The sequence below is a fragment of the Octopus sinensis genome, linkage group LG7 (genome assembly GCF_006345805.1).
Source record: "Octopus sinensis linkage group LG7, ASM634580v1, whole genome shotgun sequence".
Taxonomy (NCBI): Eukaryota; Metazoa; Mollusca; class Cephalopoda; order Octopoda; family Octopodidae; genus Octopus; species Octopus sinensis.
The window spans coordinates 29,953,050-30,025,138 of record NC_043003.1 but is presented as its reverse complement, the minus strand read 5'-3'; the positions used below and the strand labels follow the sequence as shown (position 1 = coordinate 30,025,138).

The 72,089-nt window shown below is 38.1% G+C and overlaps 2 protein-coding genes and 2 long non-coding RNA genes across 7 annotated transcripts in view; 3 read left to right on the top strand and 1 right to left on the bottom strand.

Annotated features, from left to right (window-relative positions):
* The first annotated feature begins 17,504 nt into the window (after nucleotides 1–17,504).
* Nucleotides 17,505–32,583, top strand: LOC118764047. The gene is made up of 3 exons (XR_004999839.1): nucleotides 17,505–17,515; nucleotides 25,146–25,150; nucleotides 27,661–32,583. It is a non-coding gene; the product is annotated as an uncharacterized LOC118764047 (long non-coding RNA).
* A 4,620-nt stretch (nucleotides 32,584–37,203) lies between these two features.
* Nucleotides 37,204–43,003, top strand: LOC115213892. The gene is made up of 2 exons (XR_003881874.2): nucleotides 37,204–37,607; nucleotides 42,599–43,003. It is a non-coding gene; the product is annotated as an uncharacterized LOC115213892 (long non-coding RNA).
* A 35-nt stretch (nucleotides 43,004–43,038) lies between these two features.
* LOC115214362 (zinc finger protein 239-like) lies at nucleotides 43,039–44,639 on the top strand. The gene is made up of 3 exons (XM_029783557.1): nucleotides 43,039–43,215; nucleotides 43,996–44,281; nucleotides 44,422–44,639. The coding sequence occupies exons 1-3, from the start codon at nucleotides 43,039–43,041 to the stop codon at nucleotides 44,637–44,639; spliced, it is 681 nt and encodes a 226-aa protein (XP_029639417.1).
* Nucleotides 44,640–54,463: 9,824 nt separating this feature from the next.
* LOC115213978 (zinc finger protein 665) overlaps nucleotides 54,464–72,089 on the bottom strand; it is a 27,497-nt gene continuing 9,871 nt past the window's right edge. The window contains exons 1-2 of one of the 4 annotated variants that reach the window (XM_036504680.1): nucleotides 62,268–62,278; nucleotides 54,464–57,018 (exon numbers count right to left, since the gene is read on the bottom strand). In XM_036504680.1, the coding sequence (XP_036360573.1) occupies nucleotides 55,402–56,538 (1,137 nt within the window). In that variant the 5' untranslated portion in view covers nucleotides 56,539–57,018; nucleotides 62,268–62,278 and the 3' untranslated portion in view covers nucleotides 54,464–55,401. Of the gene's footprint in view, nucleotides 57,019–58,478; nucleotides 59,322–61,515; nucleotides 61,682–62,267; nucleotides 62,279–72,089 lie in introns of those variants that run through there. The other 3 variants (XM_029782987.2, XM_036504679.1, XM_036504678.1) reach the window with 3 other exon arrangements.

Here is a 72,089-nt window from a genome sequence, read left to right as displayed (position 1 = left end):
CTGATAATCTCCCACCGGGCGAAAATCTGTATCCCCTTTTCGAACTAAATGAAGGGGTGATGCCCATGGACTGGTGGATGGGCGTATCAGACCAAGCTGGAGCATATGCTCAAACTCACCCCGAGCCGTTTTAAGACGGTCAGGTGCAAGACGCCGTGGGCACAAAAAAACAGGCGGCCCAGTAGTTGTAATGAAATGGAGTGTCAAGTGTACGGGTTTTGCCATTTTAAAAGTAATATCGAGTAGCTCTCGAAAAGAAGCCAAAAGAGAATGAAAAACATCTCCAGATAGCAACAAAAAGTGTCGGGCTAAGAGCTGAATTGGTAGATTCTCTGGTTGGCGTGGAGAGTGTAGTCGAACCTCTCTCGTCTAAAGTCGATGCAATTCAGCGCATCGCACCACCTTCTTCTTTGCGTCAACTCACCATTTTTTGGGTATAGTTAATTTCTATCGACGTTTCATAAACCGGTGTATTTCTTTATTACGATCATAAAATCATTACATAGAAGGACAATACAGGACATACATACAAAAAACAGTTAAGTGGTTCGATTAAAAATTTTCCATAATATATGGATTATTCCTTAAACAAAATTTGTCTTTAAATGGTCCTTTGCATTGACTTAATAGAACATTACAACATACATTAACTTGCGATCTTACCGATATTTTAAACCCCGGCAACCTATAAGGCCCCGCAGCTTTTCTTTCCTCTCCTCCATCCATAGTTAAGCTGGGTTTCTGACACCCACCTTTTTTGCCACTTCCTTCCATCTTTTTTCATACACACCTTGTGGTAAGATCCTCTTTTCCAGTCCCATTTTGCTCTTCAGATGATATCTGAAGTAAGTGAGCAAGCCGGGGCCTGAGACAAAGGATCCTATCGTGACTCCTTCCATTCTCGTACGCCACATGCATTCTTTTACTACTGCAACCGTGCAGTGAAAACATGCCTCACCTTCCTTCGAGAGTCCAGTTGGCGGTATCATCTTAATCATAGACTCAGCCGACAGCTGTACTCGTCCCAGATGCGATAACACGTGTTCTGCATAACTTATCAAGTCTGACAACTTCCGACAGTGTACAAAAGCGTGCTGGACGGTTTCATCGTCCAACCCGCATCTTGGACACGTCGGTGGCACTGAAATTCCGTGCCACGATAACTTCTCGTGAACAGGTAAAGCATTCCTATAACACTGCCAGGCCAGGGATCTTTGGAAATTATCCAAATACCCCGTCCTGAAAGTCTTTTTAAACAGGTTGGTAAGCTGGTCTTCGTCAAACCCCAGAGCCCCTCCTAGGACGTCGTCGTTCTTTGCCTCTACCAGCCTGCTATAAAATACCGAGGTGGTATTTCCACAGCCGGCCTTGCCCGCCTTGTGGATCAGAGTGAGTGCCTATCGGCACTCCTTTTGCCATAAAGTCAGATTCCGTCTTTTGATGCGACCGGGTTTAAAATTCACTAAGGAAGCCGGTCTCGGGGAAAATTCCCCTGCCAGCGGACTCCACACCTTATCACCCTCCAGGTGGTGCCAGAGATGCTTCAGCCTCAACGCATGCCTGCGCATCATCAACCAAGGCATTCCTAACCCACCCTTTAATGGTTCCTGGCAGCAAACAGAGCACCTCACAAGTGGCTTTCCTCCCTTCCACAAAAAGCGGAAAAGGATTCGCTCCAACTTGCTAAGCCATGAATCGGGGCAAGGGACAACGGTCAGGCGGTAAGTGATTACAGATGCAATGAACATCTGTACCACCTCCACCCTTCCTTTCAAGGACAGAAGCCTTCCGGACCAGGTCCGTACTATGGCCTCCACCTTGCCCGTCACCTCACTCCAATTCCTCTCCGTTTGGGAGTCTGACCCAAACCAAACTCCTAGCAACTTAACAAGACCATCCATCCAGTGTCCCACGACACTGGACGATATCGACTTGATGCCACTATACATAGCGGAGATCCACCTGCGAAATTCAGGGCCCAGTCCAGCCGCTTCGAGGACCGTCGCCAGGTACTTATGGTCTACCCTATCGAACGCTTTACTTTGGTCTAAATGGACCATTACCCCGCCCTTGCCGGTTAATTTACCCACCCTATCTAAGGTGTAGCGTATAAGGTGAAGATTGTCCTGGATCGACCTGCCTGGAATTGCACATGTCTGTGCTTTCCCTACAAGTTTCTCCATGACAATCGTCAACCTTTTTGCCAACACCTTGGCCAAAATCTTTAACTCTACATTAAGTAGAGTTATGGGCCTGTAATTACTAATGTTATCCCCCTTGCTCGGGTCTTTCTGGATTAGCGTCACCACTCCCCGGCTTACAGAACTGGGAATTCTCCCATTCTGCTGCCAGTTCGTGTAGACGCCTGCCAATATTCCCCCGAACAAGTCCGGCATACAGTATCCCCTCTATCTCTGCGGGAGTGATCGTTTCTTCACAACCTTCGTGTTTGGAGTTAAGGTGACGGTACAATACCGTCCTTGCCGCCATCACTCCGGATGCAGAGCCAGCTTCCATTGCCTCGTTTAGATTCTTAACTAAATCGTCCTCTATCCTAGACCTATCTAACCTTAGCTGATTGCTAAATCTAATGGACTCTGAACGAATGGCTCTTTTGAGGGAGTGCCACCATCTATTGTTAATGATGGTGCCACACAATGCCCTCTGTACTAACACCTTAATCCGGGTACGGAAGTCTTCACAATTCAAAATAGACTTGTTCAGCTTCCAGTACCCGGGTCCCTGTCTATGGCACTTATCTAATTGCATCCTACACGTCACAAATTTGTGATCCATGTAAGGCACAATGTGAAACTGTGGACAACTAAACGTATCCTTATCTCTTTTCTTAACGAATATCCTATCTATATACGATCTGTGTGAGCCGTCGTTGTTACTCCACGTCCACTGTGGAACGCTCGGCTCATCCAGTCGATAACGGTCCACTAGATCAAAGCTCTCTAGTAGACCCTTGAGGATAGGGTTCCCCTTCCTATTGGTTGAACCAACACTGTTGACCCGCGCTTCAAGGACAGTGTTAAAGTCCCCTACTAAGACTACCGTTTTCGACGTCGCTAAAAAGGGCTCCAGATTCCGAAAAAAACCCGCCTGCCTACACTCATTCGGAGCGTAGACAGCTACCAACCTGAAGGACTGTTTACTTACGTGGGTCACATCCAGAACGACCAGCCTGCCTTCTGGGTCCAGAAAGACAGTACTTACCTGCAAGTCCAAGCTCTTCCTGATGAGGACTGCCACGCCTCTTCCTCTTCCAGGAGAAATAAATTTCTCGAAACCATTTAGAAGAGGCGAGAACGCTTGGGCCCCGTTCATCTTGGACTCGGTTGCAATAGCTACGTCCACTCCATGTGTCGTGAGGTCGTTCAGGAAACAAATTTGTTTCCATTTCGACCCCATTCCACGTACATTCACACAACCCAGCTTTGCCATTGTTGGTGAGAGAAAAAATAAACAAACTTACGGTTGGGACAGGGAGCATGACAGTTTAAATCTGCCTGCTTCCCCTTCTTCCTCCCTTGTGGTCGTAGCTGCAGGGCTCTTAACCGGCGTTGCCATCAGGCTCTGGGTAGGTGTGGTTGCCGGGGTTATAATAAATTTACCCTCCAGTACTTCCTTCGTTACATCTCTTATAAGCCTATTCTTCAAATGTTCTTGCAGTGTTTCTTCCTTCCACTCGTCTTCCTTTATTTTTGCGAAGCGAGTGGTTGCTTTTGTGTCTGTAGACTTGCTGAATAGTTTAAATTTTGAAAATTTAAAATATTTGTACACCCTATCATTCTTCTCGTCAAATGCTATAATCTTATCATTTTTATTTAGCAATTTTTTCAAATCTTGTTTTATGGGGAGGGGCTTGGCGAACTGTGTTCCAATGAATACAGTGCTGTGGGGGTAGGGCTGGGGAATTTGTTTTGTCTGTATGTCTGCGGTGTTTGCTGATTTTTTCCTTGTTTGGGGAGGGGAGTCCAGGGTGTTATCTTTTTTTCTTTTGTGTGTCACTTGTGTATATTCCATTTGTTCATTAAAATCCTCCGTTTCGGTTTCTTTCCTTGTCGCCGTCTTGGGTTCTTTTTCCGCCTTCTCTTTTTCAGTGTTTGAAGCACTTTGAGGAGGGGCTTCGTTGATTTTCTTTTTTTTTAAACAGTTTGAGCGGACGTGACCCTTTTCGCCACATTTAAAGCACCTAGGTCTGCGCCCCTCCACTGACACTCTCATTGAAGTTCCATCCTCATTAAATACCCTATCGGGTAAGTTTTCTAGTATCTTATTTTCCGCCTGAACGAGGAGTTCTAGCGTTTGTCCTTTCCAGCGCACCTCCTCTTTCCTTCTCATCTGCAGAATTGAAACTTCCCGCTCTACGTTGTGCAGGACTGCCGCTGCTACCCACATTATATCATACCCTCTCGGTATATCCTCTACATGTAGTTTGGCTGTTCTTTTCCCCACATACGAGGGTAGCAACATGATATCCTCACTTTTCAAGGTCATTGATGACACCTCTCTTGCCACTTCAGCCGAGTCGAAATGTGCTTCAACGGTAGCGCTGCGAGCACCTCGGACAACGTGGCGAATTTTGTCCCATACCGGGGACAAGCACTTTTCTACTATCTCGTTTTTGACATCCATGATTTTTTTTTCTTTGCTGCTATAAACTTTGTATACAACTGTCTTTGCCTTTATTTCCTGTACCTTCGCTTGCGGCGGTACCAGTTTAATTTCATTGCCTTCCATTTTTACCAAGTTCCGAAATTCGAATAACTGTTCAATCTTAAATTCTACATCCGTTATGGTTCCGCCCACTGCGGCCGAAAAAGACTGTTTTTTGACTTCAGTATCCTTTGGTTCACCTTTTCCCATCACGGGAAAGTCACTCTTCGACGCCAAGTCGAAATCCATTTCTCAAATTAGAGAACAAATGTTTCAAAAATATTACCTCGAAGGTAATGACAATGTTTAAACACAGAATTTTCTGCCCCGTAGGGCGAAAATTACCGTTACACAACGGACAACTGTTCAATTTACGAGTAAACACAAACAACGACGAACAAAAAATACGAACTCACTCAACAAAAAGGCAGCAAAATTCTCAAAACACAGATGAAAGAGGTGTCCCTAGACAAGTAACATAAACCGGTGTGCAGACAAGTTGTTTCCTTTAACGCAGATGCTAAAGGGCAATTCAAAAAAAGACGCCCGTCTTACTCTTTCAGCTGAAGCACTGTCTGCCTTTGAGTTGGTTAAAAAGGAACTAGCTTCAGTTCCTGTTCTAGCACATCCGGCTCCTGATGCTCCACTTACTTTATCTGTGGACACATCAGATTCTGCAATTGGCGCTGTCTTGCAGCACACCGTAGATGGTGAAACTAAACCATTGGCTTTCTTTTCTTGCTAGCTTCAGCCTGCTGAACGCAGATATAGTACTTTTGATCGTGAGTTACTAGCGATCTATCTGTCAGTTCGACATTTTCAGCACCAGCTCGAGGGACGAGAGTTTGTGATTTATACTGATCACAAGCCCCTTACGTTTGCACTATCTTCCAAAACAAATAAACTCTCCCCTCGTGCTTTCCGTCACCTGGACTATATTTCTCAGTTTACAATTGACATTCGAAATGTGCCAGGGAAGGAGAACGTTCCAGCTGATGCTCTCTCTAGGTTCCCTGTCAATTCCATTTCCTCTCCTGCAGCAATTGACTTAACTGCTATTTCACAGGATCAACCACCTTTAGCGGAGTTGGATTTAACTTCGTCCAAGTTTATCAATTGTAAGTTTGCCTACCATCCGCCCCCTTCAGCAGAAACTCTATTCTTTGTGACATCTCCACCGGTTCTCCTAGGCCGTTAGTACCTGAGAACCATCAACGTTCTGGTTTTGATGCCCTTCATTCATTGTCACATCCAGGCATCTCTGCCACAGTAAAGCTTGTTACTGCTTGGTTCTTCTGGCCCAATATGCGGCAATCGATTACCTCTTAGGCACACTCTTGTTTGGAAGTGCTAGAGTGCTAAAGTCCATAGATACATTCGTGCTCCACTTGGACAGTTTTCTTCTCCTGAGGCCCATTTTTGCCTTGATTTGGTTGGACCATGGCCTGTGAGTCGCGGTTTCTCATATATTTTAACTTGTATCGATCGTTTCTCATGTTGGCCGGAAGCTATTCCTATCGCAGACATTTCTGCTGAAACTGTTGCGAAAGCCTTCATGTCTAGCTGGATTTCTAGGTTCGGTGTACCGTCCAGTTTAACCACAGATCGTGATAACTCACGAAATAAAACAGCTTCGAATTGTCGACCACGATGCATCATATGAGGGTGCATCATATATGCACCACTAGTTACCATCCCGCTTCTAATGGGATGGTGGAGCGTTTCCACAGGCAACTTAAGGCCGCGTTGCGTGCCTCGCCGAATCCACAGTTGTGGACTGTATTTCTTCCTATCGTCCTGCTTGGATGTTGGGCTGCGGTTAAAGCAGACCTTGGTTTTTCTTCTGGTACCACACTGGCATTACCTGGTATGATGATGGTGCCAGACAAATCACAGTCTGTTAATTTAGAGTCTTATGTTGCTCGACTACGCATTTATTTTTCTGCCCTTCCTCCTATGGGTCCCCGACACCAAAATCCTCCTTCTAATGTGCCATCAGATCTTGACTCTTGGACACCTGTTTTTGTTCGAGATGATTGTCAAAGGACGTCTTGTTTCTCCTTATAAAGGACTTTTGCGTGTGCTTTCCCGCATGTCGAAAATATTCAAACTTGACATTAATGGTCGTTCGGAGACCGTCTCCATAGATCATCTTAAAAGGGCATATTTTGAGGTGTCCACATCTTTTGATGACACCACTGCCACAACCATCTTTGAACCTTCACATGCACCTTTGACAACACCATCATTTACACATGCACCTTTATCAACACCAACATTGGCAACACAGCCCTATCAGTGCAAAATACAGTTTCCTCTTTGTTTCTAAAAATATTGATGTAAAGAACAAGAAAGCATCCGAACAATATAACACTCTTTATTTGGGTATATGTACAAAACGTATCGGTAGGGACAATAAGCAATAATTTGTGGTCAACCCTATGAAACGCCTTAGACTGGTCCAAATTCACCAGTGCCCCACCGTTGCCATGCATTTTACCCACCCACTCTATGGTGTAGCGAATGAGGTGAAGGTTGTCTCGTATCATCCTTCCTGGGATGGCACATGTCTGTGCTTCTCCCACCAGGTCGCCCACGACAACCCTAACTCTCTTTGCAAGCACCTTGGCCAGAATCTTTAACATGGCTCAATTGAAATGATTTTCTCAAACAGTGAGAATAGCAATATTGCTACATATAGCCTCTCAGGTGCAAATCTACATTAGCACCCCTGGAATTGCGATTAAGCAGTCAGAAAGTGTGACTGTTCTGTGAGGGGTACGTATAATTTGGCAGCCTGTCGAAAGAATTTGTGGAGTAACAAAAATTTATTTCTCTCCGAGGAGATAAATAAATATCTAGACAGATATTGATTTAAATATTTCGACCGCATGCCTGGTCGCTGAATCCATTCTTTTACATCTCTCCACAAACGTTTTGTGTGTGTATGTGTTTGTGTGTCAGATGTACAAAGTTTTCAGAATGGTTTATCACTAAATAGTGGTAACCCAAACTGCTTTGTAGGCAGCCCAAGAATCGCTGTAAATAATTGAGCCAGGTTTGATATGTTTTTGGATCAGAGGAATCAGTGTCGCTTTGTTACGCTTATTAATGAGAGGCACAACAAAACGACGCTTACTGGTTCGCTCTATTCCACCAAACAACCAAACTTGGCTCAAAATTCGACCCCTCCCGTACTTATGACGAACCAATCAAAGTCTCATCAATTTTGACTTTGATTTGATTTTTTATTACCCACTAGGGGCTACATAGAGGGGACGTTACAAACATTGGGGACATAGAACATCACAATTACATAGATATGGGCAAAATGAAATATGAAAATGATATATGAAAGTGGTGTCAATGGCCCCATCTGCTAGCATCACTTACCTGTCCTTTAATCCCACACAAATGTTCCTTGTTCTGTTCCTATACAAAATCCTTCCATCTCCATCCTTTTTTCAAACGTCTCTTCCAAATCCCTCATGATTTTTTCAACCATTCTCACTTCACTTACTTCCCAATCCTCCCCTTCACACATTTCCATAAACTCATCCATTCGTCCTTTTCCAATTACTGCATACCTGATCTTTCCTCTGTCACACCATTGATACTCTTCCATTTTCTTTTTAATCTTTTCTTTTCCCGTCATACATACAATGTTTGGCCTGGGTTCATTTTTTGTGTCTTGGTTTTGTGTGTCTTTTCTTTTCTGTTTTCTTGTTGGAGGGGAGCGGGTGGGTTCAGTGTCTGCAGGGATAGGGTGGGACTCAGAGGGTGTGGGTGATATTGGGGTGGATTGGTGTTCTGTGTTATTTTCCCTTCCTCTTATTCTCCTCTTCCTCTTCTTCCCAGCTTCCTTCCATTCCTGTGAATTCTCTTCCTCTTCTACTGTCTCCTTCTCCTCTGGTTTCTGCTCCTTTTCCTCCTCTCTCTGTGGTCCGGAATCCATTTCTTTCACTAGGGGAGGGCAGTAGGCTCTTATGTGACCCCTCAGGCCACACTTGTAACAACGTGGAGCTCTGCCCTCCACCCACACTCTCATGATTACGTCTCCCAATCTGATGCTTTCCGCCAGGTACACCAGTACATCGTTCTCTGCCTGCACGTTCAGTTCCACTGTCACGCCTCTCCAGCCCTCGGTCTTAACCGAGGCATGGAGAATGTCCACTTCCTCCTCGTGGCCGCTGATCACAGCCGCCACAATCCACTCGGCCTCAACGTTTGGGGGCACTCCCTCGACCCTTACACGTGTAATTCTTCTATTTAGATACGTAGGCAAAAGTATTACCTTCTCGGATTTCGCCGCCTTCGCCGCCATCTTCCTTGCTGCAATCTCACTTTTAAACTGTACTACTACAGTACCATACTTTGACCCTCGCGTCAGAAAATTAATCTCCTCTTCCGTTCTTCTTAGCGCCTCCTCTATCCACTCCATGTTCACAACTTCTATCTTCTTTCGCTTGCGAACACCCTGTATATGATGGTCCTTTTATCGTACCATTCTTTTCTCTTGGGTGTCGGTGCTAGTTCGACCTCACCGCTGTCCTTCTTCATATATTTCTGGAATCTTGGCTGCTTGGCCTGATTCGGCGCCGATCGCTTCCTGAGATTGAAGCCACTTTTCCGTAACTTTGGAACAAAATGATCTCCAGTCTACACTAGTTGCTGGACCCAATTCCAAGTTTTCTACGACTCTTTTATGCTGCCATGCACCAAGCAGAAACTCATTTACAAAGATAAGCTCCCATGGACTAATGCGTGCATTATCAAGAAAAGTCCCATGAAAGCCTGATATCGAATAGCCACATTGACGCCGCTTCTTCGATTTTGCGACAGTAAAACTTTTCCTACATCTCCAAATATGCTGGTCTTCTCTGTATACACATTCGCTTCCACATCGAGGACATGTTACAGAAGTGGGTAGGACACCATGATTCCGAAGGAATTCTGTAGCTTTTCCGTCTTCCTGAATAAAGTTACACATGCAAATATAATATTTGAATTCGCAAGAAGCACAAGATATCTTTACTTTTTAATACGACCGATCAGCAAATGCCACGTTCTTATTTTTGGTAGTGTTTTGCCATATATTGCAAACTTCCCATTATGAACTTGGCAATATATATATATATATATATATATATATATATATATACAATGAACTTCAACAGGAGATTATTTGAAAGAATACCATGTATTTTCCTTGTAAGAAAAATGAATACTTTTCTAGGTATGAGTTCAAGGCAAAGAACCTGAATTCTAAAGGTTCACTTGAATGAGAGAAGATATCCTGATGTCAGGCCATTGATTTTTAGCTGAGAATGCAAGTGAAAACTGCCATTCTGTAGTTCGGGTGATGCATCTACCACATTAAAGCTTTGTGGCTGCTGAAATCCATTTTCTTGATCGGGGTCATCATTTTATAATGGGTCTCGAAGGTTCATGATACCTGCGGAGTATCTCCTTCTCCCATTACAATTATTTTCTGTAGTCTTAGGATCTGGAACTCGAAAGAAGAAGCTTACAAGTGGATGCAATTCAATGGTTATTTATTTAGTTCTCATTCATGGGGTTCACTTCCGGCGACCATCTGTATGGTAGCGCATTGTTCATTATAGCTCCGTTCACATGAGGTACATTACCTCTGGAGATAATGGCTGAAGTTAGAGCAGGACAAGAATCTGCTGTGAGCTGCCAGATTGCAGTGTTGCTGAGAGTCATTGCAGGCCATGCAGGTAGGCACTAAAGTCCACCTTGCGTTCTGTCCCACCAGTTGCCCTGAACAGTCGGGCAAAGTGTTGTTGAAAGGCCTCACACATCCTTTCGGGCTTGAGTAATTGGTGTTCTTGTTCATCTGTCAGAGACCTAATGGTGACTTTGTTGCCTCATTGTGCCTCCACCTCTCGGGTAGCTCCAACTCTTTCGTTCCTCAGAGCACACATCCTAGCTCTGACAACGCATCCTTCATGTTTAGCGTTGAAGTGTTGGTCGAGGGCCAACCTTGCCACCAGTACGTTGGGCATGATGCCAGTTCTAAATGCCTCTTCTAATTTCTTAACTAGGGTTGTAGGGTTATTGTCTCCTCTAGGTGATCCTCTAGGTGCTGTTATACTGCCCTGGTCTCCTCCTCAGTGAATCCCATAAATTCCTCTTTTTCTGACTCTAGCTCTGGCTGTTGAGAAGGGCCTTGTTCCAACATTTGGCTATGGTCTTGGTTGACACTGCAGCCCAGGCTCTGCCTGACAAGTAACTGGCATCCTTGATGGTAAGTTACTTCAGATCGTCTGAAACACTAAGTGGAGATCGAAACTTGCCCACAACCAGGAGTTTAAGCTTGTGGCTGCCTGTCTTGTTGCAGGCAAAGAGGATGGTGAGTCTGTTCTTTGCTTGTTTGTAGCCCAAGGTCTTGTGGGCATCTGTTGTTACTGCTAGGGTGTTGTTTGGTAGCATCTTCGAGTAGATGCCAGACTCATCTGCATTGTATAGTTGTTCTGGGGTGAGGGACTCTACTTCCATATGCTTCTTCAGGGTAGCTGGGAAGTCATCTGCAGCTTGGCTGTCTGCTGATCTCTGCTCCCCACTGATCTTGACAGCATCTATACCATGGCGATTCTGGAACCTGTACAACCACCCCTTACTGGCTAGAACAGTCTGCTAGTCAGGTTGCTCTGGATGCAGATGCCTATAAAACTTCTCTGCCTGGGTTCTGATAATGGCACCTGATAGTGGGGTGCTGCCACTCAGCTCCTGGACAAACCAGATGAAAACTGCTTTCTCAAGTTCACTGTCAGTCCTGGCCTTCTTCCTAGCTAAGCCCTCAGTGTCCAGAACTGTATTTACATAATTCCTGAGGTTAGCTTCGTCCTAACCCAACCATGCAGGGTAGACTCTAGAATGCCAGTCTCTCTTGATAGTTTGGTTTTGAATCTGCCATTTCACATACTGTCAACCAGATCTCACTTTTCCATTACAGAATAGGATTTCCTCTTATGCATTGTGTTTTCATGTGGCAAAATGTTTTTTAAATATCTGCAAGGTAGCTTGAAATTGTAATTGAAAATGATGCCTTTCGAAACGGCTGCCACGAACTGCAGTCAACGAGCAAGTGCGATGGTGGTGGTCGCCGGCATCGGCCTCAATGACACGTCAAGGTGGAGATGCCGGGATGACGAGGAGGAACGGGATGATGCTCATCATGGCGGCGATGCAGCAACACCCGGAGTTGAAGCCACGGGTCTGTCTGGGAACGGACAGACGGCACCGCTCTCTTTGGTGACGCCACGTTGCCTGTGGTGGACCGGGAAGCAACAACTAGCCCATCCGACGCGACACAAGGTCAGCGGTGTAACCTGACCGGGTCCTCGGCTGCGAAGAGAAAACGAAGACAAGGCCGGAGGTCAGAGGCGAGGAAGGAGGCACGAGAAAGTGGAAACGAAAAGAAAGAAAAATATCCTGCCTAGGCGTGGGCGGAAAGCGAATGTTCAATTGCGAGAGGACGAATGAACAGATGAGCGAAGGCGGGCGAACGCAGGATATCGCAAAGCTGTGTGTCTTGATGGTAATTTGGGGGACGATAAACAACGCCAAGCAGGAGTGTTGACATGGTCATACGTATGTCACAGAAAAAACTTCTTCTTGTGATTCGTTCAAATCAGCACAAGGAAATACCGAAAAATTTGAACGAACGTAGACCATCACACCACCACCACGGCAGTTAATGCGGTCCTTGCGGAAAAGGTTGTACCCAGTAATGTTGAAAACCCCATCACAGAGTAAGGAATGTGCCCATGTTTCCGTGACTGTGATGAAGTCAGGGTCAATACTTCTGACGTAGGAGTTGAACAGATGTATTTTGTTGCATAAACTGCGAGCATTTAAGGACAACAATTTGTACCCTGCTTGCAGTTTATGATGGTGTGTAGAGGATGGCAGGTTGTTCTGGTTTAGTTTCCCAGAGTTGCTATAGTTTTTTTTCCATTTTCAGCTATTGTGGGTAGAGAGCACTCAGACCAGCTGGTATCTCTCTTCCACGTTTCACCAGTCTTAACAAATCTCCAGATTTGTCCATCCTCACGAAGACTGAAACTTTCTTGCAGAGCTAAGTTCCAGTTCAGGGTAGCCGCTGCACGTAGCTTCGGACGTACATCGGGTGGTAAGCCTGGGCGTGTTCGGAAGGTAGTCCGATTTTCACGCCCAGCTTTAACTGAGGCCAGATGGTATGCGGTTGCCTCAGCGTGGTCTGAAAAAGTCAGCTTGATGAGCCTGGGTTTTGGGCCAGGTTGTCCAAGGCGGAGAGCACCCGTTGGGGGAACGCAGCCTAGGTCTTTGGCTGAGTTGGCAGCAAATGCCTGAAGATCAGCCATGTCTTCTGGTACCCCAATGGCAATAACTTCGTGGGTAGCAGAATCCGCGGTCTTCTCAGTGTTTTTAGATGTAGCAAGAGGTACAGGGAGGCTCTTTAGCAGAGCATTCTGATAAGACCCCTCATTGTGGAGTCCTACCTGAATGCTTGCTTTTATTCCTGCTACTATGCTAGATGTTGTTTTCATCACAAAATCAAAGAAATTATGCACACAAAACATGTAATTAGCACACAATTATATGGCAATATTTTCAAGCTGTTGATTAAGGTATGTATTTTGTTGAAATTTGCTGAAATTCTGCTTTTAATCAAGGTTTTTGCAAGTTGTGAGCAATAATGAGGGAAATTTTGCTTCAAATTATTTGGGGTCCATCGAACCACCCATGTTATATGCAGGGACGGGGTACAGCAAGATGCCTTATAAAGAGACAGCACTATACTGACTTGAAATTATATCAATGGTTGATTTAAGTGAAGGTTGGACAAGTCGTTAAAGTTACACCTGAAAAAGAGAGTGACCTAACACAAAGAAATTCTTGATAAACAAGCTACTAAAAACTAACCTTCATTAATTAATTGTTGAGGTGTTCAGCTTTTCCTCATTAGTCTACACTGAAGACTAATTAGTCAACTTTTCCTCATCAGTCTACATTAAAGACAAAATAGTTTTATATATTAGATTGATTAAATACTTATAAAATTACTGCTGCATTATTTTTATTTGCATGCAGCAATTTAAGTCACCTTTGGAAGAGAATGTTTTACAACTGATATCACAGTAATATGATTCCTTTCCTGTCACAGTACATTTGTGGTAAGATTAATCAACCATTCATAGTGAATGTTTTACAATATTACAGAAATAATTACTGTCATTTAATTGTGTATCATTGATCAATTTGAATGACACCTCTGCAGACAGCACATTTATAACAACTGGAGTGTTTTATAGCTGACTATTTTATTACAAATTTCATAGTTGCTCAATTTCAGAATAGTGCCAAGTAATTTATGTTAAATGATGCAGCTTGTTTGTATAATGTTTTAATATAGAGACATTATTCTCTGTATATACTTGTGTGTGAGGATATAAATCACTATTTTCAGACTGGATTTCACTACAAACCTTTTTTGCTCTCTTCTTTATATCAGGTTGTAATGAAAATTTTGTCCATTTTTTAAGGCTTAATAAAACAATAAAAAAAAAAAGCAATATCTGATTTTATTTAATCTTTAATATAGTCACCATTTTTTATTACTTCTTTCCATTTGTCAATGAGAAGTGAAAAGGGAAATTAACTCATTTTTGACTTCTGCTCTTGAAGTAAGTCTTAATCCACTCAAATGATTTTGTAAACTTCTAAACAGATGGTAATCTATAAGTGCGAGGTCCAGAGAACATGGTGGGCAATGCATAATTTTCCAAGCATATTCTTCTAGATATTTGGAACTTTAGTGCAGCGTGATGTTTTGTGTTATCCTGATGACAGAGGACTCCTTTTCTGTTCGTTAATGGACATTTTTGCTACAAAGATACTTTCAGATATCTTAGCTATTGGCAGTATACATTGGCTGTTATTGTATGATTATTGTCTAGCAGCTTTTGATGAATTATTCTGTGCATATCCCACCATACACTCAGAAGAATCTTCCTTGGATGCTGGTCACTTCTGGGCTGCTGAGCTGCCTTTTCACTACGATTGAGCCACTAAGGTTTTGCTTAACATTATACAGTAGTAAGGTATCCATTCTTCATTTCCCATAATGACTTTGTTCCAAAAAGGCATTTGCAATTCATGAGATTGTTATGATGCACAACAGTCAACACATTTACAGTTGTCTGCAGAGATCATGTGGAACCCATTTTCCAACCTTTGACATTTTACCAAACCTTTTCAATTCAGGATGAATGGTGGTACCTTTCCACGTTCCTGTATGGTGGATCAAGGTGTATTAATTCTCTGGGACAATTTGTTCATACTTTGATGTGGATCCTCTTCAACTGCAGCTTTCAAGGTGTCATCATCCAGAACAATAGGTCTTCCTGATTAATGCCCACCAGAAAGATCAAAATCACCTTAAATTTTGAAACTCTCTGGCATTTTTAAGTGCTTACTCCATCAGGATAAACACTGCATGTGTTTTTGTTGCAGTGTTGCCATTATGAAATTCATACATCATGCAATGCTGAATGTGATCTTTGAATGTGATCTTAAAATGTTTGTTCATCCATGGGTTATCTGAAATGGAGAAAATCAAATTATGACTTTAATCAACCAGAGGAACAGCTCAACTGATGCCTAGACAGATATTTGACCTTGAAGAAATAACTTTTTTGTTTTTGCCATATTTATTTTTTTTGCACATGCAACATTATTTTCCAGAATAATAGGCATATTACTTTGTAATATCTAAAAAAGGAAAAAATGTTTTTGAAAATATCTCAATAAATTTCTCTTTTGAAGTTGTTGGAATTTTTCATTGGGATGCTTTGAAATATTCCAGTTCTTTTTAATTTCACCTAAAAAAAATTATTTATTTTGTTCGGGATTCTAAATCAGCAAGAATTGTTACCTTTATCAATTATTGCTGTTAATCCTGACATGGGTTTGGAGGATCTGTTATACTTCATTCTTCTATGTGTCCCGACCATGACATTACTTGCTGTTTTCTTTTTATTAAACACTGGCAATGAGCATGGCCATATTGCAAGGGTCAGGTATAAATAAAGAATAAACAAGTTCCAGTCATCAATTTCTATTTCAGACAGCATTGACCATTTTCTTGTCCCTCTTTGGATTGGTGTCACAATCCTAGATCTTGTTTCTGATTTCACTACTGCAATGATTTTGCTATGGAGAAGAGAACATCATTTTCTGGAACAGTTTTATCATAGATAACCTAAATGAACTCTGTTTTTCATGAAATGACTCCAGTGTTTCATAAAATGGGCCATTACTAAAGCGTACATTTTTGCTAGAAAGTGGGCCACTTTCTGTGAAAATCTAGATTTAAAGTGAGTTTTCTGCAAAATGGGCTGTTATTAATAGGAAAAATGTTATTTGCGTCTTTTATTAAAGGAAGAACATCTTTTTTTTTGGTACAATATTTTTGTTTCTTTCTATGTATAGCATCAGGTCTATCTCTCTGAAGACACCAGCAAAAGTCAGTAAGTATTGCGGGACTCCACTTCCTCTTATATTGAGTTTCCATTTGACTTATGTCTTGGTGGAATCTCTCACCATGTCCGTCACTGACGTTTGCTGCATTCTGAGGAAATAAAGCTAGATGCAAAATCCAAATAGTGAACTTTTAACAATATATTACACCCTAATGATTTGTACAAATCAATTAACTTTTCTACAAGTACTTCATAGTTGGCTACTCTGTGCTTTCCAAGTAGACTATTACATACATTTCTGAAACTTTGCCATGCATCCAATTCCAATACATTTAAGGTGTTTTCAAAATTGTCGTCTGTCAAAAGTTGCTGAATTTGGGGACCAACAAACACCCCTTCTTTGGTTTTTGCATGGCTGAGTTTGTGTGTCAAAGAAGCTGTTGGAGGGGTCTCGGTACATGCATACAAGCTCCATGATGAAGGTGGGCCGGAAAATTCCAATATTTTGTCGGCCATCATGGCAATGTGGTCAATAGAAACAGACACCAGAGCCGTGGCCAACATTGTCTACACGTTGGCAGGCAACCTAGAGAAGAATATTTTTCACAGCAGAGGCACGTCTGCTGCATTCCCACTTAGTTCCCTTAAGTGGCGCAGGAATTGTGAGGGAGTCCTGTCCCCCAACTGCTCATCAGCCATTAATTCATTGAACTTACTCTCCTCCAACCGCGTGTTGCGTTGGAGAATCTCTGTCTTGACTGACGCATATGTGGCGTCTGGGTGGGGACTCATTATCAGATCCCTGACCGATGTGGCGAGTTGAGGAGGCAAGCTAGAGTAGAGCAGATGCGCAACTGCTGCTGTGGAGGGAGAGCATGGGCGGTAAAGTGCGATTCAATCTGGGCAAACCAAAGGCCTGCATCCCCTGTGAATAAGGGTAAACCCGATCCAGGCATGTTCGTCCGAAATGCCTGTCAGAGCAAAGGGAAACGAGTAGAAAGAAACGACGAGAAATGGAGAACCTAGTAAACCGACAAAGCAAAGAAACAAAAAATATGTTCGTGTACTAGTGTGTGTGTGCACAAAAAAGAAACAGTAAAGGCTACAGAAAAAAAAAATTTGTAAGGACAATTTTTTTTTAATAGTGTACTGAGTGCGGTGGAGAAAACTATTTTTTTGTATGCACAGCTTGTTTCGTGCCTCCTCATTTGAGGGGGAGCTCTGCCAGAAAGACCGATTCGGCGGTCAGGCTTTCAGGTTGCAGTTCCTGCGCATGCGCATGAAGAAACTTCCGGTGGCCAACTGGAAGTAATCCAATTCTGTGCATGTGCGCTGAAACTTACACAGTAGTGTCACTTGGGGTCACCAATTGTAACAGGATGAGAATTCAGGAACACTGGAGGAGGGGTGTCTGGTCTGATCCTGTCACATTCAACTTGAATTGAATGTGACAGGATCAGACCAGACACCCCTCCAGTGTTCCTGAATTCTCATCCTGTTACAGAATCCTTCAGAATACTGCCCAACATGTTTGTTGAAGTTACTTGCTATGATAGTAAGCTCATTGTCACTCAGCACTGAAGTAATTAGCAAAAGTACTTCATAAAATCAGTCCTTCTTTTTTTAGCCATGTGTAGAAGGTGCATGTGGCTTAGGTCCTGGTAATATGATCTTCTGGTTTCAAATGAGTCGTGATAAAGAGCATCAAGAAATACAAAGACAAGTTAAAGTTGATTGCCACATTACTTTCACTGCTAACAGACGATTCAGCAAACAGGTACACAAAAATAATTCTGTTAATGACAATGCACTGGTTCATCATGCAGCTTGAAGATGAGGATGTGTGCAGGAAAAGCACAAAACATGACAAAAAAATCTCTACTGATAATTCTCTCCTCACAGAGGCTGCAAAGTGGAATAAAAGTGCACTCATGCTGAAGATCTGAACTCCATTGTGACTACCCACCTCACTAAATAAATGCTTATTTGAACATGTTTATTAGCATTGTTGATGCCAGCTGCCTTGAAATCTTACTACTCATTGCATGGGGATTTTTCATCATGGCATGCTTCAGTTTTCATTCATCTTGAAGTTTAAAGGCTTTGGGTTTTGTCTTTCTTGGAGTACAGGACACCTTGCCATCTGCAACAAACTTCTTAATTGTGTGGTGATCTTGCATCAATATTTTTGCAGTGGAAAGAGTATTGTCCTTCAAATAGTAATTTTATTATTTTTCTCTACCTCAACTGACATTAATTGCACTCCTTTTGGCATTTTCACAGATTTGCAAACACTTCTTAGCCACCAAATAATGTGAGGAAAATGAGATTAATTTGTACCTTGTTGCATAAACTATGGGCATTTAAGGACAACAGTTTGTATCTGGATTTCAGATGACGATGATATACAGGGGATGGCTGATTGTTCTTGTTTAGTTTCCCATGATTTTTGTATTGCCAGTTATTGTGGGTGCAGTATGCTCAGACCAACTGATATCCCTTATCCATGACTCACCAGACTTGATGAATTTCCATATTTGCCCATCGTCGTGTAAGCTAAAGCTTTCCTGTGGCACTGAGTTGCGATTTAGGGAAGCAACAGATCTTAGCTTTGGGTGTACATCAGGTGGTAGGCCAGGGCGTGTCCGAAAGGTAATTTTGTTTTCGCGCCGAGCCCTATCAACGGCTAGAAAGACGGAAAGCACTTTTTGGAGGAACACAGCTTAAGTCCTTAGATGTGTTGCCAGTAAATGCCTGTAGATCAACCATGTCTTCCAATACTCCAATGACATTTACCCCATGGGTGGTTGATTCAGTAGCTTCCTCGATGCGTCTAGGTTCAGTAAGAGCTACAGGTAAATTTTTGAGCAAGGCACTCCGATACGATCCCTCATTGTGAGGTTTTGCACAGACTCTGGTTTTGATTCCTGCTATTTCGCAGCTTAAAGCAGAAATCATTTGTCAAATTACCGTAACCTCTGTACTGATGGTCGATTTTTGTCAGTGTTGAGAAGTGTCAGGAGATGTTCTTCAGCTGGAATGGTCAATTTTTGTTGTTGTTGAAGAATGACAGGGGAGGAAGACACGGGCAGCTTTAGTTTTTGTTGTTCTTCATCAACAGAACTGGTATTGGGAGACATAGTCGGTTTTAGTTGCTGTTCAGCAGCAGTGGCAGTGGAAGACATGGTTGTCGGATTTTGTTATTGCTGTTCTATCTGAAAAAGAAAAATATCACATTAATACTGTAGAATATTCATAAAGAATATCTTTTAATATGGAATATTCAAATAAGGCTCAATAAGAAAATATGCTATTTAATTAAAAACAATTTGAACACTTTGCAAACTCTTTCTGTTTGCAATGTATTAAAAATACACTTGTGGATGAGCTACTTCAAATTTCATGCTAAAAAATATTCAGCTGTGCTTATGTAAGGTGTTCCATGTATTTCTATCTTCTGCAAGAGCTTTGGCATCCTCCCAGCTCATCTCTGCATGTAGATCTTTCGGAACTGTCCTCTTCTGTGTTATTAACAGGCTTCCACGTTTCCTTTTTCCATTTTCTGGTTTCCAATCGAAGGAGTGCTTTGAGTGTCTTGTTGACGACATTCTAAAGATATGTCCAAGAAACCTCAGGCGGCGATCTTTCACTGTGATTCTTAGTGGTTTCTGTTTGGTTCTCCCATAGACTTCATTGGTTATTCTGTTTTCCCAAGAGGTGAGAACTTTTCGGAGGTACCTCTGGTGGAATACATCTAGCTTGTGGACGAGTCCTGCTGTCATCTTCTACGTGTCACTGGCATAGATGGCAATTGGGTTGACAAAAGAATTGTACAAAACTATCATGCTTCTCTGAGTCATCTGATTAAATTGCCACTTTTCCAATTCTGCTTGGAACGAGGTATAACTCAGTTTTCGTCTACTGTTACATTCTGAGTTCAAATTCCGCCGAGGTCGACTTTGCCTTTCATCCTTTCGGAGTCGATGTAATCGACTTAATCCCTTTGTCTGTCCTTGTTTGTCCTCTCTGTGTTTAGCCCCTTGTGGGTAGTAAAGAAATAGATATAACTCAGTTATATCCCTTTACATCTTTATTATAGGCATATAGCCTGAAAACATTCCGTGGATATTACAAGTACATACAATACAAAATTTAGGGTACATATAATGAATGATGAATATGAAATGAGTTATTTGTAATGGAGAAATGGAATGGCTTACGAGCCTCCCAAGGCTCGCAGTTTCATTTTACAGTTCTTTTATACAGTTTGTAATCGTTTTGTTTATCCATCTGTTACATGTTCCATTATGTCCTCCAGCCCAATCACGCTGGCCAAATTTTCATAACGAACATAATATATATGACATGCTTTAATCCTTTCTTTGAATGTCTCTACTAGTTTTTTCATTTTCTCTATTTCCACTAATAATGCTCTGTTGTTTGGTTAAAAACATGTCCTCTTCCGATTTTATTCTTATCAAACCTTTTGTTTTGGTTAACCTTTTCTCTATTTCCATATTCAACGTTCTTAAATTCTGCCCCGAAGGTCGTCCTGTTCGCTTTACATATTCTAATCTCTTTGTCCCTTTAATCAGGATTTTAAAAATTTGCCAGAGATAAATTTCCTCCCCATGAATAATTGTCCAGGCAATTTGGTTAATGTTTACTTTAACACCCGGCCACCAAAACAAAAGAATACAAGTGTAATAGGTGTAAAATGCTGTATATTAAGCGAATATGAGAACAAAAATTTGTGCCAGCGAACCAATTACAATTGGTTTGTTGGCGCAAATTTGTGGGGAAATTTGTTTTCCAAATTCATAAATCAGTATTATGTGTCAAAAGTGAAAGAATCACGATTCACATTAATATTTATTCACATTTAATTGGGGAGATGTCTGAAATAGTACATATTCTGTAATGATATAAATTGCTTATAACTTTTTTTTATGTGGAGATGTGAAATGACTTGAATATATATTATTGTATGTTATGAATAGACAATTTGATGCACATTTTTAATCTTTTCATAAAACATTCAAAACAGTAATTTGTATGTTCCAACAATTTTTGGAATGCTTCATCTTTGAATTCATAGCACCACATAAATTCAATGAGCTGTGAGTCCAATAAGGTGTTCCATGTGGTGGGTGCTAAAAATTTTACTTGGGCTTCTCAGATGACTGAAGATCAATATGTAAATAATTGGTAATAATCTCCTAACATCAACCAATCATTGTTTATATTTTTAAATATAGTGGCTGATCAATGTTCAAGTTGTAGTTAACATGTTTTCTTATGATAAAAACTTGGGTTCTTAAAGGACTGCTCCACATAACACACCCATTGATCAGAGATGTCTACATGATAAACCCTAAATTGTCATCTTCACCAATTAGAAACTGACAGATCCACATACCATTTTTGAATATCTTTTCTTGTATTATTGACGTAATGATTGAGAGTGTTGTGGAGCTGAACAATATACTTACAATAGGTATCTTTTACTTTGTGGTTTGAAACAAAATTTTCAAAAGAAAAACTTGATTCATGTCATTTATTTTTTGTTTTGTTTTTGTTTTATGTACCTGTACTGTGCGAAAAATATTTCAAATCTCAACACAAATATCTTCTTCAAGCAGCTAACTGGACTAACAGGGAATAAACAGCCTAGCAGGTACTTGGTTAAGTACCTGCTAGGCTGTTTATTCCCAGTTTGTCCTTATTTATTTTTCCTGCTAAGAGCAGGTACAAATAAACATTTCTTTTTGTAATATTCCAATTCACATAACATCAGTTTATGTGGACCCATGCTAGTTTCATCAATTTAAAATTTTTTAGTCTCTTCCATTTAGATATTCTTATGTGCTAGGCTGTGTCTATCAACAAAAAATGTACATATGGCGTACCTAAATGATATTTCAGAAACAAAAAAATAATAATATAGTCTTAATTGATTGGGTCCAGTTGCATTTGATGCATTTCCATCAAAATATTTTACACCTTGGATGTATTTATTGAAGGTAGCAGTTTTTTTGACTGCTTATGTATTTGTTCTCATTGTTCATATCAGACAATGACAGGCCGTCCACTTGGCAAATTCCTGTTGATTGACAGTTTCATATTCTCATGAATTATATTAAACTTTATTTATTTTGGTCTATTTTATTCTCTGTTAATTTTTATTTGTATTTGAAATTTGAGTTGAAACTTGAATTTGAAAAAATACAGGGTGATTACAGGTGGAACATTTTTGATCATTCTTTTTCTCAGTCATGGTTGACTTAGGTTAAATATATTAGTTCTGTTTGTGTTGAAATTTGCATATTTTTTAGTATGTTCACAAAATAAATTGGACTGTCAAATATTTGTTTTGGAAAATATTTTTGTTTCAAACTGTAAAGTACAAGATACCCTTTCCAACATGTTGATTTGGAAACTTCAGTGATTGCACAGAAAAAAAATTTCATACAGGCCTAACTTATCTAGCAAATTTTATTTTTGTAAAATCAGCCTCCTCTCTCAAATCATCTTTTTATGTTATTAGATACCTCGAAGATACAGATGTGCATGATATCTCAAGTGTACAATACTGATGTGTATATATGTATTTATTAATTACTACTGTCATAGTTTTTTTTTTTTTAGTGATGTACATTGGGTAGTATCCAACTTAAACCCTCAAGTTCTATACAACTCTTTGCTGATTACTTTTCATAGCATCTTTCACAAGTTTTCACAATACTACTTTGTCACATTTTCGCAAGGCCTGCTTTTCAAAACTCTATTTTCCATTGTTACGGTCAGACATCAGTTGACACTGTGCTCTAGGAGATTCTTGCTAGTAAAAAAAATTGGAGCATTACCCTTTCACACCTGGGTCTCTATCATACATACCTACATCAAGGACAAGACCCCTGCCTACTCGTGAGGGAGCCTTTACGTGGTCTCCCAACTTGACTATCAGCCTGATCTCCCTCAGGTCCCACCTCAACATCTCGAAAGGAAAAGACGTTGGATAATATGGAATATATGAACTGTGTGTTATCTATATATCTAGTGAAGCATGTCTTCCTTGCAATGAGTGCATTCAACACTGCTAAGTTAGATGTCGCTCTTGATAGGCTTTCTAACAATATATTGACCACCTTGCAGGAGCCTCATGAGCTAACAAAAGTATTTCTAAGTTTGACTTGTTTATGTAACAACTGGATTTAAATCTTATGTCTCCCAACTATCTTCTGAGCAGTAACCTTGTTACACAACTGGGAATACCAACAATTTGGTTGGGATGACCATAGTTAAAACATCAACCAAATGATGAAATTCAGTATAGACTATCATACTAGATACTCTATTTTCCCCCAGTCTGTGTTGCAACTAGCAAAAACAGATTCACATTAGATGTAGTCTACCAAAAAATACTGGCTATTACCATGAAAAGCCATCTTTGCCAAGGATATGGAGTCCATGTCAGTTATCAACACAAAGGAATATAACCCAAGAAATCACAGATGAACTTAACTGCATATCAGAAACATTGGCCCTGACTCTTCTGTGGACTCAACTTTACACAAAGGTAAGAACATCACATCACACCACTGAAAACAAGTACATACACACACACAACACACATTCAGTCAAATAGCTGCACTAGTGAACAAATATTTACTATTACAAAATACACTTTTATGATCCAGTAAATGGAATTATAACACATTGATACCATTTGAGGCAGATTTACACTTGACAACACATTGGAAATATAGTCATTTAAACCAAAGATGTATTTTATGTGTATAGTGTGTGTAGATATATCATCATTTTTATGTTAGCTTTTCATGCTTGTGTGAATTGACTGGGCAAGGGGAACAGTCTGAGTCACATACTCTGAATTATTCCTTTCCCAACTCACAACAGGTCAGAAAAACTACACCCTACACATGTTAGTTTTTGTCTTGGTTCCTACATTTGGGTGCCCTAACACCAACCACTTTATAGTACTAGTGCATATATTGCCACCAGCATTGTAGAGGCTGCCTTTGGCAAGGTTATATAGTCATGTCAACCCTATGCCGTATCTACTCAATTTGCCAGTCATATATATATATATATATATATATATATATATATATGCACACATCATCACTAGATCAGGGATCCAATTCTTAGACTGGATGGCATGTTCTATTCTTCAGCAAAGCACTTAATTTCATGTTGCTCCAATCCACTCATCTGTAAATGGGTAAACCTGCCTTCCAATCAGGAGGAATGTTGGCCTATTCACCTAACCAGCAGGGTACCAGCATCCAATAGTCTGATTGATCATGTGATACACACATCCATATATAACACAAACATAATTGCCAGAATTAAAGAAAGGATGGGAGAAGGAGCTGTTACTTAGGCTGGTATCTTTCTTTTTTGCAAAAAAGAAGCCACACTGCGAAGCATTTGCTGTAAGTTTGATATTGCAAGGTAGTGAGATGACAGCATTAAATGTGGAATATTTGTAAGGCTGGAAAGAAATAACATGAGTGTAATCTGTTGGATGAGTAACATTAGCCGAAATCGTGGCTGAATATTAGAGGTGAGTGATGGGTGAGAATTACTGTCAGTGGTAAGTAGGCTTGGCTGAAGAATACTTAGGAAGAAGTAATGAAAGTAGATCTCATGAAACTGAATCAAAATTATAAACTTAGATTCAACATGACTGTTACACAAAACCAAAAAAAGCATCTAAATATATATCACCTCAATCATACAATTGACATGGTTAATTTAATCAAAGCTAGAGATAATCTGGATCACAAATCATAAATACACCTCACAGAAGTAAAAAAATTCACATTCAAAATTGTAATTGTGTTGTAATTATCAATAGTGTCATTAGAAATGTTTTGGAATATTTCTTCTGGCTCTTTACATTCTGAGTTCAAATCCTGCTGAAGAAAACTTATTAACCACTCCTCTGGGGTTGATAAATTTAAGTACCAGTCTGGTACTAAGGTTGATAGTATCAGTTAATATATCACCTCAAAATTGCTAGGCTTTTGCCTAAATCTTAGACTATTAAAGGCAGGAAGCTGATAAGATTGTTGTGATATGTCTTCAAGTTCTTTACATTCTGGGTTCAAATTATCCCGTTGAGGTTAGTTTGCCTTTCATCCTTCTGGTGGTGATAAAATAAAGTACCAGTCAAATATTCCCCCTTCTCTTAAAGTTGACAGCTTTGTACTGAAATCAGGAACCGTTATTATTAAGGTGGCCATCTGATAGAATCGTTAGCACACCAGACAAAATACACTGTGGAATTTTGTTCATCTTTACATTTCAAGTTCAAATGCCACCATGGTCAACTTTGTCTTTTAGCGAATGGGATCAATTAGATAAGCACCATTAACACCAGGCAAGTACTGGAATCAATATAATTAACTAGTCCCCTCACCCAGAATTTCAGTTTTTGTGCCTGTAATAAAAAGAATACAGTGGCAAACTGGCAAAATCATTAGCCCATAAAATGTTTAGTAGCATTTCTTCAGCTTTACATTCTGAATTCAAATCTTGCCTTGATCAACTTGGACTTTTATCCTTCCAGGATCAATAGAATAAGTACTAGACAGGTAATCAACCAGCCCCTTCTCACCCCTAAAATTTCTAGCTTTAAGTCTTTCGAAGAAAGAATAAAGTGATGAGCTGGCAGAATTGTTAGCATACCAGGTAAAATGCTTAGTGACATTTCATCTGTCTCTATGTTCTGAGTTCAAATTCTGACTTTACCTTCCATCATTTTTTTGTGGGAGTCAATAAATTAAGTACCAGTCAAGCACTGCAGTCAATATAATTGACTATACCCCCGCCCCCCAGAAAATTTCAGGTCTTGTGCCTATAGTAGAAAGGATTCTTATATCAGATTAGTTATGATAGTCATTGTTGTTATGAGTATTAATAAATGCTTTTTTTTTTTTGCTTTTGTTTTAGGTTACAGTCCACTTTATATTGTGATCATATACAAAATACAAAGAAATTGAATTTAATGTCTATCATCATAACGAATTTAAGTAAACTCACAACTTCTTTTTCCAGGTATGTGTCTGTTTATAATTCCTATGTTAGCTATATCAATCCATGTTACATATATTAACTTGGAAATGTTTTTTAACAAGAATGAATAAATTATATTCTCTGTCAATGAGTTATCCAAACTCTGCTAAAATAACCCAAATAGTGGCATTATAGCCGGTTACAGATTCAGTCTAGCACAAAGAACAAGAATGGTCTTCTCCAGCAAGTAGAATATGCTTGCCTAAGGCACTATGCAGTAAAATCAAACCTGAAACCATGCAGTTAGGAAGCAAACCTAACCATATCTACACATGCACTGTGAAAGTTGAATTCAGTTTATACAATGAACCAGTACACTTGTGTGGATAACTCAGTATTGAGACTACATTGTTATAGAGGTAACAGAAAACATATTCACAAGTCAGCTTGTACAGACTAAATTGACATTAAACAATAACCATTTTTTCATCATGCTTAACTTTAAATTCCAACTTTTCATCTGCAGTATTGATGTCATTTCTCACAATAATATACTTGTAAATGTCGACAACAAACCACAATTCTACTATCATCATGACAAAGTGTTTTGTCATTCTGTGTGGCTTATAAATAAATGTGTGCACAAATAGCCTACAGCATAAATGTATCCACATATAGTTTATAGCATGAGTGTATATATTCATAGTTTACAATATATGTGTGTATATACATAGCTTACCCCTTTGAGAATAAATGTATTCATCACTAACTATGTGCAGTTTTCAGAAAAAATTTAAACATCTATACATCCTCTCTCTAAAGAATTAGATGGGTGTTATATTACTGATATTATTTTGGTCACTGTTATTAGATAATAGGCTTAGTTTAATTACGTTCCTTTAACTGCAGTCCCAATGTGGAATGACTCTCAGTTGCCACCATTGTTTTTTTTTTCTCCTGTTTTACTTCAATTATTTTCATAACATCCATACCACCACAATTACCTCTTTCTTGCACATCACCCAGTAATTATAATATCTAACTATTTTGCCAACTCATTATCTGTGTTTTATTTTTCAGTTCTATATAAACAAACCAACGGCTTGAACTTGGAATCTTCAACCTTCATAGTTGTACAACATCACATTCTGGTTCATTCTTCAATATTAAGCATTTGACCAAGAAGAGATATTTTCTTTTTAAGTAGAAATATGGGATCCTTAAACTTGTGCTGCACCTGAATATAAACTATTTATGATTGATCATCATCACCCAAACTATAATAGTTAATCTATCTATGAATATATGAACTGTTGTATTTGTATAAGATTGTTCACTGAAGCTATGACCATGTATACAATTACAAACTTGTTGATTATTGTTACTGTACCTATTTTTATAGAAATTCCTTTTATCTAGCAGCATCATTTATGTCCTCTTAAAGTGATCTTCTTTATGTCAGAAGTCAATAGCAGAAAAAAACCCAAATGATATGAAATGCCTTTTGTTCAGAAGCTATTTGTCTTAGAACCACTGCCGACAGTTGTACAACAACAAAATCATGGATATTTTTCTCAAAACTGCTTCCAGCATTTGTATGATTATAGAATCAGTAATATTTATTCAGAAGATAGAAACTATTATCAACAGTTTTACAGTTACCAGAATCTCAATTCGCAAAACAAGTGAAAAATCAGTTAACAAAAATGACAATATAAATAACATTTTTTCCATCTTGTAATTTTATTTGTGCATGTGTACCATTATATTATTTTTATACCAATCATTACATAGTGGTAAAGTCATTTCACCAGATGCTGAGCCTACTGATAAATGATAAACAGCTACAACAAGTGGTCACATTCTATTCAGCAGACTTCATCCAACCTATGCAAGCATGGAAAAATATATATTATTATCACTATAATGTTGACTGTGAAGAAAGTATTATAATATACTACTAGGAAGTTGTTTCTTGACATAAGACTTCTACAAATATCTCTCAGAATACTGCAACATCTGCTACATTTATTTGTATCTAACATGAATTGTAATATTTAGATCAAGGATTGGCAGCTGTATTTTTACATCTGCAAGGGAGATTGTGTACTATCAAGTGAACAGAGGACGAGGATAAATACTAACAAGAATTTGAAATATGGAAATTATCCATTGAAATATATCTAATTGTTATTTTCATCAGATTAGTTCATGATACATGCTAGGGAATCATGTTTAATGAAGGATACCAATTAGTAATCAATGAACTCAATTTAATTATAATTTATTTCCATCAGGATATCTTTCAAGTCTGTTGAAATGACTCAAAGAATCTTTGAAACAGAAAAAAAAAAAAAAAACTGAAAATGATGCATTGGGTGGGGAAAAAGAAAATTATATACTTTTAATGTAAACAGTAGACAACTGTGAAATTTGATGGTGTTTGTTACTTGAAAGTTTTTTAATATTAGGTGCCAGACTTGTCAATGCCTACAGCAAGACATCCAAGTAGGTATTAGTCAGTTTGGTTCTCAAATGGTTTTTGAAGTGGTCCCATTTTTGAAAATATGTGCTCAACACAGGTAAGTGTTGCCAAACAATGTTTTGTTTTTTTTTTTTTGTTTGGTATGAGTTGTATGAGTAACTAACTTAGGATGCTTGCCACTTGTATCTTGGATGGATAGAATTTCTATAGAAAGTCAAACTCTGATACATCTTCAATATGAAATTTAAATCTCAGATGTCATCATATTGCCTCTTAATCAATTCAGTTTGATTATTTTCTGATACTGTGTCCAATATCAAATGGTGTAGCAGACATTGGGTGAAAATTCAGCTAACAAGAAAAATATTCTTTCCTTAATTCTTGGACCATATTCATAAAAATGCTTGGATCTTTTACTCTACTTTTTTTTTAAATTGGGGAAATATTTCAATTTCTCTATTAAATACAACAATTTGACCAAACATCTTAAAAGGCAGGGTTTTTTTAAAAAATTACTTCTTAAAGTTATTAAAATTATCCACAATAAGTGTCACAATAATATAAAACATCTATGCGCTCAAAAAATATTACCATTTCTTCATTCAATGAAAATACTCTTCCCATCAATGATTATCAGCTTAGCCAATATACATTGAAGAGAAATAAGCCAAGTCTCCATATTCTGCCTCTATGTCCAACAAAATCTGTTAAACAAGTAATGATTTAACCAAAAGATAAAGTTTTGTCAACAATGTCCAGATATTGTAACATGTGGTTCTTCTAATTTGTTGTTATTGCAAGAAGTCATATGACACACTTGTCTATGTGCAAATTGTTCTCTTAGCATGCATTTTAATTACCAAATCTGAAGGGGGCTCACTACAAGACAAACTGAAAGGAGTGATTAGTCATAAATATCCCTTACTAAGCATAAAAATGTTGACAAAATATTTATTATCTTGTTTGAGCAGATATTTAACACAGATTTCTTGTTAAAAAACATTGTGACTGTTTCTAATTATAAATTTGAGCAATACCATCTCAAAACACTTATAAAAGTAGTCTTACATAATGCATATTAATAAGGTGGTCTTAGTAGGCTTCATATAAACCAGTATTTGGTTTGGAACATTGATATTATACATTTGTCATGTCATATACTATCATTTCTTACCATAAGTTTATTTGAATTTTTTGTTTTTAAGAAATTACAATGTACTTTTTTTTTTTTTTTTGAAAAAAAAAGGCATCTTTCATCAAAAATATTCAAGTTATATATATTCTTTTACTGGTATGCAAACTTATCATTTCATCTGACAATCTTTATCAGCCTCTTTGCTCACAATGTGTCCTCCATCACTAACATCCCCAAAGCCATCAGATTAATAGCATTAATCTCTCCTGTTAAAGCAGTGTAACCATTAGCTTGTACTCTGTTTTCAGGTTTCTCACAGTATAAAATACATTAGCTGTCTTGATAGTACAACTTAATTCTTTGTTATTGAACAGAATAACTTTCTGTGACCTTTTAATCAGTTGGAGTTGAGGGTGTCATATATCAAAATAGAGATATATTTAAGATCAGGTATCATTAGAACCTTTGTCAATATGTTGATGCAAGTCTTTTCCATTAGTGATGCTATATTGATGCAAGAACATTGAAAATATTTCTGGACAAGGCAGATGTACTACACTATATTCAGAACAGCTAATTCTACATAGATAACATCAAGTCCTGTACCTGTACAGTTCTTGTGCAGCATTGTATAATTGTCTTCTTATGCCCATTCTTGGTACAACTGCAATTTTCCCTTCATATTCTGAGTTACAATTCTTACCTATAATATGAAGAATTAAAATGAATGGCAATAATTAAGATAGAACAGAAACAAGATAGAATAAAACCTTGTTCACATGTCTGACCCATACTAGATCAGTTGTAAAATGGTCATAATTAAGGAAATCATTCTGCAGTACCCAAGAGGGTTTGTGCTTCTTTAAGTCCATTGTGTCAGCTCTCACCTATTTTTTTATTCTTTTTAACACATGATTGTCCAATACAATGGTCAATCAATTTTATAAAAACAACTGTGTAACTCCAGGCAGTTATTTTAGAACTGTGATCAGTTGCTACTAATTCTTCAGTTTATTTTGCTGGGGCTTTTTTGCTGTGTCAGTGATTCCATCTTTTTTTTTAAAGTAATTCAGTGATCACTGGTAGAGAATGAAAAAGGTGTGTCACGTGTCCCTAAATCTGTTTGGATGACTTCCTTAATGAGGCCAGAGTAATTCTTGTGGGTAATTAAACTAATTTTCATTTGGAAATTGCTGAACTCCCTAGTCAGAAGGTTCTGTTTATTGGGAATTTTAATGGTTGTGTAATGCATCATTTTTGTTCAAATCACACATGAGAAAGTAACTAAATTGTCATGGCTAATTTTTCAAACTTGAGTTCATGCAGAAAACAGTAACCTGAGTGGTTATCAAAATGCTGAGACATAATCTTATGCACTTTCTTCTTGTTCAAATAAAATTACTGATTTCAAAATACATCTATGTATTTTATTCTACAAATAGAAAATTATGTATGCACCTCAACACATTTTCTGAAGCTCTTATAGTCTATATTTCTTTCACATAATCTATGTATTTGTTGGTGATAAGTTAAACTACCATTCTCAGAGAATTCTTTACTGCAAATATCACAGTAGTATGGTTTTTTGCATGTGTGAATACATTTGTGGAAAGATAATTACAGAATTTTATTTAATGTCAGTACTGCCACAGCTTATCTCCTGTGTACACATTGTATCACAGATATCACTCTTTGTCATTAATTGCAAGACATATGGCAAATTAGCTGAAAATTCTCATAGAATCTTTGCAGCAAATACATTTGAATATATTATTAGCAAATTTCACAAAGGAGAAAATTTGAACTTGTAATTTATGTTCAATGAGGGTAAGAATGTTTTGGATTTTTTTTTCAGTATAGAGGAAGCATGGTAACATGACCTATTTATAGGACTTCTGAAATTGTTGATATCTGAAGACTGGAGATTTGGTCAGAATGTTAGAAATGTATCCAGTCCCTAGGTTGATAAGATAAATCACTATTTTCAGACCATGTTTTGGCATGATATCAACTCTTAAAGTCTCTCTTACTATTATGTCTTCAGTACAGAAGTATTTCCTGTGTTCTGTATTTTGTAATGTCCACTACACCAGTGAATATGCAATCTAGAGTTTAATTGCCATCACACTTCAATGTATTATTCCACAGTTATTAATCTTTCTGTCATATAAAAAGATATTTTGTGTTATGAAGGAAGATGAAATATGGTCGATATTTTCTACTCTAATAAGTGACTTATTTCAGAGATATGGAAATCTTATTCCAAATTTTTGTCCTCTAAGACGTCATCAAATAAATGGGCTACAGTTCTTGAAGTATATCCAGATGTAACTCTTGATGAAAAATCCTTGCAATACACCACGATGTCACGTGGTCGCACCAGTTGATCCTGTCATTTCTTATCACCCACGAACTTTGCTACTGGACATTCTACCTATCTACCCTTTACGGATTCTCTTTTGGATACTTACCCTCCGGCTGCACCTCTCGTACCTACGGATCACTGTGTACTCTACTCTTGATTTAAAATATATGATTCAACTGTAACCTAATATTTCTTTCTTTTCTTTGAGATACTACCACATATAACTTAAGTAACTAAATGTCTTATCCATTGAATGACTTTCATTGTTAATTTTTCATGTTTAAACATCTCACAATCATCCAGAAGTCTTTTTTTTCTCTGCCATATGGAATTATCTGTAATTAATTTTAAATCTTTAAAATCAATTTTAATAAAGCCTTATAAATTATGATATTGATAATGTTAGTTTTTGTTCATAAAATTTAATACATTTTTGGTTGTCAAAAGTATAAGATGTGAAACAACTGGAACAGTTGTGATACAGTTGTCATTGCAAAGACAGGATGGGAGAAGAGATGCACATTGTTTGAAAGCTTAGTTGAACAGAGACTTGACAGGCATTAAAGTTTGTAAATCAGAAAGGAAATATATTTCTATAAAATCTGTTATCATTAAATAACACTCTTTTACTGTTTTACTTGCTTCAATTATTGGACTGCAGCCATGCTGGGATAACACACCAAAGAGTTTAGTTAATCAAATGAGACCCAGTACTGATTCTAATGGTCTCTTTTTCCCCCCTAGCTACTAAGCTATGAGGACATAAACCAACACCAAGTGAACACACACACATATGTGTGTGTATGTTCATGATAGGCTTCTTTACAGTTGCTGTATATCAAAATCAAACACCAGGAGTAGAGAAGTAACCATGTCCTTAACATAGCTAAAGAGGCCTTACATCTCTACTCACTCACCATCCTCTTTACAGAGTGAAAGTATGAATGATAGTGATGAGAGGGATGAGTGACAGTACTTGGTATTCTAAGATGGCAGAAGTCTATTTGACACAGGGCATGGGATGATGACAGGTGGGGTAGGAGGGGGATAAAAGTAGAGTGGCATATGCACACATGGTCCAATGTAACTACTTACACATAAGTACAAGAGGAGTTAAGTGATGAAGGTGACAATGTTGAACAGAAAGTAGGTGTATTATATACCAGTCACTGAGTGACTCAAAGGACTGATAGGGTAAGAAGAGATGGAATGACATCCTTTCTACATTGACTAGATGCAATGAACAGAAGAGATCCACTATCATTTATGTGTATACCTGTCCATTTACCAGTGTGTTGAGTTAACATCACTTTATATAAAAAAAATTTGATAAGCTAACTGGGGTCAATATTCTCAACTAAAATCCTTGAAGATAGTGCTTCAGTAAATAGTATCATTTGAGAATCTCTATAGATGTCTCAGTTATAAGAAAAACTTCAAGAAAGGTTGTAGCATAATTTTCTAATAGTTCATCTCCCACCATCAAATAAAAGATTTCTCAGTAGATATCCAGATAAAACGCATTAAGGAATCAATAACAAATATTCTTCAGTACAAAATTCCAGACTATAAACAGAGTCACCAATTTGATTATTCCATAATCTTTAGCATTTGTTGAAGCATCTTAAGTGAGTAATTATCTTTTTGATGTCACCAGATATCTTGAAATAAAGACAGTATATGAGACATATATAAAACAAAGTAATTATGCTACAACCAACCTATCCTGAAGTGTTTCTTCATAGCTAAGAAATCCTCAGACTTTGACAAATGACACTATGTATTGTGAAAGAAAATATAAATTTTGAGATGCAGTGTTCTCTTTAGTTATGACAATATCAGAAATTTGAATAAGATTAGAAAGTATGGAAGGAGAAAATGTTGCAAAGTCAAGTTCATGGTGAAACAGTCTGACAGTAGTGATTTCTTTCCTGAGACAAAATGCAAAGAAGGTATCATATACCTGTGATATCTATGGGAAGACATTTGATCAAACTAGTGACTTCAATGTTCATAAATTACTTTATACACCTGCAGTGATTTATAACTGAAATTTGTGGAAAGCAGTTAGCTAAAAACAAGTATTTACCTGTATAGCTATACACAGAGATAACAGACCTTACCTGTGAAGACATTCAAACAATTGGCCACTCATTCAACATAAATTAATTCACACATGTTGAAAGTTGTATAACTGACAGATATACTGTAAAAGCTCTATTAGAAAAGTGATATCAGTATTAAATCTTTGTCTTTGAATAATATCTTAACTAATAAACTATAGGTAAGAAACTATAATTGTGAAACTTGTAAAGCATTTGCTCAATGTGGTCGTTTAACTACCCATAAATATACACACTTAGGTGAGAAATTATACCATTGTAATGTGGTAAATATCTCTCTAAATAATGAATTATCTGATCATAAAATATATACATTGGAGAGAAACCATATTGCTGCGAAATGTGTGATAAAGCATTTGTTCAATATGGTCATTTCTCTATCTATCTATCCGCTCAGTTGAAGTTGACTCTCGGTTACTCCATGGATCAGTGTCCTCCAGTCAGTTCTATCCTGGGCTGCTTCTTTCAGATTGGCTTTGTCCATTCCAGTATCACTCTTGATGGTGTCAAGCCAGCGGGTTCTTGGTCGGCCTCTTCCTCTCTTGCCACTGACCATTCTGAGCATTTAGCTGCTCATAAATATTACATATACAGGTGAGAAACCATGCTACTGTGTTATCTGAGGAAAGTCATTTCCTCTGAAACTTAATGTGTTTTTATATGCTTATTAGATGCGGGCGTTGTCCAATGAAAAGTCAATTTAAGACATTGAGTGTTTAAAAAAAACTCAACACGTTCATTAAATGTGTGACATCGACAATGTTTACATTATTAGAACTGATTCTAATTCAAAATTTCACTTTGTTTTACGCGTGTGGCAATTCAATTTTGCTTTGCGGTGACCAGGGCATACGGTGCCGATGAACAGAAATAACTCCGAAATATCGATACCCACCATTCTCATTTACCCATGAGGCTATTCGTCTTGCCTGGTTTGAGGTATTTAGTGATTTTAAACATATAATCAAAACATTAAGTATGAGAGTTGCTTCAAATTCAAAATTTAAAATTACACTTTTCGAGAGAAAAAGAAGAGTTATTCCCCATGGATTGATGTTGGCCATGTAAATAGTGTGTATAAATATTTTCCAAAGGCAGATTGTATGATGCGTGTGTTAGAATGATGCATGGTAGTGAGATATGAGCCCCAAAAATAGAGGAGATGAGGAAAATGAAATAGGCATGCTCCAGTGGCTGGGCAATGTAAGTATGCCTGAATGATAGTAGAAATCTGCTGAGAAAAAAATTGGGTTAAGAGGAGTCATGTGTCAGAAAGAAGACTGCACTGGTATGGACATGCAATGCATCTAGATGAAGACAGCTGTATAAAGAAGGGCTGAGTTCTGTAGATGGAGAAGATCCAAGGTGATATGGGACAAAGTGGCAAAGGCTGTGACCTTAAGACCCTAAACCTCACAGAAGAAACAACAAAGGACTGGGATGTCAGGTGGTATGAGAAGACTCATCCACTACAGCAAAACTGACTTCAGGAAGCAATTTATGTGTGTGTGTGTGCTTTTGTGAGCTAGAGTCCCACAGGCAGCTTTCACTTTTTCAATCCAAGGGGGTTTTTAACTCAATATTAACATACTATTATTTATAGCTTTATTTGCTTTGAGTTTGACTGTTCTAAAAATGATATACAAATTGTATGTGTGCATCACAAATGGGCATCTCACCCAACTTCCCCCTTCTTATAACTCCCCCATCATCTCTTCTACCACAGCTCTCCCCAGATACCACTTTATCTTTTTCTTGCTACCCTCGGAACCATTTCACTTGTCAGCCATTCTTCCTTTATTAATAGTTCTCTCTACCTACATGTTTCATTGATCAACACCTTGCCCATTCACCTCCCCCTCATTCCCTATGTACCTGGAACACCAAATTATCTCTCTCACCCTCTCCTATCCTGCAGCCAACCAGCTATATATCATCTCTCTCTCTTGTCCTACCCCACCCCACCAATCAAATTTAACATCTTTATTGTCCTCCTACTCTCATCTGATCCCTCTCCTTTTCCCAACTCATGTATCATTAGCTATCATCCACCCTTGTATCCATTACTTCCTGCATCCACCCTTCACAACCAACCTGATCTTTACAGCTATTGCCTATCTACTCTCCCTTCTCCCATTTCTTTTATCTTGCAAACCCCCACCCATTCACACTCTTAGTTTCTCTGTCCTCACTCAGTTGTCCATCAAAAGGACAAGATCCCAAAATTTACCCGGGTATTGTTATTCTGACTGCTGGGAGGAGATGATCTTTTAAAAAACGAGATTTGGAAATTTTTTTTAGAGATTTGACTGTTATTTCTAGCATAAGGAGATACCTAAATCCAGGCCTTCCTTATATCATGCGATTGTTAGAAAAGCATCAACGCATGCACATAGGAGTAAACGAGTTTAAAATCATCAGGAATATTGGGATCTTTTCGGTTTGACCAGCAGTTTTTTAAAATAATTTCCACGTAACTAAATACTTTTAAACTTCGTATACTGGTAGGATGTGTTTATAAAACATCTTTTTCTCTTGGCTTTATTGAGAAAATTCTATAATTTGTAAGATATTTGTTGTTGTTTTTCTTTAATTTCAACCAATCAATGACGTCTATTGAGGTGAAAACATTCTGTGCCGTATATGTCCCTCGTTTGAGAAACAGATTGGGTTTATTTACATTTCCGAAGAAAAAAGATACCCTTCCCCCACCCCTAACCCTAAAACAGATTGAAATGCGATAGATCGATACTAGGGTCATAATTATGGGTGACAATTTCATATGACACCGCTAGAAAAAACTGCAGTTCAAACCGAAAAGATCCCTAAATTATAATCTATGTATTTCTCTAGGTGAACTAAAAAAACTTTGGAGAAAGGAAAAAACGAAATAAAAAAAACGTCGGTGCGGGACATTGAAATTTTGAAATGCTATGTTTCTCGTGAGGCGTGGTGAATCGTAATCTCCGCTGTTGAAAATGTCGGAATCTGAAAATAAAATGAAAAAAACACGAAAAGGAGTGGATTGCGTGTTCGACATCTCCGCTGTAATTTTATTGCTATTTTTAGAAGCTGAACATAGAATAAAAAATAAATAAATGCGAAATTAATAAGTGAGAAGTGAATCTAGAGTAGCATCTGTTCTTCAACCGATTAGTTTGGTCTGTGTTCAACTGTATCGCTTAATATGTTCTGTGCAAGTTCATAAACGCCTCATGGAAAAGTGAACGTGTCTGTTATTGTCATCCTGTTCCTGTCTTTTGTCACTACTTCAGATTGAGAGAAAAGACATAACAAATCAGTAAGTTGACCTATTATCTGTTTCTAAGTGATTAAAGATGATGTAGGGTTTTCATGAAAATCTAACAGAGTTCGGGATGTTGGTGAGCTTTCCCGCTTATCAACATCACAGCAATGAATGGTGGCGGGAGGCTAATGTAGTTTCGCACCTCTCTTTGAAAAATGCATTTTTTTGAAAAAATCGCCAAATTTTTTTCGCAGTTTAACGTTTTAGATGTTGGAGATTACGAATATGCAAAAAAAATTTTTGGTTAATATAGGGCGTAACAAATATCAGAAAATCAAAAAAAAAATGTGTGTAATAGGTGTAAAACAACTTCCTATGAACGAATATGAAAAAAAAAATTCGCGCACGCGAAAGGGGGGTGGAGGAGAGGCCTCGGAAAATTCACATCGGGAAGTTCCGAAAGCGTCTGAGGGGCTGACCCGGGCACCAAAACAAAAAAAAAATAGTGTAATATGTGTAAAACAACTTGCTCTAAACGAATATGAAAAAAAAAATGCGCTCTCGAGAAAGAGGGGTGGGGGAGAGGCCTCGGAATATTTATATCGGGAATTTCCGAAAGCGTCTGAACCGGGCACAAAAACAAAAACAAAAACAGCGTAATAGGTGTAAAACAACTTGCTCTAAACGACTATCATGAAAAAAATGCGCGCTCGCGAAAGGGGGGTGGGGGAGAGGCTTCGGAAATTTCACATCTTCAGTCCACGGCCTTTAAACTAAGAAAAAATAGTGTAATTGGTGTAAAACTACTTGTTCTAAACGAGTATCAAGAACACACACTCACACATGAATCATAAACTCCGTATTTCGCAAAAAAAAAAAAAAGAGAAGAAATTCTGGAAAAAGTGAAGAAATGTTGGATCTCCGCCATGTGAATCAAAATACGTGTCAGAAACATCTTGAAATACTACAGAAATTATGTTACGAAAATGATAATGTATACATACCTCTTTGAGTGGTCCATCGATAATGATGATAAAGAAATGAGTTGGATTTGAACTCAGAATATTGACTAACACAACTACATACTACAAGACTCAAAATATTCAGCCAAGTCACCACCCTTTAACTAGCAATAATAATAACATCAATAACATAACAGCCAAAAGATTTATTTGTTCTGAAAATAACAATCATAGTAAATAAATATGGTCTTTAATATTCACATTCATGTGCACAGTTAAACACACTTACATACAAACAGTCACGCATGCATAATACAGAACGGAACACATAAATGAAGGATGCATTACTTAGTATATATTACATCTAGAGAATTTTGATTAATAAGTCAAATATGCAAATTATAAAGATAATTAATTGCTTTACTAAACAGTGTTGTAAAGGTGAAAAAATAAATTTGGGAAAAAAATACACGCCAAAACTAATTAATAAAGGATAATTAGGGAAGGATTGACACAAAATAATAATTTTTTCTGTCTCTTTTTTTCTGATAAATGCATCTTAATAAGTGAGAAGAATTGCATATATCTGAACTATTTCAAAGAAAAGCATAAATTTAATGTTTAAAATAGCTTTAACCAAGGAATGAGATCCAACATTTCTTCACTTTTTCCAGAATTTCTTCTCTTTATTATTTTTTTTTTGCGAAATACGGAGTTTATGATTCATGTGTGAGTGTGTGTTCTTGATACTCGTTTAGAACAAGTAGTTTTACACCAATTACACTACTTTTTCTTAGTTTAAAGGCCGTGGACTGAAGATGTGAAATTTCCGAAGCCTCTCCCCCACCCCCCTTTCGCGAGCGCGCATTTTTTTCATGATAGTCGTTTAGAGCAAGTTGTTTTACACCTATTACGCTGTTTTTGTTTTTGTTTTTGTGCCCGGTTCAGACGCTTTCGGAAATTCCCGATATAAATATTCCGAGGCCTCTCCCCCACCCCTCTTTCTCGAGAGCGCATTTTTTTTTTCATATTCGTTTAGAGCAAGTTGTTTTACACATATTACACTATTTTTTTTTTGTTTTGGTGCCCGGGTCAGCCCCTCAGACGCTTTCGGAACTTCCCGATGTGAATTTTCCGAGGCCTCTCCCCCACCCCCCTTTCGCGTGCGCGAATTTTTTTTTTCATATTCGTTCATAGGAAGTTGTTTTACACCTATTACACACATTTTTTTTTTGATTTTCTGATATTTGTTACGCCCTATATTAACCAAATTTTTTAACCACCACCACTCCCCCTCCCTTTTAAAATTTTGAACTTTTTCGAAATTTTTTTTTCGGAAATTCCTAATATGCAAGAAACCACGTTTTCAAAATTTTAAATTCACTAAGCATATAGATATGTGTATAAAGAGATAAATAGATGTGTCTTCCTAGGACCGTCACATTTAGTTGACAAATATATTTTATGTATAAATGGACAGGGATAATAAATAGATGAAAAAATTCAAAATTTAAAATTGAGGTAGGGGGTCAAATTTGAGTCCCTTATTAAACTTTTTAACATTAATTGTTAAACATTAATGTTTGTTTCTCATAAAATGGTGTATATTTAATTTACATTAAATTATTATTTACAATTATTTAAGGCAAATACAAGTAAAACAAATTCTTTCACTTTAACGTTTTTGTATTTAATTTCAATCTGCATATGTTCGTCAATTCGCTACAATCTGTTTAAAGTAAACAAAATCAACAATTTAAATTAAAGAGGTGGGGAGGTTAAAATTTTTTTGCATATTCGTAATCTCCGACTTCTAAAACGTAGAAATAAAAAAAAAAAAAAAATGCATTTTCCAAGAGGTGCGAAACTGCATATGAAAAATCCTCTACGGACTAGATCTCGTTATCGCATTTAAAATTGAAATTACCTATATAGGTGAAGTTTCTAAAATACCGTATGAAAAAACGGTTTAATCCTTAAGGCAAAAATAGTAATTACATGTAAATTACATAACCTATGATTTTGTAAAGTTAAAATTTCAGTAAGAACGTAATTTTCACCGTGTGCAGCACAATCTGGAACTTATATTTGCATATTTATTCTTAAAACGTCCAGGTAGGTTGAGACTCAAAATATGCGATTCGCTGTATAGATAATGTGTCATCCGAGAATAACTTTTTTCGACGACATTGTGTTCAACACACTTGGTTCATTGGCACATAGGATCTGTGTCTTGTCAAACAGAAGTGTCAGGACCTTTGAGTCTAAACCAGACATATATATTGTTTTACTTGAGGATGGTCGTATTCATGTTTCAACGCACAGTTTTGCATTAAGAACTTTGCAAAACAAATACATAAACGTGTGTGTATGCACACACACATATATATTCGGCAGGCTTCCACACAGTTTCCATCAGCCTGTGGTTCTAGTATAAGGCCCGAGGTGTTGTCTAGTGGAATTGAATTCAAAATCATATTGCTGCAAATTGAGTTTCTTAACTACTCAGCCATACCTGTGCCTATGTGTTTGAAAGAGTCTTTATTTTTTATTATTCTGAAGGATTAAAGGATAAAGTTGACTCCAGCAGAATTTGAACTAAGAATGTAAAAAACTATAATTAAATATCGAATGACAGTCTCCACTCACATCAACTTACCTCATACCTTGAGGATCCACCCAGACACCTCATCGCCATTATATTTTTTCTCTTCTGAACTCCACCTAATCATTCCCATTCACTCTTCTAAAATGTGAGCTATCATGTAGCTCTTCTACAGCAAGAAATCTGTTCTATTCTGACCTCCTTCTTCCATTCTTTAACCTCTCATCTCCTGGCATGAAACTGCTGCTCACTTCAGAGCTCATAAGCGTTACATACTGCAAAGGGACTTCACTTGTACTGGTGGCATGAAAACCATCCCAAAGCAGACACTGGAGCATGATGCAGTCTGTGGACCCATCAGATCCTGTCAAACTATCCAGCCTTTGTCAGCATGGAACATGGATGTTTAAATAATTATGATAATAATATTCCCAATCTACCACCTTTTCAGGATAATATGAAAAGGACAAAGCAGTAAGTTAGCAGAATCATAAGTATGCCAGGCAAAATGCTGAGCGGCATTTCATCCATCTTCACATCTGAGTTCAAATTCCACTGAGCTCAAGTTTGCCTTTCATCCTTTTGGGGTCGATAGAATAGTTGAATGCTGGGGTTAATGTAATCGACTTACCCTCTCTCTTTTCCTTGCTGTACTTGTGCCAAAATTTGAAATCAATACAAGAAGGTAATGAGGTTGATGAAATTATAAGCAATGCTCACAAACATGTTGCTTTCTCTCTCTGCCTTTTCTAAAACTTCTGTAAAATGGCTTTTATTCCTGGACCTGGCTAGGCTTATGCCACCTCTATACAAGTTCTCTCATCCCTCCTTTTCACATCACTCTTTTTGTATTCACTACACTCAGCCCTTTCCTAGAAAGTCAATCTTCTAGAATTCCTTCTTTTCTCATATATTTTCCATGGGTGTTGAATGTTCAAGAGAAACATTAATGGCATCAATTTCCCTTGTTTAGGAAAGCCTGTGAAGCCCACGGACACTTTGTTCTTCCAAGCTCTACAATTATGACAAAAAATTTGACTTCCTAAAGGAAGGACGATTCAAAAAAACATACAATAAATATTTTTTGCTTTTGATAATTTCTTGTCATAATCTTACAAATGATCTTTAACTCTGAAAAGAAGATGTTTCTTTGATCTTTGGAATAAGAATCTGTTGAAACTGCCCCTTAGTAGGAAGCATTTATCCAAATATTACTCTTTACCATTGCTTTTCTATATTGTTTATGCAATATATGGATCACTGAATATTCAATTTAGTACCAATCAAGCTAAAAGTATTTTCTTCCTGTCTGTTTGTCCTGTTAATGTCTCTGTTTTTAAAACTCAATGCTCTCATCTACATTTCCATATTTATTTCTATCTTTGTACCATTTTTTCCTGTTCTGTCTTTCAGTAACTCTTCTCTCCACTAAACATTTGTTTTTATGTTTGTCTTATATATCATTTCTTTAATTTAAGATACCTGGTAACCTCAAGAAGACAGTCATCTGAAAATCCTCAACAAACACTAAAGATTATGGAATAATCAAGGACATTGGTGACTGCACTTACAACCTGGACTTTCGTACTGAAGAATATATTTGTTTCTGATTCCATGGTGTGTTTTATTTGGATATCTGTTGATAATCAGAACTACTTTAAGAATCTTTTATTTGATGGTTTCTAACTAAAGAACAAACTAATTAATATCAAAGTAATTATGCTACAACCAACCTATCCTGAAGTGTTCCTTCATAGCTAAGAAATCCTCGGATTTTGACAAATGACACTATTTATTGTGAAAGAAAATATAAGTCTAATATCAGTTTTATCAAAAAAAAAAAAATTTTGAGATGGAGTGTTCTCTTTAGTTATGACAATATCAGAAATTTAAATTTATGTGAATAAGATTAGAACTTATGGAGGAGAAAATATTGCAACGTCAGGTTCATGGTGAAACACAGTCTGAAAGTAGTGATTTATTTCCTGAGACACAAGAAGATACAAAGAAGGTATCGTATACCTGTGATATCTGTGGGAAGACATTTGATCAAACTAGTGACTTCAATGTTCATAAATTACTTCATACACCTGCAGTGATTTATAACTGAAATTTGTGGAAAGCAGTTAGCTAAAGATAGGTATTTGTCTACTCATATGGTTATTCACAGGGATAACAAACCCTACCAATGTGGCATGTGTGAGATGACGTTCAAACAAAATAGGTTACCCATTCACACATGTTGTATAATTGGCAAATATGTGGTAAAAGCTTTACTAAAAAGATAACACTAACTTATCACAAATGTATACATACAGGTGGGAAGCCATACTTCTGTGATGATGATGATCATCATCCTTTAATGTCTGCTTTCCATTGCTAGCATGGGTTGGACGATTTGACTGAGGACTGGCGAACCAGGCTCCAGTCTTGATCTGGCAGAGTTTCTACAGCTGGATGCCCTTCCTAATGCCAACCACTCCGAAAGTGTAGAGGGTGCTTTTACTACACCTGCACGAGGGCCAGTCAGGTGGTACTGGCAACGGCCATGCACAAATGGTCTTTTTTTTACATGCCATCTGCACACGGGCACAAGTGCCAGTAAGTTGACACTGGTAACGATCACGCTCGAATGGTGCTTTTTACATGCCACCGGCATGGATGCCAGTTAGCCACTCTGGCAACGATCACACTCAGATGGTGCTCTTAGTGCTCTACTAGCACGAATGCCAGTCATCTAATTTGATTTCGATTTCACTTGCCTCAACAGGTCTTCGCAAGCAGTATCCAATGAAGGGAAGGTATGCATAAGTGGGCTGGTTACACCCCTGGCATAGGCCACAAGGATGTCTCTGGTAAATCATATACTCTAAAGGTTCGTTTAATTAGCCACATGCAGGTTCACACAGATGAGAAACCATACTATTGTGATATTTGTGGGAAATTATTCTCTCAGTTGAGCAGTTTAAATTGTCACAAACGAATCCATACACAAGAGAAACCATATTACTGTGATATTTGTGGTAAATCATTCTCTCGGATTGGTGGATTAACAAGTCACGAGTGTGTTCACACTGGAGAAAGACCATATTCTTGTAAAATTTGTGGTAAAGCATTTTCTCACAGCAGTCATTTAACTCATCGCAGATATATTCATACAGGTGAGAAACTATATCACTGTGATATCTGTGGTAAAAACATCTCTTGGAGTGGTCACAAAGGTTTGCATAAAAGAGACAATATCATTGTAATATTTGTGGCAAAAGTTTTTCTTGAAATTGTCACATATGATTACACATAGGTGAAAAACCTTATCATTGTGAAGTATGTAGTGAAGCATTTTGTTGGAAAGGTGATATAGCCATTCACATGCAAATGCATACAGCTGAAAAACCATACCACTGTGATATCTGTGGCAAGTCCTTCTCTCAGAATTGTATTTTAACTAATCATAGATATACACACACTGGTGAAAGACCATATCATTGTGGTAAACATTCACTCAGTATGGTCATTTAGCTACTCACACAAGTGAGAAACCATATCACTTTGATATCTCTCCGTCCAACCCATGCTAGCATGGAAAACGGGCGTTAAATGATGATGATCTGTGGTAAATCATTTACTCAAAAAAGTAGCTTAAAAAGTTACATAAAGTTGCACAGTAAACAAAAAAATGAAAGAGTAATCCTTAGAGAAATTCAAAATGGATGTTTTTGGGGTTTTTTTGCGCAATAAAATACTTAAGCCACTATAGAAAAAGGTTTGTGTAGAAGACTTAGATTTCTAATAAAAAGAATTATTGGAAAATGGATTTAGATGTATTTTCTTTTTTTTTAATTCTTGTTCAGCATATACGATATTTCTAATTATTTATTAAAACTATTTTCATTTCTTCCTGCAATAATTAACATGCCAAATCAGACATTTCTAATCTGAAACCTGTTGATGTAGATTTTGATACTGAGAAGCCAATCAATATTGTATTACGTGCTATACGGATAAACATCATTACAATGTATATGATGATAGCCATCATGCATTCAGCCTGATTGTTCTGATTTACTTTTATCCTTACATGTGCATAGATATGACCTTTCAGTCATGCATCCATCATTCAAAATGAATCAAAAAATGAAATGATAGTGAGACATCTATATGTCATTAGACTTAAGTAATAAAAGCTTGCACAACACTATTGCTACTCTATAGGTCCTTAGTAGGGTCCAGTGACAAGCATTACAAGATGACTAGTACTATTTTGACCACAGGTTTTATGTCATGCATGCATATGTACATACATAAATACATATATGCAATGTATATTTTTGCATGTATGCTAATGGATGGCAGTATGTGATGCTGGAAAAAACATGACCACCCATGCAAACATGATAAAATATACATTAAAAGTTGAGGTAGTTTTGGATTATATATTACCTAAAACTATGCTTTTCCCCTATTTTGCACCCGTTGAATCTCCACATACTGTTCTTCTTTCTTATCTGACACCCTCACATCTCTCTGTTCTCTTTCCCTTATTCACTGTTCCTTGCCATTCATGAATAAGAAAAGCAGTAACTTTACTCATACTCAATTGCCACTTTTACCACCATCTCTGTCTTTCTGCTCCTCCTTTTATCAAGTTGCTTGAGTAATGAGGGATTGATTGCTTTAGCTCTTAACATCTTATACACTCCTACACATATTGCTAGCAAATTGCTCTCTCTATCTCAGGTCATCCATCAGTTGATATTTGTTGCTCTCTTACTAGCTGATAATACCTTCTTGTGTTGCTTTCATTGAAATCTATTGCGTACATCTCTCTCATCAGCATCTGGTGCTTCCCTCTTATCACAATGCTTAATTAATGATGGATTGCATCAGATCTTATATGCCTCACTCCCCCAGTTTCCACTCCCTATTTCTCAGGTTTCCATTGCCAGCTTGAATACTTTATCAACCATGCCTTCTCTTACCAACTAACATTACCATTCTATATTGTTAGTCTCCACTCCCTCTCTCTCCTCAGATCATTCATTATTGTCATCCATCATACTCTCACCACTGACTATTTTATGATTATCCATCATTTATTCTCTCCCATTATTCTCCATTACTACTGCCTCATTCCCCTCTGCTATTACTGCCTCTTTCATTATTCTTTCTTGCAATGTGTCTCCTTTTCTCTCAATCACACTGTCACTTCAGTCACCCTGCCTTCTTTATTTTCTCACTATAACAATGGCCAAGAAGATCCTTAAAAAAAGGTGGACCAGAGCCATATGGACCCCACAAAAACTATGATCAGTGAGAAAAATGGTATCACATAAAGTGGATGTGAGTACCAAAGTTAGACTAAAGGGCCACATGTTCAAGTTCAATAACAAAATATACACCCAAGGAGAGGGTGTAGCCTTTGGTGTCAGGGTCGCTGGCAATGTAGCTAAATTCTTTATGGTATGGTGTCATAGAAGCCTCACTACGTAGCTGAGAGCTCCATAGCCTTAACCATGTATTCCCACTATGTTGATAATATCAGCATAGTAGCAAAAGCACCTCTACAAGAAGCTAGCACCATGGAAAGCATCCAGCAAATAGCTAACTCCATCCACCAAAGTATTAAGGTAACAGTAGATTACACTTGTAAGCACCCCAACTACAAACTACCTAATTTAGACACTGAACAGATTCCATTACATGCCAGGGGAAGAAACTAGTAGTTGATAGCTTCTGCTACCTAGGTGACCAAGTCTATAGTGGGGGTCGATGCTCAGAGAGTGTTACCACTAGAATAAGAATAGCTTGGGCAAAGTTCAGAAAGCTTCTACCCCAACTGGTGACAAAAGGCCTCTCACTCAGAGTGAAAGGTAAATTGTACGATGCATGTGTGCCAACTGCCATGCTTCATGGCAGTGAAACATGGGCCATGACTGCTGAAGATGTGTAGGCTCGAAAGAAATGAAGCTAGCGTGATCTGGATGTGATATTTGTGTTGGTATAGTCATGTACTACGGATGGATGAGGAGAGCTATGTGAAGAAGTGCCACTCCCAAACAGTGAAAGGAATCCAGGGTAGAAGGAGACACATGAAGACATAGGATGAGGTGGTGAAGTATGACCTTCAAACATTTGGCCTCACAGGCAATGACGGAAGACTGAGACTTTTGGAGATATGCTGTGACCGAGAAGACCCAGCAAATAAAGTGAGTTCACAGCTGTAACCTACACCAGTGATGCATAACCAGCCCACTAAAAAATTACCTTGGATTGTAGGGCAACATGCTGTGCTTGAGGAGACCTTTTGAGTCAAGTATATCAAAATAAAGAGGTCAAATCCTGTACACTATAGATCTCTATTGCAAGCAGACCTGGACACAATGCAGCAGTGGATCATGGACTGGCTGTGGACAAATGTACCACCATGCATTTTGGGAGAAGAAACCCAGTGTCCACCTACTCCCTCCACAACACTAGTCTCAAAAAGTCTTCATGTGACCTGGTGTTATTGTCGACAGTGATTTGCGTTGGACAAAACACATCGCTAAAATTGTCAAGAAAGCTGCGGGTGTCTTGGCATCACTCACCAAATCCTTTGTGAGCCGCTCTGCGGCTTTATATAGCTATGGTAAGACCTCACTTGGAATTTGCATCACCGGTCTGGAACCCCTATCTTGCCCAGGATATCAATCGTCTGGAGGCTGTTCAGCGACGTGCAGCCAAAAGAATACCCTCCATCAGGCATTTGCCATATCCTGAACGCCTTACTTCCCTGGGCATGGACACATTGAAACTCCGACGTCTGGCAGCTGACTTGGCATACACCCATAAAATTATCAACCATCGTACAAACAGTGACTCTGAGTGCCTTTTCAAACTCCACCCATCTAACACCCGTGGACATATTTACAAAGTAAGAAAACAGCACAGCTCCCATGACTTCAGGAAACATTTTTTCACGCTGAGAGTTGCTGAAGCATGGAACAAGCTGCCGGCATCAGTTGTTAGTTGTTGGAGCACTGCATCCTTCAAAACTTCCATGCTTCCTGAGATTCGCCAACACTACACTTGATTTTCTCCCCTCCATACACACACAGGCATGTATCTGACTCATACATTCCAGACATTTTTACATTACTGCATGTACTTTATATGCACTTTCTGACAAGTTGTGGTGCACCTGAGCACTGTATACAATAATTTCATTATTATTATTATTATTAAAATCAAAATCAAATGGAAATTGTAGTTTGTGGTCCCTGTGCTGGTGACATGTAAAAAGCACCTGGACACAATGCAGCAGTGGATCATGGACTGGCTGTGGACAAATGTACCACCATGCATTTTGGGAGAAGAAACCCAGTGTCCACCTACTCCCTCCACAACACTAGTCTCAAAAAGTCTTCATGTGACCTGGTGTTATTGTCGACAGTGATTTGCGTTGGACAAAACACACTATCTGAACATAGCCAATGCCAGTGCCGCCTTGACTGGCTCCCGTGCCAGTGACATGTAAAAAGCACCATCCAATCATGATCGATACCAACCCCCTCTGGCCCCTGTGCTAGTGGTATGTAAAAGAAGCACACCCTACACTTGGAGTGGTTTGTGTTAGGAAGGGCATCCAGCTGTAGAAACACTGCCAGATAAGATTAGAGCCTGGTGCAGCCTCCTGACTTTCCAGACCCCAGTTGAACCATTCAAAGGACATTAAATGATGATCATGATATAGGTGCGTATGTATTTATATGTATGAGTACATTTGTATGTGTGTGTGTATGTATGCATATACATGTAAAGGTATGTATGTATGTATATGTATACATGTATTTGTGTGTATGTATGTAGAGAGAGAGAAATGTATATATACTTTTTGTTCATAGAGAAATGAATATGTGAGCTAGCATGATCTTCCTCACCTCCTCTCTCAAGCCAAAATACATATGAACAAACATTTTAATCAAAAGACATGTATCTTACACCTCATTAACATTTAATATATATATATATTGAAATGTTAATGAGGTGTAAGATACAGGACTTTTGATAAAAATATTTGTTGATAGAAGTGTTTTATTAAATGTATTTTGGTTTGGAAGGGGAGGTGGGGAAGATCATGCTGGCTCACATATTCATTTTCCTATAAATAAAAAGTATACATACATTTCTCTCTCTCTCTCTTTCCACATACACAAACGTATACATGTATACATACAGATATATATATATATATATATATATATATATCAAAATAAGCAACAGGATATCCAGAGGTGATGCAGTAAGACCATTTCAAGTGGCTCCATTTAGTTGAACAATTCAATCATTACATCATCATCATCATCATCGTCGTTTAACGTCCGTTCTCCATGCTAGCATGGGTTGGACGGTTCGACCGGGGTTCTGGGAAGCCAGAAGGCTGCACCAGGCTCCAGTCTAATTTGGCAATGTTTCTACAGCTGGATGCCCTTCCTAACGCCAACCACTCCGTGAGTGTAGTGGGTGCTTTTTACGTGCCACCTGCACAGGTGCCAGGCGGGGCTGGCAACGGCCACGGTCAGATTGGTGTATTTTATGTGCCACCGGCACGGAAGCCAGTCGAGGCGGTGCTGGCATCGGCCACGAGTCGGATAGTGCTTTTTACGTACCACCAGACCAGGGATCCTGGCTGGTTCAATTCGATTTCGATTTCGCTTGCCCCAACATGTCTTCACAAGCAAAGGGGGTTGGCAAGGGTGCCTGTCGTACGGTCGCATTGGAGTATTTTACGTGCCACGGCTACGAGTCGGATAGTGCTTTACGTACCACCAGACCAGGGATCCTGGCTGGTTCAATTCGATTTCGATTTCGCTTGCCCCAACATGTCTTCACAAGCAAAGGGGGTTGGCATGGGTGCCTGTCGTACGGTCGCATTGGAGTATTTTACGTGCCACGGCCCCGAGTCGGATAGTGCTTTTTACGTACCACCAGGCCAGGGATCCTGGCTGGTTCAATTCGGTTTCGATTTCGCTTGCCCCAACATGTCTTCGCAAGCATGGGGGGTTGGGATGGGTGTCTGTCGTCGGATGAGGTTCTATATCGACTTCGCTTGCCTCAACCGGTCTTTGTGTCCAAGGGAGGAAAGGCATTCATAAGTGGGCTGGGCTCACTTGTCCTGCCTGGTCTTCTCACGTACAGAATATTTCCAAAGGTCTCGGTCTCTGGTCATTTCCTCAGTGAGGCCTAAAGTTCGAAGGTCGTGCTTCACCACCTCGTCCCAGGTTTTCCTGGGTCTACCTCTTCCACGGGTTCCCTCAACTGCTAGGGATTGGCACTTTCTCACACACCTATCTTCATCCATTCTCGCCACATGACCATACCAGCGCAATCGTCTCTCTTGCACACCACAACTGATGCTTCTTAGGTACAACATTTCTCTCAAGGTGCTAACGCTCTGTCGAGTATGTACACTGACATTACACATCCATCGGAGCATACTGGCTTCATTCCTCACGAGCTTACGCATGTCCTCAGCAGTCACAGCCCATGTTTCGCTGCCATGTAGCATGGCTGTTCGTACACACGCATCAATTTAAATTACATCAATTTAAATGCAGTCTATTATAGATGAGGCCCCTACCTTCAATACGATTATGGGTAGATGTAGAATGTACATAAAAGAATCCTACACTATACTTCATCTGTATGATACTACTATATTAAATAAGTTTTCTGATGCTATATATTCATGTAATCACAAATATTACTCTACTTTCATGAGATAAGTCCGAATGTACTAAATAATTAGCCTCAGTAATTTCAGTTGCACAACTTAATATCTTATTGCCTATAACAATATATTACCAAATATAAATTTCAATAAATTCCATACGTAATGTAATTTTTACTCCCATCAGCCCTCATAAAGATTTCCATTATTTGCATACATAAACCTGTTCTATATAAGCTCATGATTGCCTCCTCCCATGGCAATGCACTGAGTGCATATCTACCATGAATATCACTGTTTTTCCTGATGGAGACATTCTCCAAAATGGATTTCAAGATTCATTTTTTTTATCCAGAAGAATGAACTCCAGAAATGGCTGTCAGAATATTATCGCCTAAAATTGTAACCCGAAACCTTATTAGATGCCAATTATTAACTTTTCACTATCTTCTATATTCTTATCTTTTACTATATTATCACTGTGCTTCTACACTCATATTTATATTTTTAATATTCCTAAATTTTTCTATGTTTGATATATTAATATATGTTTTAATTTTGATGAATTTTATCTTGATCAAATCTACATGTTGAAAGAGGTTTGCCTAATCTGAACTTTTTCTTTTTTATATCTAATGTCTCAGGTTTGACTTGAGCACTTCTAAGTAATCTATATATTTCATTAGAAAAATATAACTATGTATATATATATATATACATGCACACACACACAGGGTCGCAGTCAAAGGTTAATCAGCATGTCCTAAAATTACCTCTAGGTCACTCACAGACACCTAACTAACCTAGGGGAGATTAGACTCTTTCACTCATCTAAGAGGAGGTAACTCCATTCAAATCTTGCATACTGCTTACTGGGTTCATGGCACTCATTGCCCTTGGCTAATATAAGTTTGGAGAATGAGACTGGTTCAGCAGAAATTATGCCCGTCATAATAACAGGCCCCTGCTAAGGGAGAGAATCTGAAGGAAGCGATCATAAGGCAGATATGTAAGGTTATGCTTAACCAATATCTAGCATCCCTGTGGTTCTATGGATGCTGGGAAGATACTGGCTCATGGTGTATCCATGAGTGTAGAGGTGGTAAGTGTACTTGGGGTTAGACATTTGTTTCTGGAAACAGCCAAGTCACAGCAGAGATGGTCAACTTATTGTCTTTGCAATACTGCTGACCAACAACAAAAAAAGGCCAACCACACATTCACATTTCTCAATTGTCAGAGATATTTTCAATAGAAAATTTCATCGAAGAAGCAAGTTTATTATAAAATAGAATGAAAATTATGAATCTCCTGTCTTCAAATTTCTGTTTAGAAAACTTACAAATATTTATTTTTCTCTGTTAAATTTTAATAAGTTACTTTGCAATAAGAAATGCTCTATATCTATCTACCATTGTGTTTACCTTGATCTCATTCAATACACAAATAACTTTGATGACTAACAGGCACTATCCATTTCCTCCATTCAATCATTACAAAATTGAATGATTATTTTCTTGCAGCTATTTTCAAATTCATTTTATAATTGAACATGATGTAATGAATCCTTAACATGTAATTTCTCAAAGTCAAGCAAGCAACAATATTCTGTTTTCATCTCTCTCTCACCAAATGTGCTCCTCATCTCTGTGTGCATGCATGTATTCTTTTGAAAGAAGTTTATTTGGAAACAAAGAAAAGGATAAACCTCTGTTCTTTAAATTTCTATTAAGAAAACCTTATGACTAAATATCTGTTTTTCTCTGTTTAATTGAAATAAGTTCCTTTCTTTACAATACAACAAATGTGTTCATACATGGTCAGTTGCTTTATTCTCAGTAGAGTTGGGGATCTGCCAGATATAAAAGATTTTGTTGGTCAAAGTCAATTTACTATACCAAGAGAATCTCACAGGCATCCCACTTATGAAAATGTTCACTAAAATTATTGTGCAAGAGTTGACTGAAAAGTTCATAGGCTCACCAAAATACCTTCATGGAATATAAAGAAATAGCAGTGACTTACTACAGTATAATTGCAGAGGTTTACAATGGTTGAACAGTAACAACCTACAACAGACCAGTTGTGATCTACAAGAGTTCAGTATTAGTGATTTAAAATAGTTCAATAGTACTGACCTACAATGGTCCAGTAACAATGATCTATAATACACCAATAGTAACCTACAATGGTCAAGTAGTAGTGACTTACAATAGACAAGTAATAGTGATCTACAACAGACCAGTAGTAGAGGCAAAACACAAATATAATGGCCATATAAATGACATTTTGCAGTATTCAAGAAGAGCCAATACAATGTACTAGACTATAAAAAGGTGGTAAGTTTTACTAAGCAAGCAGGATAATGGACTTCAACTGTTTGTCATGCAGTGGAGTAACAGTCAGCACAAGCTGCATCCTTTCATTGAAACGTGTGACCTGCTCAGTTTTCAGAAATCAACGTCAGAAAAAGGTAAGTTTTACTAAGTTATGTTATTAGTATGGTAGATGGAGCTATAAATAGGTGGGTGGAAAATATTAGTGGGAGTCCAGCACTAATAATGGACACAAAAGTTTTCTCTTATGTAAAACTAAGGACAGTATGAAATATTTTGTAGAAGTGTCTGCACCAATAAAAGAGAAATTGATTATGGCCTGTTTATTGTGTAATGTTCATTTTTGTTTTACCTGCTGAGTCTGGAGGAAGAGGCAGAGCCCATGACTTTTGTAAGGCTTCTGAGACCAATGAGATTGATGCCATTAGTATTCTGTTTAAATTGTGTCGAGTGAACAACTGCAGGAAAGATAATGAACAACAAGAAGATTCCAGTGAGCCAATGTTGTAGGAAGGAAGGACTTGGAATAGTGGTTAGTGTGACATTAGGGGTGGGGTGGGGGTATTGGATGCAACAATGGTGACAAGAGGTGGGGTGGGGGTATTGGATGCAACAATGGTGACAAGAGGTGGGTTGAGGATACCTGAATGGTGAAGGCATGATACCAGCCAACTTCAAGGAACAGAGGTTATTATAATAGTGATAGCAAAGACAGAGAGGAGAGAGAGTACACTTGTGAGCCAGAGGCTGGAGTGTGTCCATTTGTGATTGAATGCTAGTCAGTTGTGTGGCACTTCTCTAGATGTGGTCCAAAAGATCAGTATGTAGCAGCAGTACCATCCCAGATTTAGGCACAGTATTTCACTGCAGACCTCACTTGAATCTTGTAGAGAGTCATCAGCTGTTGGAGATTGAAATATTTTCTGGCCTTGAAGAGAAGGATTGATTTGGGGGAAGATATCCTCGCAATGTTAAGGATATGCTTTTACCAGGAGAGTTTCTTAGTGATAACTCATAAGAAAAGGCTGCACACAGGTAGATTCTGAAAGATATTAGTAGATACATGGAGGAGATATGGTTACACTAGCAAGAGTGATACCCATAATTATGGGATGATGTATATTGAATAGAAGAATTACATAAAGTGATAGCACAAAGTAGATCAAAAGACCTCAGAAGAAAGAATTAGTAATGTGTCACACAAAGCATTACAGATGAGATGACAACATGGTCAGATATTGTATTATTAGCCCATCCAAACTTTATTAAGACAGAAACAAAAATTAAAATAATAATAATAATTATGAAACATTTTTTTTAATGAAATTTACATTTTACAATAAACTGCACCAGGAAAAAATTGTTATTAAACATTTGCTTTGTTTTCATCTTGATAATGATGGAGGCTATTAAGTTATGAGGGATTGTCAATACTACAAAAATGTTATCTCATTTTAGTCATAGCATTTTCAAAAAGAAATTTTAAAAATCAACTTTTGGAAAAAACTCACTAAAATTGATACTTTCTAGCATCAATTTGTTGTTACAGTTGAAGGTTTTCTCACAAGCAAACGTTTTATACAGTATTGTCCATATATACAACCATGTGTACTGAATGATGTGAACTAGTCTTACAGACTTATGCTACAAGCTTTTTCCTTTAGCCACACGATTGGCTACAGCCTGGTGAATGTATCTGGTAGATGGAAGCTGAAAGAAGTCCATCACACATACAGGCACAAGCATGACTGTGTGGCACCTTGAGTGAGTGTCTTCTATAACCCAAGGCCGATAAAAGCCTTGCAAGTGGATTTGGTAGATGGAAACTAAAAGAAACCTGTGGTATAATGCGTCTTCCTGTATGTGTGCTTGTGTGAGTTTGTATTTCCCCTTCATCTTCAAGTGTGTTTGTTGGTTGTAAACAATGGCCTCTCTGTTCATGTAAATGGTGTCATTTGCTTGTAGCTCATCACAAAAGTATGCCCAGGCATACTGACATGTTGCGCAATCTTTGTAAACAAAAGGCTCATTAAAAAAGTCTCATTTGTTTCCAGTTTTCTGTATAAGCACGTTCAGGTTGTTTGTCCAAAAGACAGGAAATAGGTGGTGTTGGCATAAGGAAGGGTATCTGATTGTAGAAAACTCTGTCCCAACAAAGCTTCACCTGACCTATGCAGGCATGGACAAATAAACATTAAAACAATGATGATAATGAAAGAACCCATTTGTGGTAAACTTAATTGTCAGGAGGTTTAAATGTCTTAGTGACAATATTCACTGTGAAATATGTATTGTTTCTTCTGTGAATACCTTTGTGAGTAGATAATTGACTATTTACGGTGAAAGCTTCACCGCAGACATCACATTCAAATGGTTTCTCACCCGTATGTGTGCGCACATGAGATGACAAATTATTACATCGAGAGAAACTTTTACCACAGATATCACAGAGGTATAGTTTATCACCAGTGTGAATTCGTCTGTGACGAGACAAATGACCTTTCTGAGAGAACATATAACCACAGATATCACAGTTATAAGGTTTTTCTCCTGTGTGTGTACGTTTGTGGACAAGCAGTTGATTTTTCTGTGAGAATGGTTTATCACAAATGTCACAGTGGTATGGTTTTTCTCCTGCATGAGTTTGTTTGTGGTTAAATAAATGACATTTCTGAAGAAACTCTTCACCACAAACATTGCATATAAATCGTCTCTGTAGAGTGCGAGCACAATTATGCCTCACTAAATCATGTTTTCGATATAATATTTTACCACATATATTACACTGATACGATAACTTATCTTCATGAGTTCGCTGGTGAGTGGATAAAGAACCCTTTAGAGAGAATGTTCTTCCACAAATATCACAGCTGTATGGTTTCTCTCCGGTATGAATACGTTGGTGGCGTACCAAAGAATCCTTTTTAGAGAATGCCTTGTCACAAACATCACACTGATATGGTTTTTCCCCTGTGTGTGTCCGTATATGATGAGCTAACTCTGTACTGCGAGCTAATGTTTTGCCACATACTTCACAATGAAATGGCTTCTCTCCAGAATGTATGCGTTCATGGCTTGTCAAATTGCTTTTGATTGTAAATGCTTTACCACAGACATTACAGTTGTAGGGTCTTTCCCCTGTGTGGATCCGTTTATGACAAGAAAGAGAACTATTTGCAGTGAACCTCTTACCACAAACACCACAAGCATAAGGTTTTGAACCAGAGTGAATTAATTTATGCTGAATTACATTACTACTTTGTGAGAATGTCTTTCCGCAAATGTCACAAGGATATGATTTCTTCTTTTTATTTACTTCAGTGTGAGGAGTTAAATCACTAGTTTCAGACTGTGTTTCACCCTTACCTTCCATGGACTTGATTTAAAACTAAACTATACTAATAGAAAAGAAACATTTCAGAAATCCTTACAAATCATTACCAACAGATTATATTTTTCAGATGGTGATAAATGAGAAAATTTGTAAAACACTTATTCATACAAAAAAACAAACAAACAAACAAACAAAAATTTTGGAAACCTTTCTCTTAATGAAATGATCTTCAACTAGAATTCAACATTTTTACAACATTATGCATCAGAGTGGAAATTTCAGTTTATGGTTTATTTTTCCCTCTCCACCATCATCAAAGATATCAATGAAATCAACATAAGAAATCTTTGCAACCACTGTTTGGTACAAATATTTTCTAAGTAATTCAATAAAGGTTATAGAAACAGCATCACATGTCCTTGATCCTCAATAAAGTCATTCTCTAGAATACACAATCTGATAAAGTTATAAATGAACTATTGGTGAGGTATTTTTGTGCCAATTTCACCATGTTATACCCTGAAATAGATGATGGTATAAGATTAAAATTCAATTAAAGACAATAAGAGTTAACCCTTTTGGTACCATATTGCTGAAATACACTGTCTTTGTTTCAATTAATTTTGAAAATAATGAAGAATTTTGTGATATAACTTTGTCATTATTAAACTGAAGTTTGGGACATAAATTAACATGGAATTTTTGAAGGAAGGTTTTAATTTAGATCACTTTAAAAGGAAGCTTGTATTATAGAACCAGAGGCAGTCACAGGTGGGTTGATATCAAAAGGGTTAAAGAACAATAAAATGTTATAACAAAAAGACTAGACCAGATACTTTAAATGAAAAAGTGGAATAAAAAAAAAAGAAATTGTCTAAACACACAAACATCAACAGCAGTTATGTTATAGAATAGAATGAGAGTTTATTTTTAACTTCATCTGTTCCATAGAACAGCTCTTCCTCCACAAACTAATAATAACAAAACTGAGTTATTCCAATCACAAAATTATATTCAGATAAGCAGCAAGATGAATTAATTATAATGCAATGGGACTGAACATGACATTGGGAAGCGAATTTCTTAACCACACAGGCTTCCATTAGCTGACCTCTGATTATTGTAGAAGTTGCTTGCTCAAGGTGCCATACAATGGGACTGAACCCCAAACTATGTAATTGCAAATGGAACTTCTAAACTATAGTCATGCCTGCACCTAAATATACATATATATGTGTGTATCCCCCTTTCATTTTCCCATTAGTTGCTAGCTGTGCCAGTTTTGTTTTAAACTGCCATATTTGCTACACTAGAGCAAGTAGTCATGCACTCTGTGGATATTTTTTTTTATCAATATAAGCTGTTGGAAATGTGAAGCTTAGTAATTTTCATTTTTACTTTTTTTCTCATTTCTATTTGTAAATCTGAAAAAGGAAAGAGTTTTACATCTTCATAAGTATTTCTGTTCTTGAGAATGAGATTAATACAGAAAGTTTTCAGCTTGGGTTAGGATAAAAGGTGGGATGGTCATGGTTAGGATCTTTTTTTTAATTACATTTAGTCAAGGAGAAAAAGGCAACACACAAGGCTCTCTTTCTTTTTTTCCAGTGCATTGGAAGCTGGTAAGAGGAACATAGTTATTTTCCAACTGGGAACCTGATCTGCATGCTTGCAATGAGAGTGCTGCAAAAGAAACCAAAAGACCAGGTGGTAGAGTTGAACTGGAGTGTAAAGCCTCCAGCATTCAGATTAACTCAGTCAAATGCAATGCTTATTTATTCACACTGTTTTGAATTAATCATGCATTATCTCATAGCTTCAAGATTTCAATGATGTGTTTGTTATCTTAAGAATAACATTGTAGAGTATGTGTGAGAGATTGGATATGGCCAGTTTGAAAATAAAATGGGCAGACTATTTGGGCTAGATAAGGCTGGTTTAAATGCTAAAGGGATGTATATATACAAACAATTATTAACTTCCCAATCTCCATTTTCTTCTTATACACACACGCACACGTGTACATGTGGGTATTTGTATTTCTTTGTTTTGACATCACATAATAGTTGTAAGCAAGTAGTGTTCTTCATTTCCAGTCCTCTGCATAAACAAATCTGGTGATGGAGAAATATTTACCCTTATGATTGGAAACATGAGAGTTGGTGACAGGAAAGGCATGAACTGTGGAAAATGTGCCTCAATGAATTCTATTTGACCAAAGCAAGCACAGAAAAGTGGACACGAAAATGATGAGATATACGAGTTATATGTATACAATCATCATAATTGCTTTAATGTCCATTTTTCTATGCTTGTATGGCTGAGATGAAATTCACTGAGGTAGTTTTCTACTGCTAGATATCCTTCTTGCCGACAACTCTTATCGGTTTCCAGGCAAGATATTTCCCTTATATCTGGACACGTTCACAGATCAGAAACATGTCAAGACACGAACAAACGCGCGTGCGCGATGGTCTTCTTTTGTTTCCGCAGACTAAATTTACTCACAAAATTTAGTCGGCCCGAGATTGTTAGTAGCACAGTTTTTCTACACTTAAAAGACTTGTTTGCACACATTTGACAGAAGTGATTATAATAATACTTGTATCTGTTAATGCTGAAAGTGATCAACGAATATGAACACTTGTCTCCCATTTAACGTAAAAACCGTGTCGTCGAAGTTGGTTTGCCCAGCCAAAGTTATTGTAGTCGTTTAGCGGATCTGTGGTTGAAAATATTTCATTTAATAATAATAATAATGAAATTATTGTATACAGTGCTCAGGTGCACCACAACTTGTCAGAAAGTGCATATAAAGTACATGCAGTAATGTAAAAATGTCTGGAAAGCGAACAATGTATGAGACAGATACATGCTTGTGTGTGAATGGAGGGGAGAAAATCAGGTGTAGTATTGGCGAATCTCAGAAAGCTTGGAAGTTTTGAAGGATGCAGTGCTCCGACAACTAACAACTGATGCCGGCAGTTTGTTCCATGCTTCAGCAACTCTCAGCGTGAAAAAATGTTTCCTGAAGTCATGGGAGCTGTGCTGTTTTCTGACTTTGTAAATATGTCCACGAGTGTTAGATGGGTGGAGTTTGAAAAGGTGCTCAGAGTTATTGTTTGTACGATGGTTGATAATTTTATGGGTGTCTACCAAGTCAGCTGCCAGACGTCGGAGTTTCAATGTGCCCATGCCCAGGGAAGTAAGGCGTTCAGGATATGGCAAATGCCTGATGGAGGGTATTCTTTGTAGTCATACAATTATTTGTTCAAACGTAATGTAATCAACAGTAGGGTTAACTATATATATGTCCTATTTTTAGGGCATTAAATGAGATTTAGCTGCCGTTTCTAGCAGGTCGGGAAAGGTAGAGGCTCTCACTGGATCTGAATTTAACACCCTCTCAAGTGGCATTGGAGTGCTAAATAACGATAGATGTAAGTGGTGAAGGAAAAACATATATATATATATATATATATATATATATATATATATATATATATATATATATATATAACCATACCGAGATGGTGATGTTGAGAAGCCAACAAGCCAATGGAACGACAGAGAGGCACTAAATAACATATGTTCTCTTGACAGATTTCTCTGTCAAGAAAACATTTGTTGTTTAGAGAACAGTAACGGAAATTTCATCTATTGCAGTGAGATAAACTCTAGAAAGCTGATAGCACTAATTAATTTTGCTAAATAAATTGGTGAACAGTAAATAGGCGTTTTTAATAAAACCTGAAATTAATGCGAAGATCATTAATGGGATTAATACTTTTTTAAGAATTATCCAGAGATAAAAGACAATATAGGGACAAGTGGTTTCACTGAATTTTAATAGGGTTTAATATTTACCGAAAATGATTTCTCGCATAGACAAACATTTTAACAACGAAGATAAAAAAAACGGACAGTAAGGTATTTTGCTATCGGATTATTTTGCATGTTAGTAATCCACAAAGTTCTGCATTAAAGAAGAAGGCCACAATTTTGGGAAGGAGGGGAATAATCGATTAAATAGATCCCAGTATTTTGCTGGTCCTTATTTTAGTAAATTTTTGTTTTTCTTCTGGTTTTCTGATGTGTTTTGAACCTATATGACTCTCAAAACCGTCAGAAATCACTAGTTATGTAAACCAACCCATAACACTTAATACAAAGATAGGCTAAGGCTCTTCCTCATTCTCCGACTCTGAATCTAAATTTTAATGTAATGAATGGGTCGGTAGCTGTCTGAGAGAGGATGGTATATATTGGTTGCCAGAACCAAGAAGTGGCGAAATAATTTTCTTATCTACAATGGAAGAAATGAACAAATACTTTGCCAAGCAGATATAGTTATTTTGATTGAAAATGTAGTCTCTTAAGCCAACCTTTTACATCCTGCCAAAACCTTTCGATGAGTTTTTTATCCCTAAATTTATCGACCTCCAAATAAGTCAATATTTAAAAAAATTATTTCAATCAGTGGAATATTTCAGAAACATTCAAAAGAAGTCACACCACCCTCTGATTAAAAAAAAAATTGTGTGATCATTATAACTGACACTTCAAGTAGACAGCTGGAATACGTGACTGATAATCGGTGACTTTTCCAGAGACGGTAAACAACAAACTATCTGACCAACTAACTTAAGTGGTGTTTGTGGTTGATATTTTGAATTTGTTTTGATAAAATTTGACTATTACACCTGTCTCACGAGACGGGTGTAATCATTGATCGGCGGACTTTCTATTAGCTATCATTATTTCAGGGAGAAGGAAAAGGACAAGGAAGTTGTGGTTGTTTCTTTCTGCGAAATAATCTTTTGTCCTCAAAATTCGGTTTTTTTTTTTACATGTTTGCCCCTAAACCGTGCCCTTTTCCGGCAAATTTTTACGATTACACCTTTGTATTCAGCATGTTGCTTTCTTACGACGAGGCTTAAAATATCACAGGACATGGGGCAGACGATTATACTGAAAACCTTCAACTTATTAGCAACTGACAAAAGGTCAACTTACAGTTTTACTTATGTTTATCCACCCTATTTAGTTCAATAACATTGAAAAATGAATATATTAAGCTGCAGACACTAAGTCTGAAGTGGTTGTGAGGAACTTACCACCTGATATATATCCCAATATAAAGCCAATGTATCAGCCTTACTTTCGTAAAATATTTTCTTTATCTATTGTTACTAAATACATAAAAGCTAATAAGTACGTAATACATTCTTTTCATATAACAGTATGGACCGGTGTATTAAACATTAATTTCGGTGACTGCTATTGCATTTTCACGATCGACTTGAATCAATTATTAATATCTGACTAATTGTTTTTAAATTTGGCACAAGATCAGCAACCCCAATGGAAAGGGGCTTTAGTACACACCATCGATTTCAGTACTTGACTGGCATTTTATATACATCATTATACATCATCATCACCATCATCGTTTAAAGTCTGCTTTCCATTCTGGCATGGGTTGGACAGTTTGAATGAGGACTGGCAAGCTAGGAAAATCTATTCGAGATTATTATATATATCCAGTGATTTTAAGAGGGTGGAAAAGGATATTTTGTTAATATACTTTTACTCCGTTTCACTCATACATGCAAAAACTCTAACGTGTTTTTTTTTTTTAAGAAGAATTTATCGTTTATCTCTCCACATTTCGTTACCACTAACTTCTGAAACCTTTGTATTTTCACTTATTCATTTCAAACTTCTTTGAATTTTCAATCTAATGTAATCCACACTCTCTCGAAAACATTTCTGCAAAATGTTATCTAAAATTATAGGTAAAGAAAGAAATAGCAAAAAATATTTGAAAATGGGGGTGTGGGTGAAATTTCCGTGGGTTCCACATCATCCCGTTTTCCGGATCCCAAAAAGGAATTTGTAGCATATTAGGTCACCGGAATTCAGTCAACGAAAAAAATAATAATTCCAATGATTCCGGGATAGGGAGGGGGAGTTCGGTTTCCCACCTGCCCTTTTTTCCGAACAGAAATAAGGGGTTTGCAGCATATTGGGAGGTCAGGGTACTTGATTCCATGCTATAAATCCGAGTTTTTTTTTTCTTAGTGAAAATCGTGCAAGTGAAAAGATCAGTGGAGGTGGGGGGGGGGTGAAATTTCCGAAGCTTCCACCTCACCCCATCCTGTTTTCCGAACCCGAAAAAAGTGTTTTGTAGTATATAAGGAGGTCACAGAAATTCATTCAACGAAAAAAGAAAAGAATTTCCAAAGATTCTGGGATGGGGTGGGGGTGGGTCCAGTCCACCGAACAAAAATAAGAGTTTGCAGCATATTAGATCAGGGTATTTGATTCCACGCAAAAAATCCGAGTTTTTTTTTTCTTAGTGAAAATCGTGTGGGTTGTAGTGGATTTTGCAAGCATGAAGTGGATTCGATCCACCATAGCCAAATTTAAATTACCACGGCAACAGAACTTTTCCCACGATGGAACAATGGTTTTTCTCTGACAGCAGCTTTACATTTTCCAGATGCCTTTGGCTAGGCCGAAATAATGTCTTCACCGCTTGACCCTTTCTAACCCCTTCTACTTCACCAAAAGCTAGAATAGAGATAACAAGACCACCAACTAAATCTATTGTTCTCAATGATATATCTATCCTTCTGGATAGTTATATAAGCAAGCATACCCCAAGCAAAAATCAGTAAGTCACTTTGGTGACGACTCAACGAGGTCTGGCTGACTAGCCTTGGTCAGAGGGAGAAAGGAAGTTTACTGTCGGCAACTGTGAGACAACGTCCCACACCCTACAACTCTCACTAGCTCTAATTCTGTTCTCTTACAACATCATTCTATCGCTATCTGTATTTACTACTAAACAATGAAGAGGACACAAACACAAACTTCACTTCGCGTGCTTTTGGATTTATCATAACCTGCCCGTCGAGGCAAGGTATTTGTAACGTAACGGTAAATAAATACTCCCTTAAAACTTTATGCATTGTTCATACAACACAGTATGCAATTATAACAACAAATTTAAACACGTTACAACTGGTGACCACGAACAAGAGAATTGCAGCCTTCCTAAGAACCAAAACTTTATCGTTACAACTGGTGAGCCTCGACTTCTACTTAAAACTCTACCGTTATAGGGTGAAAGGATGAAAATTTACCCAAATTTCATTTACTATTATAGTTTAATAGAGTTTTTATTTTCATATACAACACATAAACATCTACAACTTTTAGAACATTGTCATTTTATAAGATCTTGGCAAAATTTAAAATTAGAATAAACATTTATTTACATGAAAGTTACAGGAGAACTTTCATCTAATTCTTCCAAATCTTTCTGTTAAAACTGTATTGAAACCATTTGTGGGGCTTTTTTTTATCACAGCAACTGGTCACACATCACAAGGTTTAACAGAACCTACTGAAGTAAGCTTGCATGCTCACAGCATTACTACGGGCGATGGCGAGGCTAAGGCGTTAGAAAAGCCAAGTACCTTCACAGGCATAACTTAATACCTAGGTGAGATGAGCTGTCAATGTTGACAAGAACTTCGCGGTTAGTGGCCCAGACCCTTCGAACGTCTCAAACGCCAAAGGTCGGAAGAGATAGTTCACTGCCAAGTCCCAATACTTCAGGGTTTTCTTCCGTTCGGCTACGGAAGCAGTGACCTCCCATTAACTACAGCATCCAGGATGTGGGAGGGAACAAAGGAGTCGCAGACTGTGGAGTCCCAAATAAGGTACCTACCTTATCCATCTGGTTTCTTTCTATCACTTCTGGATAACCCCGACGGCTCCAGAACTGAGGAGGTATTAACTCGAGTCAGAGCCCCCTTAGTGATTAGGTTTAGTTCGGTGTTACGAGCGAAGTGACCAGCATTTAGGTGGCAAGACAGACTGTGAGGACCTGTGGGGTCGAGGGGCCTACTACAGCGGCATCTCAGTCCCCTACAGACGTCAGCTCCCACTCCAAGTGCGATGGAGATGCAGAATCCATCTAGATTGAATAGCCTTCCAATGTTGGCCACATTCTCCCCTGAGAATTTTGTACTAGTTGAAACTAGGCGACACCTTGAAAATTGATCTATCCTCCACTGCAACCGGAATTGACAAATCCAGCTCTCTCCACTGTGATAGAGCTTCATCCATTTCCCTGTTAGAATTAGTCCACTGGGGTCTAATTATCATGCTTTGACTGTCTTGACCATCGGTTGTTATCAGGTATTTTATGCTTGGATATGTATATAGTACTGAAGCGGGTTTGAACTAAGAACCGTTTATTTTAAAACCTTATTCAACAGAGAGAGAGAGAGAGAGAGAGGCAAACACAACAGTTTGGAACTGGATAACAAAAAATGAGAACACAGACGAATTTGATTATTTTGAAATCGATGGGTCAAAAGAATATTAGTGGAACTTCATAATTAAAACAGATTCCAAGTTAAAACACAGCCAGCCAGTGGGGCAAGACTTCCTTTTATACCTACCAACTCCCTCTATTTTTTCTTCTACACAAACCCCCATTTTCGGCTACGGAGAGTACGAATCGGGAAAAATAAAAGCAAAGATCGGCATTTTGAAATTACCCTTCCCCACCCCTAATTTCTTCATTTTTAACTTTTTTCAGAAAAATCTTTTTCTCAGAATATGCAGAAAAATACGGAGATTATGATTCTGATAAAAATTTCCAAAATTTTTGTAAAACTTTTTTTTCACAATTTTTTTTTTCAAAATATGCGAAAAAATATGGAGATTATGATTCAGAAAAAAATTACAAAAATTTTTGTAGTTACGGTTACGCTTAGGGTTAGGGTTTTGGGGTTAGGATTAGGGTTTTAGCGTTACAGTTAGGGGGATAAATTACGGTATGAGTACCATAGTTGTCAAAATATGGTGAACGTGTTTTTGTTTATGTTTGTGAAGATCATCGCTTTCCGTAGATTAAAAATTTTTTTTACATATGAGGGGGGAAGGGTATCTTTTCAAGTCGACGTAAAAGCGAAAGAGACAGAGAGAGCGCGATTGGATTGGGGAAGTTCTTTTGAAATTGGCATGCCGTCTGTGTGTGTGTGTGTCACTGAAGCCATACATACATACATACATAACCTCTTTCTCTCCTTTTCTCTGTCAGTCACTCACACATTCACTCACTACAAAAAGTGAATAAAAAATTCAGTTAACTCTCTCTTTCTTGGCCATACATCGATACATACATCTATGTATACATATATACATACATGCATAACAACCTGTGCGCGTGCGTGCGTGTGTGTGTCACTGAAGCCATTCATACATACATAACCTCTCTCTCTAGCTTCTCTGTCAATCACTCACATTCACTCACTACAAAAAAATTCAGTTATCGCTTTCTCTCTCACACATACACACATAACAGCAACATTACTCTCTCTCTCTGTCTGTCTGTCTGTCTCTTCACACACACTAACAAAAGCACTTCACATACACACCACCCTTTCTGTCTTGCACACCCCATCAAACACACACACACGCACACACACACACACACACATACACACACTCTCCCTCTCTCTCTCTCTCTCTCACACACGTATGCACATCAATTCTTCTGATTCACGCCAACTTCAAAAGAACTTCCCTCATAAATTACGCTTCCTCTGTCTCCTTCGCTTTCACTTCAAAATATCCCCTTTCCCCACACCCCATATGTAAAAAAATAAAAAATTTTACGGAAACCGACGATCATCTTCACAAATGTACATAAACACACGTGGTTTGTAAGTGACAGTCACGTGACTAGTATCGTAAGATCACCGGATTAGGGAAAAAGTCAGAAATGAAGAAATTGGGGGTGGAGGGAACGGGGGAGAAAGGGGGAAAATTTTAAAATGCCGATTCTTGGCAATTTTCCGGAATATCTGTATCCGAAAACGGGGGTTTTTGCCAAAAAAAAATTTTTTTTAATAAATAAATTTGGGAGGAAATGGAGGTGGGGGGGAGGAAGTCTTTCTGCCAGATGTGTGGGGACCACAAAGAAAAGATATGTTCTGCCCTCTGGATACCAATGTAGTTTTTAAAAAATACAGGAGTTGCAAATCCAATATCCAAGATGCACTTTCAGTTTCATACCTATCATTAATGGAGCAACAGGTTACATACGAACTTGCCTAGAGAAAAGTATGGGTGAACTAGGGTTCTTGGGGAGAGAACGCAATTCCTTAATTCATACACTACAAATGGTCACATCTGAGACTATAAAAACCTCCAAGATTTTCTGCGCCGTCTCGACTGGCTTCTGTGCCGGTGGGACATAAAAAGCACCAACCAAACGTGGCCAATGCCAGCGCCGCCTTGACTGGCACGTTAAAAGCACCAACCGATCGTGGGCGATGCCAGACTCCCCTGGCACCTGTGCCGGTGGCACGTAAAAAGCACCTACTACACTCATGGAGTGGTTGGCGTTAGGAAGGGCATCCAGATCAGACTGGAGCCTGGTGCAACCTCCTGGCTTCCCAGACCCCGGTCGAACCGTCCAACCCATGCTAGGACGGAAAATGGACGTTAAACGATGATGATGATGATATGATGAACAAAAGCAGGATATTTCCTTCACAACCATGCTACAGTTAAAATTTATTCCAAATTAAAAAGACTAAAATAACACATACATACTTGCATGCAAACATACACGCGAGCTCGCTCGTCCAGTATCATCGAAACTACTACATGTCTAAACACAAGGACAGAACTTTTCGGATCATACCCATATGTGACTAAATTTCTGTTACGTTTTTGGTCCCCTAAAGAAAACAGATAGAACATGCTTTCTATGTTATGTCCCAAGAGGGTTTTTTTTACCTCATCACACCTTCTACCATACATTTTATATATTTTTATATAATTTTTATGGCGAAAAATGCGAGCGATGTATAAGTACGCAGGCAGCAGAGTTATAACACAGTAATTTCCCTTTGTATAACGGTATTTTTTCATAGCGTTTTCAAATAGCCCGATAACCGAAGAGATGTCGTGGATTCCCACTTCGGCATCTGAAACTCAGAGTTTTATCTTGACTATCGAGTAATGTAACATATTATTGTATAGATAAATTTCCTCTATTTACATAATATTGAGGTCTCTTTCTTTCTTTTGTTATCTTACCGTTTTACCAATATATATATATATATATATATATATATATATGTATATATATTAGAAGGTTTGGAGATGATGTACAAGTATTTTATATTAGAAGAAATGAGGTACTCAGAAATTCGGATGGTTTTATATTTGCAGATATTTATTTGTATATTACATGTTTTTTATACATCAAATAACATATATCATCTCTATATATAAAATCTCTATATATAAAACTGAAATGCGTTTTTACAGCTTGGATCGCTTTCAATGCCACTACGTCCCGTCCGATTCGCTCCAAAATTTACAGGGACATGTAGAATGAGGTGACGATGCCCGTGGGCTACCTTATAAATCCCTATCTTAAAAGGTGTGGTTGCTAGGGGCCATCTTCCTCACTCACGCTATTTCCTCCATTTCCCCCTAACTCCCCTTCATGTATAACTTTGACAAGTCCACTCCCGTTATTTAATGTAAGGTTCGTCAGACGGTGTTCTTTGATGTATCTGTCTGCATTCATAGGAAGAATTATCATCGCCACACGCCACGACCAACACACAATCATGAGAACAAATATTATGAATCAGATATTCATTGCGTTCATTTATATATGTGTGTGTGTGTGTGTGTGTGTGTGTTCGATATATAAATATGTATATATAATGTATATATACAAAGTGTATATATCTGTATTTATGTATATTAAACTTTTTAATACTTTTTGATAGTTACGTAAAGGGAACTGGTTGCTTCTTTACACTTTTTGGGTGCAACTTGGGTGCGAGACAGATAATTTTCTCTGTTAATTGCGTGACCAACAGGGGTCTAACAGGGGGAAATTATGCCTAAACATGAGCGCAGCGCATGTGAACATCCGACGTGCTTTGAGTCGGGAGAAGAATTGAGCTGATGCAGACGTGTTGCAAAACAAGGGAATACACGTGCAGAACAGAGGTGCATGAGTGCAATAGGGCTTGCTAGGCTGAAATACAGTGTACAGTATTGAATATGCCAGTGATTAATGCAGTAAGGCTGAGGCTGCCAGCCAGTGCTTGAGCTATTATATGCCTCAGTCATGCAGGAACAAAAGTGTGGCATGCTGGCGCGTTGTAAGGGACAAACAACTTTCTCTATGTATGCGTGACCGACCTAGGGTCTTACAGAGATGAGTTGCGTTTACAAGGGCACATTGAGCATGGAAAACAAGCGAGAAAGGCATGTGTGGCGTATGAATGTGACAGAGATAGCATTTGTGTGTGTATTAACTATGTGTGTTCGTGTGTGTGACAGAAGTACAAACAAGGTGTATGCGGGCAAAACAAAATACAGCGCATAGGAAAAGTCTCTCAGGGTACTTCAGACAAGATGGAGTTAATTTACCAGTTCGTAGTAAAGTACATAATAGCAGTTCGTTCTGTAACAGGATGTTCGGATCACAAGTGCAGATGCCGGTTGAACACATGTCGTGTAGCGGTTGTGGCTTCAATGCTGTGCCAGGTTACATTGGTACAGAAGATCTCGCAGGTAGTGCTGTGCTGTTAACCTTGGTGAAAATCATAACAGCGTGAAAGCTTAACCTGAATGAGTGCTATGTACATATTAGTGTTGCTGGAGATGAAGGCGACGGAGATGGAGACGACGTGAAGGTGAAGGACGACGATGGTGATGGCGACGGCAGAGAAAGGCGACATTGAGATGAAGGCATCGGTGGCGTTGCTGGTGTATGTTAGCGTCGTCATTGGCTGGAGCAGGAACATGACTGGCTGGTCTGGTCGTCTGTCGCTGGAATTGGAACATGGTTGAGTAAGCTCTGTGTGGATGAAGACTGCGGCGGATTGATTGGTTCAGACTAGGTAGAAACTAGATTTTAGCTAAGTGTTCTATGGTCTATGACCAGAACTCGGGAAACTTTGTTGAGCGTTCTATGGTCTATGACCAGAACTCGGGAAACTTGCTTGACTGTTCTATGGTCTATGACCAGAACTCGGGAAACTTGCTTGAGTGTTCTATGGTCTATGGCCAGAACTCCGGAAACTTGGTTGAGCGTTCTATGGTCTCTGACCAGAACTCGGGAAACTTGCTTGAGTGTTCTATGGTCTATGACCAGAACTCGGGAAACTTGCTTGAGTGTTCTATGGTCTATGACCAGAACTCGGGAAACTTGCTTGAGTGTTCTATGGTCTATGACCAGAACTCGGGAAACTTGCTTGACTGTTCTATGGTCTATGACCAGAACTAAGGAAACTTGCTTGAGTGTTCTATGGTCTATGACCAGAACTCAGGAAACTTGGTTGAGTCCTCATCTTATAAAATGTGGCCCCAGTAGACCCAAATGAAATCGGGTTATATTAACCAAAATGTGAAAAGCGGTCTAAATGAGGCTGGAAGGGGATTAAAATTTAAAGGAGCGGGTGTTTAGGAATTCTCTGTTACATCAAGCTAAAAAATTTGCGCCAGCCTTTTAATCATCAATGTGTTGCCGTCCATGATGAAGAAGTTTTGAATGCTTGCCATCGTCAGTTTACTGTCGTGAGAAAGAATCAATTCAAAACTTGGTGTTTAGGGATTTTCTTTTACATCAAGTTCAAAATTTTACGCCAGCCGTTGAACTGTCAATACGTTGCTGTCCGTCGTTAAGAAATGCCAGCCATGGTGACTCTACTATCCTCAAATTCTATCCCTTCAAACTTTGGTTTCCAATATTTTATTATTTTTATTCAGCTCGCAAGTTCGTCTGTCCCTTTTAAATGTTAGTGTTCTGCTGTCTGCCTTGAAGCAGACCTTTCCGTTGTTACTGCCTGATATTTATGATTGATCTTTCTAAATATTTTATTTCTCAACTTACTCAAGATCTTTTGTTGTTTATAAATGGGAGAGAGATAGATAAAGATAGAGAGTAAGAGAAAGCGAGGGAGAGTCCGAGAGAAAGGAAGAGTAAGAGAGTGGGAAAGTGAGAGAGAAAGGAGAGAGAAACAAAGAGGGAGAATCATCATCATCATCATCATCATCGTTTAACGTCCGTTTTCCAGGTTGGACAGTTTGACCGGGGTCTGGGAAGCCAGGAGGCTGCACCAGGCTCCAGTCTGATCTGGCAGTGTTTCTACAGGTGGATGCCCTTCCTAACGCCAACCACTCTGTGAGCATAGTGGGTGCTTTTTTCGTGCCGCCAGCACAGGTGCCAGGGGGGCTGGCAGCGGCCACGATCGGTTGGTGCTTTTTACGTGCCACCAGCACAGAAGCCAGTCAAGGTGGCGCTGCAATCTGCCACGTTCGGATGGTGCTTTTTACGTGCTGAAAGGAAGCAACAGAAAGTAACAACCACACTCTTACCCGCGCGTAGAGCAGGTCACCTTCAGCTAGTATATCATATATTAGCGCTTTCGCCCATTCTAGTGGGGTTTTCAAATAGAACTAAGTTCTTGTGGAAAAATTTGACCATTTTATAGTGTCATTGAGTGTGTAGTGGTGGGGAGGGCTATAAGATAGTACAAGAGGGTGATGAATGGGGAGAAAGTGAGAGAGAGCGCGTGTGTGTGTGTGTGTGTGTGGTGTGTGTGTGTGTGCATGTGTGTGTGTGTTTTTGTATCTGAAATGAGTATTAAAGAAAAAGAAGGAAAGGGAGAGAAGGAAGAAGAAAAAAATTGTTTTGCTGGTTTCATTTGGAGTTGGTCAGAATGTTTACTCCAAGCGGGGTCTAAGATCTTGGGGGAAAATGTGACCATTTTAAAGTGTTATTGAGTGTGTAGTGGTGGGGAGGGATATAAGATAGTACAAGAGTGTGATGAATGGGGAGAAAATGAGAGAGAGCATGCGTGTGTGCATGTATGTGTGTGTGTTTTTGTATCTGAAAATAGTATTAAAGAAAAAGAAGGAAAGGAAGAAAAGGGAGAGAAAGAAGACCATAAATTGTATTTCCTTTTTATCATTGTCTTGTGAGAGAGTGTGTGTGTGTATGTGTTTATGTGCATGCATGTGTGTGTGAGTTTGTGTATCTGTGTGTGAGTTTGTGTATCTGAAAGGAGTTGTTAAGGAGGAATGGTCAAGTTGTTAAAAGTAACCAGTCATTGGCTTTTAGCAATGGTCAAGAATGCCACTTTTGTTTATATTTTTGCAACTGTAAAGGATTTTTGGTTTTTAGAAATTGGCCATTTCAAAAAAAGAATTGCCTGGATTTCTTTTTATTATTGTTTTGTGAAGGTGCGTGCGTGTGTGTGTGTGTGTGTGTGTGTGTGGGTGCCTGTCAATATGGAAGGGGTGTCGTTGGAGAAGGGAAAAAAGAAGAAAAAGAGGAAGAAGAAATAATTGTGTTGATATTTATACCACTATTCAGTTCTTTGAATCCAATGTTTGATTTCTGTGCTTACATGGGATGGAGAATCTGGATTAGAGATTGTTTTTATTTATGTATGTGTACATATGTGTAGAACTGTGTGTGTGTGTGTGTGTGTGTGTGTGTGTTTAATACAATTTACTTTACA

Bases quoted from the DNA above. Each gene is read 5' to 3' on its own strand.
- LOC115214362 (XM_029783557.1), top strand. From the start codon at position 43,039: ATGGAGGAGAAAATATTGCAACGTCAGGTTCATGGTGAAACACAGTCT. The intron at 43,216-43,995 runs GTGATTTATAAC...TATACTCTAAAG, and splicing joins AATTACTTCATACACCTGCA to GTTCGTTTAATTAGCCACAT. The intron at 44,282-44,421 runs GTGAGAAACTAT...GATTACACATAG, and splicing joins TCGCAGATATATTCATACAG to GTGAAAAACCTTATCATTGT.